Here is a 72089-nt window from a genome sequence, read left to right as displayed (position 1 = left end):
GAGCCTCCACACCACTGGAGTCAAGCTAGCCGGGCTGATGAGAGGTGTTACCTCGAAACCGGTCCTCGGATGCTTGATTCCGGTCTCGGAAAGATATGGCTGTTGTAGTTCGGACTGGACTGTTCCCATGGGGCACAGGGTCAGAGCTGATTTGCATAAAGCCATTATCTAACCCAGGGTGGTGTGGAGTGCAGAAAACGATGGATTTAGGCCCAGATCCTTGTACTGGGGTGAATGTAAGACATTGATCTATATTCTGTCCATCAAATTGTTTTTTGTAATTTTCTCCCTGAGTGTACTGGGGTAGCTCAGACGTGGGTCCCAGAGCCTCCACACCACTGGAGTCAAGCTAGCCGGGCTGATGAGAGGTGTTACCTCGAAACCGGTCCGGTCCTCGGATGCTTGATTCCGGTCTGGGAAAGATATGGCTGTTGTAGTTCGGACTGGACTGTTCCCATGGGGCACAGGGTCAGAGCTGATTTGCATAAAGCCATTATCTAACCCAGGGTGGTGTGGAGTGCAGAAAACGATGGATTTAGGCCCAGATCCTTGTACTGGGGTGAATGTAAGACATTGATCTACATTCTGTCCATCAAATTGTTTTTTTGTAATTTTCTCCCTGAGTGTACTGGGGTAGCTCAGACGTGGGTCCCAGAGCCTCCACACCACTGGAGTCAAGCTAGCCGGGCTGATGAGAGGTGTTACCTCGAAACCGGTCCGGTCCTCGGATGCTTGATTCCGGTCTGGGAAAGATATGGCTGTTGTAGTTCAGACTGGACTGTTCCCATGGGGCACAGGGTCAGAGCTGATTTGCATAAAGCCATTATCTAACCCAGGGTGGTGTGGAGTGCAGAAAACGATGGATTTAGGCCCAGATCCTTGTACTGGGGTGAATGTAAGACATTGATCTACATTCTGTCCATCGAATTGTTTTTTGTAATTTTCTCCCTGAGTGTACTGGGGTAGCTCAGACGTGGGTCCCAGAGCCTCCACACCACTGGAGTCAAGCTAGCCGGGCTGATGAGAGGTGTTACCTCGAAACCGGTCCGGTCCTCGGATGCTTGATTCCGGTCTGGGAAAGATATGGCTGTTGTAGTTCGGACTGGACTGTTCCCATGGGGCACAGGGTCAGAGCTGATTTGCATAAAGCCATTATCTAACCCAGGGTGGTGTGGAGTGCAGAAAACGATGGATTTAGGCCCAGATCCTTGTACTGGGGTGAATGTAAGACATTGATCTACATTCTGTCCATCAAATTGTTTTTTGTAATTTTCTCCCTGAGTGTACTGGGGTAGCTCAGACGTGGGTCCCAGAGCCTCCACACCACTGGAGTCAAGCTAGCCGGGCTGATGAGAGGTGTTACCTCGAAACCGGTCCGGTCCTCGGATGCTTGATTCCGGTCTGGGAAAGATATGGCTGTTGTAGTTCGGACTGGACTGTTCCCATGGGGCACAGGGTCAGAGCTGATTTGCATAAAGCCATTATCTAACCCAGGGTGGTGTGGAGTGCAGAAAACGATGGATTTAGGCCCAGATCCTTGTACTGGGGTGAATGTAAGACATTGATCTACATTCTGTCCATCAAATTGTTTTTTGTAATTTTCTCCCTGAGTGTACTGGGGTAGCTCAGACGTGGGTCCCAGAGCCTCCACACCACTGGAGTCAAGCTAGCTGGGCTGATGAGAGGTGTTACCTCGAAACCGGTCCGGTCCTCGGATGCTTGATTCCGGTCTGGGAAAGATATGGCTGTTGTAGTTCGGACTGGACTGTTCCCATGGGGCACAGGGTCAGAGCTGATTTGCATAAAGCCATTATCTAACCCAGGGTGGTGTGGAGTGCAGAAAACGATGGATTTAGGCCCAGATCCTTGTACTGGGGTGAATGTAAGACATTGATCTACATTCTGTCCATCAAATTGTTTTTTGTAATTTTCTCCCTGAGTGTACTGGGGTAGCTCAGACGTGGGTCCCAGAGCCTCCACACCACTGGAGTCAAGCTAGCCGGGCTGATGAGAGGTGTTACCTCGAATCCGGTCCGGTCCTCGGATGCTTGATTCCGGTCTCGGAAAGATATGGCTGTTGTAGTTCGGACTGGACTGTTCCCATGGGGCACAGGGTCAGAGCTGATTTGCATAAAGCCATTATCTAACCCAGGGTGGTGTGGAGTGCAGAAAACGATGGATTTAGGCCCATATCCTTGTACTGGGGTGAATGTAAGACATTGATCTACATTCTGTCCATCAAATTGTTTTTTGTAATTTTCTCCCTGAGTGTACTGGGGTAGCTCAGACGTGGGTCCCAGAGCCTCCACACCACTGGAGTCAAGCTAGCCGGGCTGATGAGAGGTGTTACCTCGAAACCGGTCCGGTCCTCGGATGCTTGATTCCGGTCTGGGAAAGATATGGCTGTTGTAGTTCGGACTGGACTGTTCCCATGGGGCACAGGGTCAGAGCTTATTTGCATAAAGCCATTATCTAACCCAGGGTGGTGTGGAGTGCAGAAAACGATGGATTTAGGCCCAGATCCTTGTACTGGGGTGAATGTAAGACATTGATCTACATTCTGTCCATCAAATTGTTTTTTGTAATTTTCTCCCTGAGTGTACTGGGGTAGCTCAGACGTGGGTCCCAGAGCCTCCACACCACTGGAGTCAAGCTAGCCGGGCTGATGAGAGGTGTTACCTCGAATCCGGTCCGGTCCTCGGATGCTTGATTCCGGTCTCGGAAAGATATGGCTGTTGTAGTTCGGACTGGACTGTTCCCATGGGGCACAGGGTCAGAGCTGATTTGCATAAAGCCATTATCTAACCCAGGGTGGTGTGGAGTGCAGAAAACGATGGATTTAGGCCCAGATCCTTGTACTGGGGTGAATGTAAGACATTGATCTACATTCTGTCCATCAAATTGTTTTTTGTAATTTTCTCCCTGAGTGTACTGGGGTAGCTCAGACGTGGGTCCCAGAGCCTCCACACCACTGGAGTCAAGCTAGCCGGGCTGATGAGAGGTGTTACCTCGAAACCGGTCCGGTCCTCGGATGCTTGATTCCGGTCTGGGAAAGATATGGCTGTTGTAGTTCGGACTGGACTGTTCCCATGGGGCACAGGGTCAGAGCTGATTTGCATAAAGCCATTATCTAACCCAGGGTGGTGTGGAGTGCAGAAAACGATGGATTTAGGCCCAGATCCTTGTACTGGGGTGAATGTAAGACATTGATCTACATTCTGTCCATCAAATTGTTTTTTGTAATTTTCTCCCTGAGTGTACTGGGGTAGCTCAGACGTGGGTCCCAGAGCCTCCACACCACTGGAGTCAAGCTAGCCGGGCTGATGAGAGGTGTTACCTCGAAACCGGTCCTCGGATGCTTGATTCCGGTCTGGGAAAGATATGGCTGTTGTAGTTCGGACTGGACTGTTCCCATGGGGCACAGGGTCAGAGCTGATTTGCATAAAGCCATTATCTAACCCAGGGTGGTGTGGAGTGCAGAAAACGATGGATTTAGGCCCAGATACTTGTACTGGGGTGAATGTAAGACATTGATCTACATTCTGTCCATCAAATTGTTTTTTGTAATTTTCTCCCTGAGTGTACTGGGGTAGCTCAGACGTGGGTCCCAGAGCCTCCACACCACTGGAGTCAAGCTAGCCGGGCTGATGAGAGGTGTTACCTCGAAACCGGTCCGGTCCTCGGATGCTTGATTCCGGTCTGGGAAAGATATGGCTGTTGTAGTTCGGACTGGACTGTTCCCATGGGGCACAGGGTCAGAGCTGATTTGCATAAAGCCATTATCTAACCCAGGGTGGTGTGGAGTGCAGAAAACGATGGATTTAGGCCCAGATCCTTGTACTGGGGTGAATGTAAGACATTGATCTACATTCTGTCCATCAAATTGTTTTTTTGTAATTTTCTCCCTGAGTGTACTGGGGTAGCTCAGACGTGGGTCCCAGAGCCTCCACACCACTGGAGTCAAGCTAGCCGGGCTGATGAGAGGTGTTACCTCGAAACCGGTCCGGTCCTCGGATGCTTGATTCCGGTCTGGGAAAGATATGGCTGTTGTAGTTCGGACTGGACTGTTCCCATGGGGCACAGGGTCAGAGCTGATTTGCATAAAGCCATTATCTAACCCAGGGTGGTGTGGAGTGCAGAAAACGATGGATTTAGGCCCAGATCCTTGTACTGGGGTGAATGTAAGACATTGATCTACATTCTGTCCATCGAATTGTTTTTTGTAATTTTCTCCCTGAGTGTACTGGGGTAGCTCAGACGTGGGTCCCAGAGCCTCCACACCACTGGAGTCAAGCTAGCCGGGCTGATGAGAGGTGTTACCTCGAAACCGGTCCGGTCCTCGGATGCTTGATTCCGGTCTGGGAAAGATATGGCTGTTGTAGTTCGGACTGGACTGTTCCCATGGGGCACAGGGTCAGAGCTGATTTGCATAAAGCCATTATCTAACCCAGGGTGGTGTGGAGTGCAGAAAACGATGGATTTAGGCCCAGATCCTTGTACTGGGGTGAATGTAAGACATTGATCTACATTCTGTCCATCAAATTGTTTTTTGTACTTTTCTCCCTGAGTGTACTGGGGTAGCTCAGACGTGGGTCCCAGAGCCTCCACACCACTGGAGTCAAGCTAGCCGGGCTGATGAGAGGTGTTACCTCGAAACCGGTCCGGTCCTCGGATGCTTGATTCCGGTCTGGGAAAGATATGGCTGTTGTAGTTCGGACTGGACTGTTCCCATGGGGCACAGGGTCAGAGCTGATTTGCATAAAGCCATTATCTAACCCAGGGTGGTGTGGAGTGCAGAAAACGATGGATTTAGGCCAAGATCCTTGTACTGGGGTGAATGTAAGACATTGATCTACATTCTGTCCATCAAATTGTTTTTTGTAATTTTCTCCCTGAGTGTACTGGGGTAGCTCAGACGTGGGTCCCAGAGCCTCCACACCACTGGAGTCAAGCTAGCCGGGCTGATGAGAGGTGTTACCTCGAAACCGGTCCGGTCCTCGGATGCTTGATTCCGGTCTGGGAAAGATATGGCTGTTGTAGTTCGGACTGGACTGTTCCCATGGGGCAAAGGGTCAGAGCTGATTTGCATAAAGCCATTATCTAACCCAGGGTGGTGTGGAGTGCAGAAAACGATGGATTTAGGCCCAGATCCTTGTACTGGGGTGAATGTAAGACATTGATCTACATTCTGTCCATCAAATTGTTTTTTGTAATTTTCTCCCTGAGTGTACTGGGGTAGCTCAGACATGGGTCCCAGAGCCTCCACACCACTGGAGTCAAGCTAGCCAGGCTGATGAGAGGTGTTACCTCGAAACCGGTCCGGTCCTCGGATGCTTGATTCCGGTCTGGGAAAGATATGGCTGTTGTAGTTCGGACTGGACTGTTCCCATGGGACACAGGGTCAGAGCTGATTTGCATAAAGCCATTATCTAACCCAGGGTGGTGTGGAGTGCAGAAAACGATGGATTTAGGCCCAGATCCTTGTACTGGGGTGAATGTAAGACATTGATCTACATTCTGTCCATCAAATTGTTTTTTGTAATTTTCTCCCTGAGTGTACTGGGGTAGCTCAGACGTGGGTCCCAGAGCCTCCACACCACTGGAGTCAAGCTAGCCGGGCTGATGAGAGGTGTTACCTCGAAACCGGTCCGGTCCTCGGATGCTTGATTCTGGTCTGGGAAAGATATGGCTGTTGTAGTTCGGACTGGACTGTTCCCATGGGGCACAGGGTCAGAGCTGATTTGCATAAAGCCATTATCTAACCCAGGGTGGTGTGGAGTGCAGAAAACGATGGATTTAGGCCCAGATCCTTGTACTGGGCTGAATGTAAGACATTGATCTACATTCTGTCCATCAAATTGTTTTTTGTAATTTTCTTCTTTTAATTAAGACATTCACTACTAATGTGTTAATTGTAGCAGTGCATAGCTATAGTCTTACCTTCTAACTTTTACTGGGCGTGACAACATCGCACACACACAACCCCACACCCACACACAACCCCCACACACACACAACCCCACACACACACACAACCCACACACACACACCCCCTACACACACACCCCACACACACCACCTACACACACACAGCCTTGTTAATTCTGCTCTTGGGCCCACCTTTCCTGTTCATGGCATCTGGGAATACGAACGCACATAGGCTGCTTTGATTACTTGAATTAGTTTCACTTATACAGAAAATCTGCTTCTTGTATTAGTGTTACATCTTTATATACCCACTCGCCCTCTGACTTTTCAAATATTTCACATCTCTTTGCTTTCTACTCTGTCTCTTTCTCTTTATTTCTTTCATTCTTTCTACCTCTTAATCCAAACACCGGGCTCTGAAGTAGGCGTCTTTGCCACTGCACCCCTCCCCCTCTAAAGACGACCCTTCCCCAGATTTGCTGACAGATGGTCCCGGTAGTGTTGATTTAGGGGCACTCTCCTGACCCAGGCCGAGCGGGTTGCAGGCTGTCTCAGTGCCTGTGTTTTCTTGCTCTCTCTTGAACTTTTGTTTTCAACTAGGAAATATTCTTGGCAGTTGCTGTTGCTGACGAGCCTCAGGCTTAGTTCTCATCAGCTTTTGTAAAGTGACTCGACTATTCTGCCACCTCTCTTTCTTATCACGCACTTTGTCTTCTTATATCTTCTTCTTCGTGTCTTCTTCCTCTCTTTGCTTTCTCATCCGTGTCTAAAATTTCCCTCTTCTGTTCTTTCTGCTTCCGCTCTTACTTTCTCCTTTTCTCTTCTTTCTCCACTTTTCATAGCTAATTTTCTCTACTTTTACTCCCCCTCAGCCCATGCTCTTCTCTCCTTTCACCCTTGCTTCCTCTCAAATGTCTCTCTGCCTTCACCCTTCACCCTTCATCTCACACTTTCACTATCGCCTACTCTTGTTCTCACCTTTTCTTTTCTCCCTCTTGTCTCCCTCTATTCGTATGCTTCTCCCCCACACTCCGTTACTTTTTGTCTGGGTGGTTCTGCCCCCCCAAACCCCCCACGTTGTGCGTTTTAATTTTTTTCTTCTGTTTGCCAAAACATCCATGTTTGTTCTCCCCTCCCACGGACCCCTGCTGCTGCCTTCTCTCGGGTTGCCTGACACTTGCTTTCACCTACCTTGCTCTGGTTTATTGCCCCCAACCGTTTTTTCTTTAACCAAACCTTTTACCCTATATGGCAACTGTCAAATTCAATATACCTGTCCACACTCAGGATATAAAACAGAGCGTAACCTTTATACGGTCTCGTTACAGCCCCAGTTCTTCATGGGGAAGCAGCCTTCTCACTACTGTCTCTGCCGCCACTTAGTAACAGTAAAACAATGTTAATTAGCAAAGATAAAATGCATATTTGCAGTTGTTGCCACTCATAACATAATTAAAATGCACAGATTGATAGAGAAGCACCCCATGCTATTTGTGGTAACTTTTTGTTTTTGTTTTTCGTTTTCCCATTCAACTTGGATTCAAAAATAGAAAAAAGGGCACTCGTGTAATATTTAGGCGCATGTTTTCTTGGTGTGCGCACCTATAAAATGACATGCAGGTCGCTCAAGTTAAAAAAAAAAAGCCATGCTACACAGTATTGGTGACTGCGCACTCACACATTGCTCACACACTACTTTAGGCCACACACACTGCACCATCACACCCCGCACACCTCGCACACCTCGCACCCTAACACACACTCATTACACTGTGCCCTCACACACTGCACACTCACACACTACACACTGCACACTCACACATTGCTCACTCACACTACTTTAGGCCACACACACTGCACCCGCACCCTCACACACATCACACCCTCACACACACTCATTATACTGTGCACTCACACACTGCCCCCTCACACACTGCCCCCTCACACACTGCCCCCTCACACACTGTCCCCTCACACACTGCCCCCTCACACACTGTCCCCTCGCACACTGCCCCCTCGCACACTGCCCCCTCGCACACTGCCCCCTCGCACACTGCCCCCTCAAACACTGCCCCCTCACACACACACACACAACCCCACACACACAACCCCCCCACACACACAAACCCCCCACACTCAAACCCACTCCAGACACACAACCCCCCACCCCACCACACACAACCCCCCCACACACACAAACCCCCCCACACTCAAACCCACTCCAGACACACAACCCCCCACCCCACCACACACAACCCCTCCACGCACACAACCCCTCCACGCACACAACCCCTCCACGCACACAAACCCTCCACACACACAAACCCTCCACACACAACCCCTCCAACACACAACCCTTCCACACACACAACCCCTCCACACACACAACCCCTCCACACACACAACCCCTCCACACACACAACCCCTCCACACACACAACCCTTCCACACACACAACCCCCTCCACACACAAACCCTCCTCACACACAACCCTTCCACACACAACCCTTCCGCACACACAACCCCTCCACACACACAACCCCTCCACACACACAACCCCCCACAAACAACCCCCACACACACAACCCCTCCCCCCACACACCCCCTCCACACACACAACCCCTCCACACACACAGCCCCTTCACACAGACCACCCTTCCACACACAACCCTTCCACACACACAACCCTTCCACACACACAACCCCCCACACGCACACCCCCACACCCCCACACACACACCCACACACCCCACCACACACACCCCACACACCCACAACCCCACACACCCACACAACCCCTCACACACAACCCCACACACACAACCACATGCACACACAACAACATGACCACATACACAACCCCACACACACACCACACTCACACAACCACACACTCACACACACACACACACACAACCATCTATCTATCTCTCTATCTATCGCCCTCACTCTATCTATTACCCTCAGTCTTTCTATCTATCTATCTATCTATCTATCGCCCTCACTCTATCGCCCTCACTCTATCTATTGCACTCACTCTATCTATCGCATCGGCACAGCATCACTCCGCACCACCACAGCATCACTCAGGGGTACCACAACATCACTATGCGCTTCCACAGCATCACTCGTCGCCACCAGAGCATCACTCGTTGCCACCACAACATCACTCAGCGCCACAACAGCATCAATCTGTGCAACCATTCAACAACTGCTTCAAATATCTTCTCTTAATGTTTCAAGCTTTATTACAAATGTCACAAAAAAAAATTAATATTTCACTTCTGTTCTTGGATTTTCGTCACAATAAATTACACTGAACATAACCTTCACAAAAGTTATTTACAAAAGTTTAAGCCATTACCATTATAAATTACAATAACTTTTATTTAAGTATTAATTATTTTAAAAAAACAAAAGCCATTGTTATTTGTAATATCAATACATCTAAGTCAATTAAATACAACATCTATTGCCTTACAAAGGCTATAGGTGTCACTTTTGCGAAAGTTATAACTATTGGCATTGTAAATGACAAAGCTATTAATTTCGCTATTTTCAAAACCAACACATAAATTAAAAATTTGTCATTTACGATACCAATAGCTCAAACTTTCCTAATGCGAGACCTATTGCATTGCAAATGCTTGTTTCTATTCTTACTACAGGGCAGATTCAGTGTTCTAGGTAGTGTTTTGTTGGCACCAGGAGCACGAGGGGACTGGTTGTTTGATGTTTTCTTCTACACAAAATGTGTAAGTGCTTATATATGGTCCATGTTGGATGAGACTGGATGGTCCTTTGTTTTGCTGTGTTTACTTGGCCCACTGTTTGTGATTTCGATACTGTGTATGATGCCGTTGCCAAGGCTTGTTGACTCTCTCCTCCAGAGATCTGCGGGCACAAAGAAGTTCTAACCTCAACTAACTCCTGCAGCCAAGCTCTTCGCTCTCAGCGCTTCCTCTTTACCGTGGGCCTTCTTCATTTGTGAGCTTCTCAAGGTCCTCTTGCGACTCCTGTGCCTTTGGCCCGTGGGTCCTCATGTAGGTCTTCTTGGGCTTCAGTGGGCTCCCCTGCTTGCTCGGGGCCTGCTCTGAATTACCTGCTCATGGTGAGTCACTTGGAGCCTGCTGGTTCGAACTGCACCTTTTTCGTCAACTACATTGCTTGCCGCTGCCAAGGCTTGTTGGTGCCCCAGACAGCCACTCACCCCCTGACTCTCTACATCCGATTTGGGACAGCTTGTGAACGGCTCCTGGTCTTCTACTACATCACCTGCTCCGCACAGCTGCAACTACAAGGGCACCGTCTTTCTCTGCCTTCTCGAACGTGACCACGACTCAGTCGTGCTGGGACTGTTGGGCCATGGCTTCGAAGGCCTTGAGGGGGTGGGCGATGAAGTTCCTTGCAGCTTAGCAGTCGACACCATCGAGCAAGACTCCGTGAAGGTCCCTGTCAAGGTTCCCTCCCCCAATGAGGAGGAGACAAGTTCCACAGGAGCGAAGATGAAAGTCCCCCACACTTCCAAATAGCAACGACCAGAGTGGGATTAAAACACACTCAATGCCAACTGCTCCCAAAAAGTGTGGGAGGAAAATCCAAGGAGTATCCCAACTCTCCCCCAGCTGGACGTTTGTAGCTGTAGGGGCGTGGTAACGATACAATCAGTAAGCCAATCGGGAATTCACGGGAGAGACGTCCTTTTTAGTTCGTCAGGGATCGTCTCCAAATTACATAACAAGGCACAACAGAACACACAGAGCTCTATTAGGGGCTGTATAGAAACATGCAATTCTTTATAAAATGGAACAAAATGCTGAACACTCGTCATAAAGGGTCAGTGAATCCGACCACCCCTGACAGTTCTCCCCCCCAAAAGCCTCCTTTTCCACAGTATAGGCATAGGTTATTCTTACATCTCCTTGACTTTTCTTCCTCTGAAATAGGGCCTCTCACACCACCACTTTGCATGGGTTCGGGCATATCCTTAGATTCTTTTTTGTCGGTTCTCTGTACCACCAATTTGGGAAATCCTACTCGAGCTTTCTCTCCTTTTCTTTCTTGTAAACAATGATTTAATTTCACAGTGAGCTCAGTAAAAGAAGGACAATCCTCAGGTGGATTAACAATTTGAGACAATATATCCTTTATTTCATCAGATAAACCTCTATAAAACAATGATTGCCTTTTGTCTTCAGGCCAATAGGTTTCTGCCAGTAGTCTATTAAATTGCGTGATATATGTGAGGAGATCTTTGGACCCCTGTTTTAAGTTAAGAAGGGCGTTGTCACTAGCCTGCATGTATGTATGTTTGCAAAGAGACTTCTCAACTTTTCCTGAAAATTATTGTAATTATAAAACAAAGGATCATTAGTTTCCACAAGGGGTACTGCCCATTCGGCTGCATTTCCGGCTATATATGAAATAACAAATGCTACCTTCGCAACATCATCCGCGAAAGAAGCCGCTTTGCACATAAACTCATAAACTGGAGGTGGCATTGAGTCATGAAACTATTGAACTTAGCACTTCCCCCTGTGAATCTTTCTGGCATAGCCAATGGGACTGGACTAGGTGTATGGACTGTAACCTGAATAGGAGTTACCACACTTGCGTCCCCAGAAGTGACACTTGCAGAAGAGTTCGGAGTAGAAAAATGGGCTGGCTGAATATAGTTCCTCCTTCCCTTGGAAATTGCAACCAACCCTCCAGTTACCCTTGACTCTTGTGATTGTAATTGGGTTACTTCAGCCTGTAACTTTGTTTTCTGCACGTAACTGAGCTACTTCCTGTTGTAATCCAGCTAAGACTACAGATAGGTCTTCCATTGTAGGGGTTTGACTAGCTAGGAGGGATGCCTGGTTGGAAGAGCTGAGGGTCGTATATATATTCATCTTCGCTCGGGTGGATTATATTTTCGTGGTCTTGGCTTTCTGTCAAGGTTCCTCCCCCAATGAGGAGGAGACAAGTTCCACAGGAGTAAAGATGAAAGTCCCCCACACTTCCAAATAGCAACGACCAGAGTGGGATTAAAACACACTCAATGCCAACTGCTCCCAAAAAGTGTGGGGGGAAAATCCAAGGAGTATACCAACTCTCCCCCAGCTGGACGTTTGTAGCTGCAGTCTCGAAGGCGGGAGAAAGCTGTAACAAACATACAATACGTCTATACTTTAAACATAACCTCCAGGATTAATACACATATGTTCAACATGAAGTTCCACTTACCCCACGATTGTGAGCATCAGGTCTTGAGTGAGTAGACACAGGGTAGCTCTGGAGAGGCCACGTGCCAGGTGGGACAGGAGGGGCACCTGGCTAACAACAACAGACTTCAAAGGCTCACTCACAACCAGGGGGGCGTCTTCCCGGCTATGCTACAAAACACAGCGCGGTAAGAACACGGAGTAGTGAAAAATTAACACAGTCCTGCTCATAAACTGAAGACAGAGCAGGGCTGGACCACCAGAGACGCAGATGACAGACTCCGTCCACTTATAGAGCTAAAGACAAAGCAGATCGGAGTACACACACCACGTCCGACTCTTAAGCTTAAGACAGAGCGGAACGGGTGTACACCAAACACATGCACAAATGAGAAACCGTGTCCGCCCATAAACAGATGACAGAGCGGTACAAAGCTCTCAAATGACCAGAAAGACGCAGACAAACACAAAACACAATGGAGTGCTATCCAACTCGTAAACTGAAGAAGGAGCGGAACGAGCACTAACGGAACAGACACACAAAGACTGTACTCACAAACCTAATCAGACAATGCCAGGTGAAGGTGATAGAGGCAGGAACCATGGGAGATCGGAAACCGAACCAGCAGTAGAGCGCGAGCAAGTCACCCCGCCCCTCGGGGAAGGGAAAGGGAATACCGGGGAAAAGTGGTTTAGACCGCAAGATGCCACAAATCTACCGTCAACCAAATGGTCAGGGAACAATGTCAGGAACTCGAGCAGCCAGAGAATCGGAAACCTAAACTCCGGTAGCTTCACAAAAGCACGAAGAGCAGAACGCTGAGTAAAGGGGCATGTTCACGGTACAATCAGTAAGCCAAGCGGGGATTCACGGGAGAGACTTCCTTTTCAGTTTGTCAGGGATCGTCTCCAAATTACAAAACAAGGCACAACAGAACACACGGAGCTCTATTAGGGGCTGTATAGAAACATGCAATTCTTTATAAAATGGAACAAAATGCTGACCACTCGTCATTAAGGGTAAGTGAATCCGACCACCCCTGACAGTCCCGGTCCCGATAGAAGAAGAGGAGGTCACGGGACTGCTCCCGGAGTCCTAAGTCCTCTTCATCCCACTCGGGGAAGAGGCATAAGAAGAAGAAGTCCAAGCGGACTACGTCTTCACTTCAGCTGTCGTCCTTTGATGAGAGAGGTAAGGAGCACAGATGCTCTAGATATGGTTCTGTGGAGCTGGAACCTGGATTGACTTCGCACCTCCCTCCCTTTCTAGGAGCTGGAGCAACCCCCCTCAAGTAAAAGAGTTGTGTTAGGCCATGCGCCGCGTATTTGAGTGGGCCGATGCTGCTGGTGAACCCTCGGGCCCCATCTGGCTCTACGCTGTCGTCCACGGCGCCAGTGGGGCTTGTGGATTCGATCCGGGCCCCTCTGGGTCAGAAGAGGCCCCATCAGGTTTGACGTCATCTGGAGCATCCGCTGCCTCCAAGCACTCCTAGGCAGACTCTGCAAGACCACATTACCCTAGTTGTTGGAAGAATTTGTCATCATCTCACCCACTGGAGATCCGTAACATTTGGACAAGTGGGTCTTGCAGATCATTTAGGAGGGCTATTCTCTGCCTTTCCTTTCTTTTCTTCCTCCCATTCTGCCAAATTAGGAACTGCTGACTGAGGATCATCTGAAATTGCTCCAGGAGGAAGTTACATCTTTCTTGGCCAAGGAAGCAATCAAAAGGGTCCCGGTTTCAGAAGTAGGCAGTGGTTGTTATTCCCGCTATTTTCTGATTCTGAAGAAGAACAAAGGGTTGCGGCTCATTTTAGATCTTTGGCCCGTCAAGCTCTTGTTTAAGAAGGATAAATTCAAGATGCTCGCTCTAGCCTAGTTTTTGACTGCCCTAGACCAAGAAGACTGGATGGTAGCATTGAACCTACAGGATGTGAATTTTCACATCCCCGTCCTGCCTGGTCACATCCGTTACCTGTGGTTCAAGGTAGGCCACGAGCACTTTCAGTTTACGGCGCTCCCTTTCAGCCTTACCAGTGCCCCTTGGGTGTTCACCAAGGTGATGGCAGTGGTCGCAGCTCATCTGCGCAGTTTAGGGGAGTCAGGCTTCCCCTACCTCGACAACTGGCTATTGAAGGCATCCTCACCCCAGGCTTTTGTCTCCCACCTTCAGACTAGGGCGGACCTCCTGCATTTACTGAGGTTCTCTATAAACGTGTCGAAGTTACACCTGACTCCTTCTCAGACGCTCCCTTTCATTGGAGCTGTTCTGGACAGAGTGCAGTTTCGGGCCTATCCTCCTGAGAAGCGACTCCAGGATATACAGGTTATGATTCTGATGTTTAAGCCTCTAACCTGGATTTCAGTGAAACTGACTCTGAAGCTGTTGGGCCTCATGGCCTCCTGCATCCTATTAGTAAAGCATGCTAGGTGGCGTATGCGGGCTCTGCAGTGGGACTTGACGTTCCAGTGGGCCCGTCAAGCTCTTCCTCAAGAAGGAGAAATTCAAGATGCTCGCTCTAGCCCAGTTTTTGTCTGCCCTAGACCAAGAAGATTGGATGGTAGCATAGAACCTACAGGATGTGAATTTTCACATCTCCGTCCTGCCTGGTCACATCCATTACCTGTGGTTCAAGGTAGGCCACAAGCACTTTCAGTTTACGGCGCTCCCTTTCGGCCTTACCAGTGCCCCTTGGGTGTTCACCAAGGTGATGGCAGTGGTCGCAGCTCTTCTGCGCAGTTTAGGTGAGTCAGGCTTCTCCTACCTCGACGACAGGCTATTGAAGGCGTCCTCACCCCAGGCTGTCGTCTCCCACCTTCAGACTAGGGCGGACCCCCTGCATTTGCTGAGGTTCTCTATAAACATGTCAAAGTTACACCTGACTCCTCAGACACTCCCTTTCATTGTAGCTGTTCTGGACACAGTGCAGTTTCGGGCCTATCCTCCTGAGAAGCGACTCCAGGATATACAGGTTATGATTCTGATGTTTCAGCCTCTATCCTGGATTTCGGTGAAACTGACTCTGAAGCTGTTGGGCCTCATGGCCTCCTGCATCCTATTTGTTAAGCATGCCAGGTGGCATATGCGGGCTCTGCAGTGGGACTTGACGTGGGCACAGTATCAAGAAAATCTCACCGGCATGGTCCAGATCTTGAAAGGAACTGCGAGAGATCTGCAGTGGTGGTTGATGAACCGTGATTGGATCAATGGCAGACCCCTCTCCCTTTCCCAACCAGAGCTCATAGTAATGTCAGATGCGTCACTACTGGGATAGGGCGGTCATCTGGGAGAGGTGGAGATCAGGGGACACCTGTTTCTGGCGGAGTCGGGCTCAACATAACTTTGTTGGAATTCCGAACGATTCGATTGGCATTGAAAGCATTTCTTCCCTCTGTCAAGGGGAAGCTAGTGCAGGTGTTCATGGACAACACCACTGCCATGTTGTACTGCAACAAGCAGGGCGGAGTGGGGTCTTGAACCCTTTTTCGAGAGGCCCTGCGTCTCTGGACGTGGCTGATGGTTCAACACCTGGCAGGTTCTCTGAACGCCAGGGCAGACAAACTTAGCCGTTGTTGCCTAGCGGACCATGAATGGCGTCGACAGTCGGAGGTGGCGCAATATCTCTTTCATCAGTGGGGAGAACCTTGGTTAGATTTGTTAGCCTCCGATTTCAGTAATATTTTGTGCTGGAGTTTCCAAGGCGGCTATCGCTCAGCTACGCTTTTTGTCGCGAGTGGATCTTAGGCCAGCTGTACGCCTTTCCGCCCATAATACTCTCGCCCAGTGTTCTGAAGAAGATCAGGAGAGACCGGGCCCCAAACCATTCTTGTGGCTTCGGACTGGACAAGGAGAGTCTGGTATCCAGAGCTTCTGAATATGATAAGGTATCCTCCGATCAGGCCACCCCTTCAGGAGGATTGTTTGTTGCAGCAACATGGGAGGATCCTCCCCCCGAACCTGTCAACCCTGTGCCTCCATGCATGGACATTGAGTGGCGGCAGTTGATAGCTTTTGACCTTCCTTCCAAAGTTTCTATGTTATTCATTTTAACTCTTGCCCAACCGGGCTCTGCTTTGTGAACTCTGAAGGGTTATCTCTCGGCTCTGTCTGCCTTTATGTGGCTGCTAGAACAGCCTTCGCTCACTTGTTTCCACCCACGCTCTTGTTGGTCCTCACCTACCTAATGTGTGCTCCTTTTGAGACCTTACATAATTGTCCCCTCCAGCTGTTGACTGATTAAAACAGCCTTGTGAGTGGCAATTACATTGGCCCAGAGGGTGAGTGAGTTGCAGGTGTTATCATGCGGCCTCCCTATTTAATGTCCTTTTCGGACATAGTGGTGCTTCACTCCCTGGCTTCCTTTTTGACAAAAGTTGTTACCCCATTCCATCTGGGTCAATCCATCACATTGCCCGCCTTCTTTGCTCCTCAACATCCCTCTATGGAAAAGGAGCATCTCCACCGACTCGACCTAAAAAGAGCGTTGTCGTTCTGCCATGACCGCACAAAAGAGTTCTGGGTGGATGACCAACTCTTTGTGGGGTACGTGGGAGCAAAGAAGGGAAGGGCAGTGCAGAAAAAAAATTCTCGCTGTGTCGTTCTCTGCATTAAGATCTGCTATGCCCTGGCAAGGAAGCACCCCCCTAAGGGTTTAAGGGCCATTCCGGCAGGAGAAAGGCTGCGACTACGGCCTTGGCTCGGGGTGTCCCAGTCACAAGACATCTGTCAGGCAGCAACGTTGGCATCATTGCACGCGTTTGCAAAACACTATTGCCTGGACAGTCAGGTCCGCATAGACGGATATTTTGCCTGCTCGGTTTTGCAGGACTCTCTAGTTTAAGTTATTCGTCCGCAGCCCACCTCCGGAATGGTATCTAATTCAAAGGTAAGGAATCTGCAGCTTGAAGTATCTATCAGATGAACAAGTCACTTACCTTCGGTAATGCATTATCTGATAGAGACTCTTATCTAGCTGCAGATTCCTCACAGCTCCACCCATGCCTCCCCGCTTTGCGGACTAAAATTGTAGGGCCAGGGTTACCCTCTTTTCAGGGCCCTAGTTTTGCACAGGACTGCGCCAGTTACTTTGTGGCTCTGCGTTTCTGGCATGGAAAAAACAAAAAGTACTGATGCCAGCACTCCTGGGTGGGCCTATATAGTTGACTGCGATGTCATAAACGACACTACTGATGCTGTGACATTATGCAGGGCCGAATGGAGCCACCCGACGGCATGCGTAAGGAGTATTGCTCATCAAAAGTTTCCGTATGCAGCCTGATGCCTGGTTATTTCAAAGGTAAGGAATCTACAGCTAGATAGTCTCTACCAGATAATGCATTACCAAAGGTAAGTAACTCTTTTTCTAAAACCAATAACACATTTTTCTTTACTCCAATAAGAATCCTATTTTCCTATGACATGCTTCAAAACTAAACAGGGTGTCTATACCTGTTCTAAGTACACCTGCCTTCCAGGAAGAAAATATATATGGCTGCAAATGTAGGCAGTTGTATATTTCTTTTTGAGGCTAATACTTACAATAAAAAGAAATGTGACCTTAATAACCATTGTTCCAGCTTGTCAAGGGCACACCTATTGGCTTTGTTGCTGCTCGTTAGATCTTGTAAGTACAGCAGGAGCAATCAAAGGTGTCAGATTAAATTGTGCTAAATAAAAGCTCACCAGAGATATGGAAATACTCACAATATCAAGTGCCAGCACATAAATTAAAGTAAGTTACAGATGAACTGAATAATATAACATTGTATACTTGAAAGTAAGATTTAACTGAAGGCTTTAGACCCAGAAGGAAACCAGGAGGATGTACATGACATAGAGGTGAGACTAGCACTATTCACAAAGTTTTTTGTTCTCCTAAAAGGTAAGAACTACTATTGGCCCTTCATGGGTAATTCAGGAATAAGTCACACCTGCTCACTGAAATATACTAGTGAATCAGATCCTTAATGGTTTTATGGCCATTCGTTGTTGGTAATTGGTGTACATTTCTTAAATATCTGATAGATGTGGGAGCTAATCAAGTAGATTGCACAGCTATAAAGCAGAAGCTGTTTTGATGATAACCTGTTTCATAGGTAGGTGATGGAAAGCGGTTATTGAATGACCAAATGAAAGTGACTTTGAAATTTGGACTCTAAAATCAAGTTTCCTTTTTATGGTTTTATTGACTTGTGTTAAGAAATTGCACTTTAGCATTGAACTTCTAAGTACAATAAAATGCCAGCGATGTTTAGTTTTAACCAGCCCCTCCCCTTAACTTGCAGTGACACTTCAGGCCCTCCAAGAGAGCCAATTGGAAAACTCTCACCTGGTCTCCTAAATCCAGAACACTGTACTGTATTCAGGCAGCCATTTTATCCGGTTCTTTTGCTTACATTCGCTGTTTCATAGCAACACATACCCTAACCCCAAAAGCTGTACTACACTAACCTTGGTTTTTGTCCCTGTTTATTTATACTGAAACCAGGAGGACAAGAAAAAAAACCCTTGGGAATTTGAAGAAGACAGTGCACCATTTATAGAATCAGATGAGCTTATATAGAGGTCTCTATATTAACTGTGATCTTAATACAATATGAAAGCACTGTATAACAGGCAAGACTACAAATAATCCTCGAATAGTACATAATGTATTGGTTTTGGTAGGAGTCACTGTGCACTAACACACTACCTGAATACTAAAACCTACCTACGTACCAAATAACACTGCCTAATTTGCCACCACCTACATTCTGCTATACTATAGGTTATGCTGTTTGTTTTGCCATGGTTAAGAGCTACATTTTTGCCAGACATGGTGGGTCACGTGCCATTACCTAAACTCTATTACTTTGTCTAATCATTACCTCATATTATACACTAGATCAGGGCCATTACGTCTTTAGCTACTATATTGGGCACCTGTAACCCATTAATTTGATTATATTTAAATGTAAAAAAATATATATATATGACTGTTATTATTGTGAAGCTTAGCACTTTTTTAATACAATTTCATATAATCCATTGGTTAGAGCTAGCGACTTATTTTAAAGGAAAGTTTTCAAGGTGACAGTCTAGAGGCATTGGTAATATTTCATGCTACTTGTAGTCTAATGAGGGAATGGTACACAAGGTATAAGAAGTAGTGGCTAGCAATGTGCCGCTCTTAAAGGAAATGGTTTATATCAGACATGGTGGCAGAGGAGCCCTTCAAGTTAGGGCAACTGGCCTGCCATGTTGTTGGATGGAAAGTCTGACACCCAAATTCAAATCAATAATGTAGGTTTTCTTGGAAAGGGGAAAATTGTTTACATTGCACCAAAGGTTGATGATGGTTAGTGGGGACTGTTAGAAGCAATAGTGCCCCATGCAACTGATGAGACCGATTGAATTTGTGGAAAATAGCACAGGCGATGTAATTCCTTTGTAAGCTTGGACACCTTTTAAAAAAATGAAGAAATGTTTGGGCTGTTTGATGGTAGCTATGATGAAATCTAATCCCTGTATAACCAAGCGGTCACACTTTTATCTTTTCTCCTTACAGGTCACGGATCTGCACTGTAGAAATTTTTCACACTTTTCGAAACCTGGTGACATCTACCTCTGAGAAAAACCTGCCAGAATCTCTCTGGTAAGAACCTTTCTTTGCAAGGGGGATCTATCTCTGTCTAAACAGTAGACTCCTAAAAGTAAGGCTATAACATAACATAACAGGGGTATTTGTAAAGCGCACAATTACCCGTAGGTGTTCTGGTGCTGAATAACAGATGTTTATTAATACCCAACTCAATGGTACTCATTTTATCGACCTCAGATGGATGAAAGGCTGAGTGGACCCGCTGGGATTTGAACCTGTGACCATGAGGTCGAACACAGGCCCCTGCAGTAGATGCTTTAGTCCACTGAGCCACCAGACCCGGCTATCAGTTACCGGAAGAAATCGCAGGCCCTTTGAAAGTTAACAAGGAGTGGAGGTGCAATGTAGGGAAATTGTTTGGAGTTGAACATTCATCCCAGTGGGTAGGTCTTGGTAGAAGTGTTAAATGCCTCACACACGTTTTATTATTTTATCATACTTTCTTCACAGCAGTCTTTGAAATACATCAACAGTTCGGTAGTGACACACTGTTTCCTAGTAAACATGAGAAACACTACTTCTAGTAATAGGATATCAATATCATGAGAACACATGAATATATTCTCTAATGCATAGACCACTATGGCAGTAAATGTCATTTAGTATATAAAAAATATACACAATGCCCCACAGCGGGGTAGCAAGCACTGTATAAGTGTTGCAATTCAGTACACAACATAAGTGTCTAAACGGAGATTCAGTTTGCAGTTAAATGCCCATTCATACTTTAGATACACATGCTATGCACACCACAGCCATATCGTGTTGGGCTAGGACTCTACAACTCGTTTTTCTCAAACACGTTCTTTTTTTATTGCTGACGTGACGTTGAATCTCCTTCTCTTCGAGAGAATGCGCACGTTCATCGGCTCTATTGTTAGATAGAATTTTTACGCAATCTGCTTCAGACGGATTACACCGGAACTCAGTGAATCTTCGACGTCTTCGCAGATGCTTAACGGTCTCATAGCAGCTTCTACTTGGCGAATCCAAGTTTGCTTCGTCATCAACAGCCATCTGATTCAGGTTTCAGCAACCGCTCCATTATTGTCAGCTTCAACACTGTGCAGCCTGTAGCTTGTTCAATAATAAAAAGGCTTTGTGCTCAAGAAGAGACCGACGCCTAGCTCCTAATATGGAGATCGCGTCAGAAGCTGATTTCTCAGCATACAAGGAACAACTGCTACACATCGGCAACAAAGACGACGATGTTCCCATAGAAGGGGGCATTGTCCTGTGCAGTCCGCACTACCGCGCCTCCGATGAGTCCAGCCAACATGATGAGGAAGACGAGGTGGCAATGTTGGCAGTGGTACCTCCGGAGGGACAAATGTCATTGGGGTCAGGGCCCAGGACGAAGACGATACCAAGGGCCATCAGTACCCAAGGTCCACATTCCCCTTCCTACACCAAAAGGCTAACCCCATAGTTCACCCACCATTGCCTGGGTGTGCCACAGCTTTGGGTTCTGGCCGACGCTGAGAGATTGCTTTAGAGTCGAGACAGGGCAAGGCTGTCTTCCAACCCGATCGGGCTCCAGGAAAAGGGGGCAGGCGTGGCGGTGATACGCAGCAGCACTTTGTGCCCTGAAAGTCATTGATGCCTGCTCAGCCTGTGGCGTCAGCAAAGCCTTTGACACCCTGCCTACCATCTGATTCGACAAAGCTGTTGGAGCCGAGTAAATGTGCGCGACACACACCTCATCACAGCTAATCCATACGTCGACTCTGAATAATTCTTCAGAGCAAAGCTGCACTTCAACTCAGAAAAAGCCAATGGCTTCAACATCCACCTCCGCCACTCCAAATGAGCATGGGATGAAACAAACTGAGAAAGACATGGCACCCAAGGAAAGTAAGACAATATCAACCTCAGATACAGTGGGAAACATATTTGAAAATCTTCAAGAACTCATGCACAAGAAGCATTCCATGGAAGAAAAACACTAAACGAAAGAGGCAGGATATAGACCTCCCACGACATCTTCCAAAGAGGAAAAATATGGAGCATACGGCCACTTTCCCTATGCTATTCAACATCACACCACCTCCACAGCCTGTGTCACCATCATCCATACACTCATACGATGCAGACACAGGGAGCCTTAGTTATTATGCTCCTGGCACAGACTTACAGGGAGCTCCTTCCCAAACCCCAGATCCTTGGGATGCATACAATGATGTACTACTAGATCCAGACATTGAAGTCTAAATACCAGTTAAACAGTTAAAGCATCACCTCCGTATGATACCTCCTTCTTCCATCGTGTCATTCAGCGAGCTGCTGAATATCTTAAAGTACAAATTCACTCTACAGAGGAGGTAAGAAAGTTCCTAGTTGAGACACACTCTAATTCCTGGTGCTCTGTTCAATACCTATCTATGATAGAGTCCATGCTCAAGGTCTCCACAGAGATTTGTAAAGACTCAGTTAAGATTATAGTCCTTACGCCATGTAGTACAACAAACCTTCCCCCACTGACCCATTTTATATCGGGGACACCCAACAGCTGACTCCCTAGTGGTAATAACTGCAAGGAAGAGGGCAGCTTCCCAGTGTACTGGAGACGCGCCTCCTCCTGATAAGGAAAGCAAGCGCATAGATGTGTCAGGAAAACGGGTAACAGTGGGGCATGCTAATCACTGGTGCATAACTCACTCGGTAGGGTTACTATCCCAATATAACAGGGCCACTTGGGACAATGTGGAAGAGCTAATACAAAATCTCCCAGATCAATATAACAAGCATTTACAATGCAACGGTTTCGCCTTTGTAAAAGTTAGAGCTATTGGCATTGTAAATGACAAATGTTTTATTTATGTGTTAGTTTTGAAAACAGATAAATAAATGGCATTGTCATTTACAATGCCAATAGCTTAATCTCTCGCAAATGCGAGACCTATTGCATTTGCACCCACACGCACACACACAGAGAGCCACCCACACACACACAAAGAGCCACCCACACACAGAGCCACCCACACACAGAGCCACCTACAAAAAAAAGCTAGCCACACAGACAGAGCCCCAACACACACAGAGCCCCAACACACACAGAGCCCCAACACACACAGTACAGAAAATAAGTTGAGGACTGTGCACCAACGCTCTGTAATGAATACACATTTGCAGGCAGCTGCACACTGTAAAGAATGCATGCTTATTTTGTACATATATATTCAACCTAGCTCGTTCACAAATTGTAAGCACTCTGCTATGTGACCTATACTGAGCAGACCTATGTCACCAAAATACACTGCAAGCACCCACCTATGTAGCCTATGATGTGCAGTTCAACGACCATACCCTACACATGAAGCTTTATACCAAAACACACTGCATGCCCAGGCCCGTCACCCACGATACACAGTGGAAAATCAGCTAAACCAGCTGGAAAACAAAAACTTAGCTGCCAACCACAATACTTTTCTGAGCACGCTGACATCTGTGTCATACTGAGCACTCAGCTTACAGCCACGGGGCATTACGCACATCAACCTAGAGTACAAAACAGAATGCAATCACATACAGTAAACTGCTCGCTATCTGTCGCAAACTGACCAAATCCAATTGTCATACATGATACACGCAAATCCAGGTGTGACTTACAGCAAACTACAGCCGGCTCTTGCTAACTTTTCTACGCAGTGCACAACCAGTTGTTACTATTTTTGCACAGGAACCTGCTATGATCTGTACAATGCAAGCAGTTGTTACTTTACTTTATGTTCATCCATGTGTCACCCATATCATAGTATGCACAGCTGGATGACAACCACTGTGCAGACAGATGTCACTAATGGTGCACAATCAGCTGTCACTCCTAGTACACTGCACAGCCAGCTGTCACCTGTAAAATGTACGACTAGGAGTTGCCTACAGTAACTGTTCCCAACCAGCTTCCAACAGTGGACAATCAATCGTCATAAGCAGCACACTTACCCGCCGTCCACAGTACAGCTGTCACCTATAGTCCAATTACACAGCCAGCTGTCACCCACCAAACACAGTCATCACTACAGTACACTGGGCCAGGCAAGTGCTGTGAACTGCAATCCACTGCACATCCAGGAGACACGGACAGCGGGGGGGGGGGCGGGAACGGGCACACGGACAGCGGGAGGGGGGGTGGGAACGGGCACACGGACAGCGGGAGGGGGCGGGAACGGGCACACGGACAGCCGGAGGGGGGGCGGGAACAAGCACACGGACAGCGGGAGGGGGGCGGGGAAGTATGCTTTCATCAGCATGGACAACTTGAGTGTATGAGGGAGGGAAGCAGCAGCATGAACAACTGGAGGGTGTGAGGGAGGAAAGCAGCAGCATAGACAACTGAAGAAAGGGAAGTAGCATCAAGGAAAACTCGAGGGACAGAAGCAGCATGGACAACAGGAGGGTGGGAGGAAAGCAGCAGCATGGACAACAGGCAGGTTGGAGGGAGGGAAGCAGCAGTATATACAACAGGAGGGTGGAGAGGTTTAAGCAGCAGCATGGACAACTGGAATGTGGGAGGGAAGCAGCAGCATAGACAAGGGGAGGGTGGGGGGATTTAGGCAGCAGCATGGACTACAGTAGGGTGTAAGGGAGGGAAGCATCAGCATGGACAACGGATGGGTGGGAGGGACGCTAAGCAGTAGCATGGACAACGGGAGGGTGGGAGGTGGGAAGCTGCAGCATGGACAACAGGGTGGTGGGAGGGGGAAGCTGCAACATGGCCAACGGAAGGGTGGGAGGTGGGAAGCTGCAGCATGGATAACAGGGTGGTGGGAGGGGGAAGCTGCAGCCTTTGACAACGGGAGGGTGGGAGGGAGGGAAAGAAGGAATGAGGGAAGCAGCAGCACGGACCACGGGAGGGTGGGAGGGAAGCAGCAGTACAGACAACAGGAGGGAGCAACACTGACAATGAGCAGCACAACGACGGAAAGAAAAACATCAACATAGTGCTCGATTTCTTGCAGTGTCTAAAATGTGGCCACATCTTGACTGCATCCAGTGACATACAACTTTTCTCCGTTTAGTGACAAGACCTTGCTTCGAAAAGTAATAATAAATAAATGATACATCTACGCCTACCTCCCTCTCTCTAGGTCGGTACTTCCACTAATCAAAGTAGCCTCGGGCCATAGTTTACGTCTAAGGCAGTGATCCAAGAAGTCAACTGAAGCCTGTGAATACAGAACAGTCCTTGACAAACGTGCCCAATCACGGGGGTAAAAACAATCCCCTCGCTTATACACCCCCAAAGTACTGTTGACCACCCTGAGTACGCACTGAGCTAACGAACACTTACTCTGTGCGCGCTGAAACAAATCAGCCGGCAATTCCTCACTGGCTCCACGTCACGCCGTCCGATCGTGTCCAACAGTTACTGAGCGCACGCACGTGGATAAATACGTGGGCGGTTCTCTACTCACATCAAATCGGAACGCCCAGCAAAAGCAGGGACAAAGAAAGAGGGCTGAATCCTGCAGCGGCCGAGCCAACTAAAAATAGTTAAAATAAAATAAAAAGGAGCCCGGGGGAGCAAAACGTGTCGGGCGCTGTTAATATAAATTACAAAGCACAGACATACAATAAACAACAATAAAGTTGGTTCTAAAAAAGAAGCTCGCCCACCAAGAACTGCATCCTGAAAAGTAATAATAAATAAATGATACATCTACGCCTACCTCCCTCTCTCTAGGTCGGTACTTCCACTAATCAAAGTAGCCTCGGGCCATAGTTTACGTCTAAGGCAGTGATCCAAGAAGTCAACTGAAGCCTGTGAATACAGAACAGTCCTTGACAAACGTGCCCAATCACGGGGGTAAAAACAATCCCCTCGCTTATACACCCCCAAAGTACTGTTGACCACCCCGAGTACGCACTGAGCTAACGAACACTTACTCTGTGCGCGCTGAAACAAATCAGCCGGCAATTCCTCACTGGCTCCACGTCACGCCGTCCGATCGTGTCCAACAGTTACTGAGCGCACGCACGTGGATAAATACGTGGGCGGTTCTCTACTCACATCAAATCGGAACGCCCAGCAAAAGCAGGGACAAAGAAAAAGGACTGAATCCTGCAGCGGCCGAGCCAACTAAAAATAGTTAAAATAAAATAAAAAGGAGCCCGGGGGAGCAAAACGTGTCGGGCGCTGTTAATATAAATTACAAAGCACAGACATACAATAAACAACAATAAAGTTGGTTCTAAAAAAGAAGCTCGCCCACCAAGAACTGCATCCTGAATCCTGGCGAGGCTCCAACCAACGGCGGCGCAGCTCACGGGGACAGGCCCACTGCAGCGGCCAATCAGAGCGCGCCTCTGCCGACGAGCCTCCGAAAAGCCACCAATGCGGTCGCAGCCCCTTCGTGCCTCGGCCAAGGTGCCGAGCAGCTGCCGGTTGACCCCCGGGCGGGACACCACTATTTGTGAGGACACGGGGGGGGCGGGAGAGGACGAGGGGGGCGGGCGGGAGAGGACGAGGGGGGCGGGAAAGGACACGGACGTCGGGAGGGAGGCGGGAAACGTGGGGACGGCGGGAGGAGGGACACAAGGCAGGACAGCAGCAAGCACGGCCCGGCCGGACCAGACTCGGGGGCGTTCCCGGCGTCGCGTGACGTCGCCAAAGCCAAAGAATCTCGGGAACGCCCCCGTGTCTGGTCCGGCATTGATGGACAGGCCCCTCGTCCAATGGCTAGGCTCCATTTATGGAGCTAGCAAATGGGACGGGGGGCGTGTTCCAGAGTGCTTACTGTACTCAATAGATTTCTCTGGAGGAGGAGCCTAACGGCTCCGTCCCCCAGCGAAACCGGTTGACCCCCGGGCGGGACGGGATACCACTATTTGTGAGGACACGGGGGGGGGGCGGGAGAGGACGAGGGGGGCGGGCGGGAGAGGACGAGGGGGGCGGGAAAGGACACGGACGTCGGGAGGGAGGCGGGAAACGTGGGGACGGCGGGAGGAGGGACACAAGGCAGGACAGCAGCAAGCACGGCCCGGCCGGACCAGACTCGGGGGCGTTCCCGGCGTCGCGTGACGTCGCCAAAGCCAAAGAATCTCGGGAACGCCCCCGTGTCTGGTCCGGCATTGATGGACAGGCCCCTCGTCCAATGGCTAGGCTCCATTTATGGAGCTAGCAAATGGGACGGGGGGGCGTGTTCCAGAGTGCTTACTGTACTCAATAGATTTCTCTGGAGGAGGAGCCTAACGGCTCCGTCCCCCAGCGAAACCTAAAAAGAGGGAGGAAGAACTAGTCAAAACGGTAGACAGATCTGCAGTGTATCCATATGGTGTACTCTAGATAGCGCAAACACTGCTGCGAGCAGAATAAACTACTATTCTCCTACATAGGCATGCTTGAATATGCATCACCCGGGTTCAAGCCTGAGGTGCAGCAACACCTCATCAATGTCCACTTGGATGGGGACCATCTCTTCCGCAAAGAGGTTTACTCCCAGCTAGAGAAATTGAGAAAGAAACAGAGACTGCAAAATCCTATTGAGCTCTGCAGTCCTCAACACCATACCAGCAGTCCTTTAGTAGATATCAGGGCAGAGGAGCATGGAAAACCACCACCTCTCACACCCAGACATATCAAATCAGCAGCAGCAATATGAGCCACCAGTCAAAAGCTACTACAGAGGAGGTTTCAGATAGACGGGTAAAAGTAGAGAAACTCCTGCAAAGGGGTCCTCCAAACAATGATTCACCAGACATTCCCAAAGAGCACACAACACCGGTTGGGGGAATGCTACAGCAGTTTCACCAACTGTGGCCAGAGATAATATCGGACCACTTGGTACTGGTCATCATCCGGGACAGATACTGCCTAGCACTCACCTCCCACCCACCAAACATTCCTCCTTGCAAAACAAGTACTCAGCACCTTCACCTTCTCGAAAAGGAGGTAAAAGTTCTGTTGTTAAAGGGTGCCATAGAGCCTGTGCCACACAGGCATCAAGGTAAGAGGGTGTTCTCTCTATACTTTTTGATACCCAAAAACAATGTGACATGAAGGTCTGTATTAGATCATGTAATCTACCTTTTTACATTCTGTCAGGACACTTTCACATTGTGACACTACAGGATGTAATACCTCTGCTACAAGAATGCGACTTCATGACAGCGCGTGATCTGAAGGATGCATACTTTCATATACAGATTCACCCAGCTTATTTCGGGTACCTCAGATTTGTGTAAGTGGTCGGCATTACCAATTCAAAGTTCTGCGTTTTGGGGTGACAGCCCGAAGAGTGTTTACCAAGTGTTTAGCAGTGGTAACAGCCCATTTAAGAAGACACAACATTCATGTCATCCCATACCTTGACAATTGTTTGATCAAGAGTTCAAAGATACAGAGATGCCTGCAAGATACACAGCCCAGCATCAACCAGTTACACAAATTGAGGTTCACAATAAATGTCACCGAATCTCTGTTACAGTCTCTTCAAATGCAGCCATGTCTGGGAGCAAACCTCAATTCGATCTCTGGCACAGCACATCCCAATTCACAGAGGGATCTCAATCTTCAGAACTACTCGCTCCTTTTCAGCCACATCACCACCTTCCGGTCAGGACGGTGATGCACCTTCTGGGCTTGACAGCCTTTTGTATAGCAGAAGTCTCTCATGCCAGGCTACACATGCCTCCCTTGCAGGAGTGTCTAGCATTTCAGCGGTCACAAGAGATGTATGGCAGCATATTGTGCCATTATAGCAGTGACGTTTTGTTCTAAAGTTATCTGAGATAGGGTGCTGTCCTCTTTTTTTGTTCCAAGTCGTTCATGATTGTCCTCCTTTAGATAGGTTTTACCTACTGTCCACTGAATTTTTGTTGATGTTACTGTGCTCTCGTTCTGGGCATGCATTACGTGACATGTAAATCGGCCATTTGCCAATTGGATCCCTATCCAGATGTGAATTAAATCATGATCAGAAACGCTATTTTGAATAATGGTAGTGTCCATTATACGGCTTAACAGTAGGGTTATGACCAGAAAATAGTCAATGTGAGTATGTGCACCATGGACATATGAGCTAAAACTATAGTCTTGTTCTGTCATGTACATCAATCTCCACAGATCCATTAAGAAATAGTGCTTCATGAAATCTTTCAAAAGATGTTTGTCCTAAGGCGATGTACTGTTGGCTTGTCTGATTTATCTTACACTAGGTTCAATACAAAGTTCCAGTCTCCTCCAAGCATCACTTTAGATCTGTACAAAGGAAGCAAAATCCTGTAAATGTTCCTAAAAAATATGCTTTTGTTATCTGTAGGTGCATAAACCGAGCCTAATACCAGCACTTGGTTTATAAACAACCAGTGTCCATTTGACCCTACCCAGTTGTTTAGGACTCTCCATGGACAGACCATTTCTGATCAAGATATTCACACCTTCCCTTATGGAATGATCTTGAAATGGGACATTCAACAACTGCTTGTTATACTTTTACGAGGCGAGTTTCTTGTACCAAAGCATGGGCATGAAGAAAAGTCAACACTTTGTTCCTATTGGTAAAATAAATTAGCCCATTAATATTGAGCGAAATGAAGACCACCTTGCATGTGGGCATAGCAGTTCACTAAATTACATCCCAAGATGATAGATTTGATAAGGGTAAACGCTGTAGTGGAAACTTGTATATAAGCAGAGGATGCCTGGACGAGCCACACAGGGTGAACAATAAAGTTGTAGAAACAAACCAGCGGGAGAATAACAGTAGGAGAAGTGCCCACTGTATTCAAAATTCTTCCTAGTATGCATGAGTTTACGTGGAATACCCTATTTGCGGTTCCCAACATTAGAGGGGAGGAAACAATCTAGCCTTGAAAACTTGTAATTCCCATTTGTGCATGTGGGCACTAAAACCTTGTATGGGTGAGATAAATGGGCCAGGCACTTGACCGTCCACCATGAGACGTATTATGACCACTGACCCCAAGCAGGGAGGAGGGGGTAAAGAAATTAAGCTCCACAGAGATAATTATCCAATCTAAGCTTGTTGGTGTTCATTCCAGTGGCCATGCTCTTACTTCACTAATGCCAGTATCAGCAGGGCGAGGGAGGGATAGATTCTCAGCTCATGTGTAAAATCTCACTTTTACTGAATACATCTCAATGCTGTGCCATAATCTGATTTACTAAGGTAAAACGCTTCTGTGTGTTAAAGAAATTTGCTTTTTTGACTTTTGATGACACAAATGGGCTCTTCCTGTTAATTTGTTGGCTCGCCCAACGCTATATGATATCCCTATCTCTCTCCTAAACTTGCAGTGATTTTCATACCTTGCTTCCCTCCCTCTCATCCATCCTCGGTGAGTAATGCCCACTGGGGATTGGAAATGATTCTTTCTTTTGTTCTGAGCCCTGCAGGACACCCTGCTTTTTTTCATGCAGGGGCACTTCACTTCACACTTAAGGGCACTTCAAGTGCCTATCTAAACGCTGTCATCATGCATGCAATAGAAAACAACAATATCTCAAAAGGTATCAATAGGGGAGTCAGTTATACCAGTATGTAAAATGCTTTACGAGGAAGGAAAAAGCGTGAGACTCGCGTAAAGTTTTTCAAAAGTGCACATGGCAATATATATGTGGAAAAAAGTTTAGAGATGGTACAGTTGTAACAGCACTGTAAGCGCAAAATGCATAGGCAGCCCAACTTGGACTTGGTACACAATTGTGCTCGTGACACATATACGTGGCGACGCAAGTGACAAGATGAAAACAACAACTGGGATAAGTAATTATCCCAGTTCTTAAGGCCACATCCTCTCCACTTATGTCCACAGAAAAAGGCTAAATACAATAAATCTCGGGATGCCCAGGTACTGAAGAGTAATTAAACTGCCTTTTACATCGGGATCCTAGTGTGAAAACCTGATCGAGATATGTCATCGCTATATGCCAGTGCTTAGGAAAACAAGACGTTGTGTGTGGTATAGCATTATTCGACTCTAGTAACCTTCCTTGCTTTGCTTCAGAGCGCATGTCTGCAATTTTCCAGGAATCATAACCGGGGCTAGCAGCAATGATTAACTTCTACTGCAAGGCCGAAACGTTGCAACTTTATGAATTTCAAATTGTGGTGCATCTGCCGCTATTTCACAACAATGGTATTATTAATAATACTATTTGGTGTTCCCTCCAAGAGACAACACATTATGAAAATAGACTGTGTTATTATTTATGACCCTTCTTCCTTATTTCTACTCGAATTTGCATAGTTAACAGGTCAAAAATCTCGGTCTCAAAACAAATGCAGATTCAACAATAAAGTGCCTGCTCTGATTCGTAGCTAAATGATGCAAAAACAACAGTTGATGGACAGAATGCATAACAATTTCATACATTCACCCCAGTACAGAGATCTGGGCCTAAATTCATTCCATTCGTAGTTAAACACACACCCTCACTTCATCCTCTAAACGAGAAACAAGATTCTACATTTCTGCATTTGCCGGATACGGGGTTCTCTATAAATAGAGCCCTTTTCAATCTGAGCTTTAGAGGGCTGTGGACTGGCGAACTCCAGAGGGGTATTTACTGAGAGCTGGCCAAGTGGCGACCTACGAGTCCACAAAAGGGGCCAACTGTGGATGATGGCTGAGTGCAGACCAGAGAGGAGGTACTAGACGGCCTACCAAAGGAGATGGTCCAGTGAATTCCTGTGAGGCCACAAACCCGGCGGGGATTGCATCAGTGGTGATTGAGTGCAGACAAGAGCTGGCACACAGGAAGGGCACTGTAGGGTTGAATGCCCAATGCGACCCAAAATGACATGCCATATGGCCCTCTAGTGTGTTCGTCCCGACCATGCACTAAGGGGGCATTTTTTGAGTGATGGTCTAGTGAATATCTGATGGGCCAATCAGGATGGGAATTTTAGGCATGGCAGTGTAGACCTGAGCGGAGATGCAAATGTGGCAATTCTAGCTGTGTGGAGCGATAATTCCTCCGATTTGTTTTCAATTGTTTTGTGAGGGAGAATACTCCCAAATCGCCATCACCCTTGCTCACTATGCTCGATCACTAAGCCAAACAGGACCCCAACACTACGCCTCACCACTTTGAAAAGTCACCAGCCACCACTGGTCGCGTGGACGCCTGTGCTCCCAATGTGCGCCAGCTGGTGACAGAGCTGGCGCGGGGCCAGCTTGCAGGCAGAAGCACGTGCACTCTTGTTTGCTGTGCCCTAGTAATTCTCTTGCGGCTAGCCCTGTTTGCTTTGTGTCCTAAGGGGCCACTCCTGTTATTCCATTGAGGATTGAGACACGCCTCAGTCGGTTGCAGCACCAGCTGTAGAGCCCTTCCAAGATTCAAGGGCTCTCCCACTCTTCTCGCCCGCCCCCCCCCCCTTCCCCGTACAAATAGAAATTGCCTATTAACGAGGTTTAAGCACGGTTTCTGTTTTTTCGCAGAGCAGAAAATAACAGGTGTGGGATTGTCTGACAGCCTTTTTGACTTTGTCAGTGCATATTTTGTTTTGTGGTGGTTTTTGCAAAATGTTATTGTTGAGGAAGCTGCCGGGCCATCGTGAATTTAGATTAAAACAAATTGTCCTAAATCAAAAAATTTTTTTTTTTTAAATCTCTGAATACACACATTTCTATAGTAGTTCCTGACATTGACAACTGTTTTGTGGATTTGCTCTTTGTGAGAGGATAGAATGCTGCTGTCACTAAAAGTGAAGTTTGCCAATGGCTGTGGTGGCTCACCCGTTGTCACGCTGTTTGCTGTAGTGTGCAGAAGAAACATTTAAATGACACAACAGCAGATCAATGAAAGAAGAGGGTCGACTGAAAGCAGCTAAAACACATACACTAAAATATAACCCTTACAATTAGTATATGAAATATATCATTTTAATAGAATCAAAAGGTCTTGACTCACAGCAGACCTAAAATGGTGACTGAAAAATCATATTTACCAGCATATAATGTAGTAGCTTTGGAGGCACAGTAGGAGTTGGCACCACGCTATTGTCCACTGCCAAATAATTCTGTTCACTCTTTAAAGTATAATTCCCTATACATTAGCAGAAAGTGGAGTTGTACTCTTCTCAAGCCTGTACCGCATAATAGATAGGCTGTGATATCCACATCAAGGCTGCAAACTCCTATTTGGAAAGTTAGTTTTAGTAGGCCTTTCTGAAGAGACATTTGGAGTGTTTCATGCAGCAAGCGTGTAGGATTTTTTTGTTGTTGGTTTTTTTGTTGTTTAAATCTGGTTTATTGTTTCATTACAAATGTGCAACAGCAAACAGTACATTACAGTGCGAACATCAACCCTATGGACTAATAACACTCTGGCGGGCCCAAGAAATACATTTCCGACGAGCTAAGAAAGTCCATTGGGTGGGGCCCACAAAGGAGAGTCCCCAGTATGGATCAGAAAGGAAGCTTTTTATTTGTGTACATTTAAAAGCTCTGGAGAAGCTAATTTCCCCAATATCCCATTAACTAGAAAAGATGTTAAATCATACATTTGCAAGTGGGAAGTCCTTGAGGTAGGGGCGCTACAGAGTGGGCAGGCTCCCCAATATGGAATAATCCACAGATACCGGTTATGGAATAGGGAGGAATGGTCAGTGAAAAGGATGCTCGAATTAGGTAAACCACAAAAAAAGAGAATCAGATAAGATTCTTTCAGGATGCAGTTTTCGCAAGCTCTGACTGAGAATACAAAGAGATTTTTTTGTGCACTGTAGATAAAGGTGTGTGACAAAAAGTACTGGTAGTACTTGGTAGAATTTTGAAAGTGTTGTTAAACATCGGCTCAGTTTCGTGCCTATGTGGAGTTTTTGGTCAGATTCTGGTGAGGTGTTCTCAAAAAGTAGTTCTGGCTAGACTGAGTCCCTGGGGCTTCGAAATCTCTCAATTGGAGTTGACAGTGAACATCAGTCACAAAGGTGCAAGTTGTCACGTCTAGGAAGCTTACCCTAAAATAAGTTGCTCTACTGATTGTTCTGGACAGCTATGAAAATGAGAACACTAGTATTAATGGACTCACACGTTTGCTGGAAATAGAACTCAGTTGCGGGAAGTTACAAACTTACGCAGTGGTATGTGCCCTCTGTCTGCTCTACTGTGTATCCTCGCACCACAGAGCCCCTTTGCTGTCATTCTTTTGTCACCACTCTCCCTTTTATCTGATTTGCCTTCTCCTCTTTTTCCATTTTACCCATATCTCTTACCTCTACCCTTGTATCCATGCTTTCCTTTCTACCGATGTTTTTTTAATATCTCTTCTCTAACCATCTTAGCTGTCTCTTCACTTTACTGCTGCTCTGCTCGTTTTCCTCTCGGTTCTCTCCTTTACATTACTGCTTTCTCTGTCCTCTCCCTATCCCTTCTTCACATCTGCTCTGCCTTTTTTTATCCTCTGCATTTTTTTATCCTCTGCATCTAAATTGCTCCCTACTCTTGTTCTACTCCACTCTTTTATCCCTCTTCTTTCTTCGTTTTCTGCTACATCATTGCTATCTCTTGTAAATTACCTTCACCACCGTTCTCGCACCTTTCTAAGGCCTGAATCTTTCTTTACCAAACATGATTTAGTGTTTTGAGTATCTTAATGTTCCTCTCCTCCCTGCTTGGGAAACCCTTATTCCCAGGGGTGTACCAGTGTCTCACAAGTATTTAGAGTATGTTAATGCGTTTAATATTTTATGTGTATGATGAGAGAAGGGATGGATTTCACCTATTCTTTAATACATGCGCAAATAGTTTTTTAAATAGTAAATTAATATACCTCATGAATTCCTTATACTGTGGACAACAGCAGCGCTGCTACGTTTTGCTGTGTGACCTTAAATTTGGCCATGGTTTTATGTTGACATGTTTGTTAATATTTTTTCTATATGTGCTCACGTCTATTGAGAATGCATTTTAAATTTCTATTTTTAGATTTTGCGTTCTTTTGTGAATGTTTTGTGGATGTTTGTAAACAAAGACTGTTGCCACTACAGATGCCAACTCTGTTGTATTATTGTACGGCACACACCCACTTCAAGGGCACATCTCAGTGTTTGCACTTTAAATAGCAGCAGGCATCAAATGCAATCTCCATGGGTGAGTGCTTCGGATGCCCAAGATGGGGGATACTGTCCTTTAGCATCCTGCTCTGACATCTTGGAGCTGATGTCACCGCTACTGCCGGGACATTAATGCTGTGGTCCCCGGGAGCCCTGCGGCTGTGATGACGGCCCGGCAGGTACCACCTTTACTGTTATTCACTGGGGGTGCAGACCTGCGCCGCTGCTTTTCCAAAATTATGGGCAAGCAGCTTGTGGAGCTCAATTTTGTTGAAGCATATGGAGCACTGTGGAAGGTGCTACGGGTAGAGGGGCGATGGCAGAAGACACAGACAGCTTTATCGATCCCCGTGGGCTCGGTGAGACAAGACCGCCCCTGGGTGGGACTCTGGACCCTTGGGGCAGCCAAGGCCCTCTCTCTGCTGCTGGGGTCAGCCCGACTGGGCATTGTGCTGCCTGAGGATCCGACTCAGGCGTTTGAGAGTACAGGGATGTCCCTTGGTAACTTGGGCAGTCCTGGTGGGGTGTGGCCTGGGCCACGCTTTGGGGGAAGGGTCTGTGGGGCTTCTCACCTTTTGTGGCCTTCCTACCCGAGTGCAGGCCAAAAACTACTGGAGCAGTGAAAGGCATTCATAGTCTGAAGAGGACTTCCGACAGCTCGTGCCACACTTGCCACAATTCCAGGCAAGTGGTTTGATGGGTCGGACATATTGGCTCAGTGGGTCCCCATCTGCTACATTGACATGGCCAGGGACATGGTCCCCCCAGACAGAGTAAATTGGACCAATATGCCAAGCCTATACCTCATCCTTTACCTGACACTGCTGTGGTGGACCAAGATGCTGCACACTCTGAGGGGGTCGGAGAAGTGGGCCGTCCTGGGACAAAGGCCAGACTACCAGATTTTTGGTCCTCCCGCGAGGCTTTGGAGACAAAAATTGGAGAGGTTGGTGCAGACGTTGCGCTGCTCCAACAGGACTTGCGCAAAACCAGAGGCCGTGTGACAGAATTGGAGACTCACATTGCTGCCTGGGAGGACATGCTTAAGGAGATTGGCCAGACCATTCAGAAACTGCAAAGCTTAAGAAGCGAGATTGAGACCTGAATAGAAGATGCAAAGGGCCACTCAAGGCGCAATAATTACACGCGCTGGGATGCCAAGAGGGTGTAGCGGGCTGGGAAACGAAGGAGGCGACAAGAGGGTCCCGAATTCGGCAACGTGCGCGGAGCGCCCCGGGGAGGCAGGCTGGTGTTCCCCGGAGCCTCACCTTCGACGAGGCGACCTCCGCTCCGGTACTAAGAAGAGAGACTCACCGGATTGCAGAGCCAGAGCTCTGACTCATTCCTCCCCAGCAACAGCGCCTGACTCTGAAATGGCCGCTCACTAGGGAACGATCAATGGTTCCTGCCACGAGAAGACCGGCAACGTCACCGGACACCGGGAACTCCACCAGTTAGTAGAAGCCTGACATTTCAGACCCTCATTGAAGTTAAACCGTCACGAGACAGGCAAGGAGCTCTAGGACCCACAAGTCAGGAGCCCGAGATGCCTGACTTACAAATGGCCACCACCTCGGAGAGCAGCAAAAGAAAGAGGCCTACTCTAAGCACATAGGATGACCCGGTGCTACCACGAGCCCTCTGGCAGTAGAAAGTGAGGAGCTCTAGGTCCCAACAAGGTAGGTGATGCTTGCACCAAAATTGGCAACCAACTATAAGAGCAATGAGAGATAGAGGCTCACCATAAGCCCACAGGTCGATTCCGTTCTACCTCGAGCCCTCAGCCATCACAAAGTGGGGCATCTGAGACCACAACCGCTTAATATGATGGCCTGAGGCGGGAGCAGAGCCACAAGACACAGCGGAGCCACTAGACACAACTTAAGCAACTACACAACAGAAGCCTCTTAGCCCACTCGAAAAGGACACAGCATTAATACCTAAAGAAGACCCCTGGCATCCTCTGAGACCGCCACACCAAGAATCCCCAAGGTCAGTGGTGACAACCCTGAAGTGCTAGGCCCCAAACTGTCTACCAGGTCCCTAACCTGGTCTGGTCTCAAGAGAGCCCAAACCCAATTCCACTCCAATGAGGCCTTGGACTCACAGTAGGATAGGCTCCCCCCGGTCACTCTGCTAATCACACCATCCCGGAGCCCAAGTCCACGTCCCACCGCCACACCAAATCACAGGTGCACTGACCACACAGTTAGGCCACACCAATGGTCGCCTTCCTCTGCTCACCTAGCAAATAGCCCACCGCACGTGTGACTACTCTTCTATCTTCCCCCCATCCATCCTGCCAGATAGCCATCTCGCCTCCGCTCGGTACCCTCCCTACTCCACACCAACCAACCTGTTTGACAACTAGCTCTCCTCCACAAGGCACTCCCCCTACTCCATACAAGCTTAAACACGCTTCCTTACTAACCTCCTCACCAACCTAGATAAGATGCCACCGGACACCCTAACGGCTGCCTGCCCCAGATCCTCTAATTACCTGATACCCCACGGACCGAACTCATTTGCATTCTCTTTCCCCCCCCAGCCTCTCCAGTAAAGCAAAAAGGCATCTCAAACATAGACTGATCAGGCAACACCCCGAGACTCTAGTCGTAGATGCTTACCACTGCTCCTCTAGAGGGCAGTTAAAAATGGACTTCATCTTCCACACTTTAAAACCTGACTACTGGTCCACTATCCTCAACACGCATCTTCTCGTCTCCAAAACCACCATCACAGCCCATAGCCGCAAATTGACTACCTCTCTCCCGAACCACCAGTCCCTAAGCGGCAATATCTCTATAACTATTTATGAAAACGGCACTCTCTTGATACAGTCTAAGAGCGATAACCTAGAGGTCTTCGACGCCCTTTTCCTCGCGCTAAAAAAGCACCGTGCTCACTTCACGACTCGGCCCGACTCCTCCCCTTCCCCCAACGAGCCTCCCCCAACAAAGGAGGCAACCGACCCCTCATGCGCACCCTCAGAGATTCCCCTCCCGCCCTCCAGTGACTCATTCCTCCTCTCTACCCCTCTGAATAGGGATCCCACCCCCTCCAACAGCCGCACCATCCAACCATGCTGCCCCTCCCATCCCAACTCGCCATCCAGAGAGGAGAGCTACCCACATCCCCCTGTGGATCTCATGCCCCCCCCCCCCCCCCCCCCTCAGTTCTCGATTCTCGACCAACAATTCGAGGAACGAGATCCGCTCTGAGAGACCCAGAAGAGCAAAACCCACACTTTCCCCTTAGGAAGCGACACTTCTGGCCTCATCCTATGTCCCCCTGGGGAACTCCTCCGCCAAATCCATACTTTCCCCCCAGGAAGCGGCACTTCCCGTCTCAACCTATGACCCCCCTTGGAACCCCTCCCCCAAAGCTAAGATCCAAGTAATTACGGGAGTCGGAAGGGACCATCCACCGCCAAGAGGCCCCAACGTACCTACCCTCCCTACCCAGAGCCCAACCTTCCAAGATCAAGAACGAAGAAGGCCCGCCCATTAAATGCATACTCATAACCCGTAGATCGGCCCATAAGCATGCATCAGAACTAGCAGAAGCCATCCTCTCCCATGACTTAGACATAGCTTTCATCACGGAGACCTGGCTAAACAATCTCTCTTACCCTATTATGGACATGTTGATACCTCCCGGATTCACTTTGATCAACAAAGATAGACAAGTTCATAATGGCGAGGGCATAGCAATTATTCACAAGAGTAACATCTTCATCACGGAAATTACCTCTTGCGTGTATAGCTCCTTTGAATGCCTCTCAGTCAACATGCGCTAAAAGGCCATTACTCTGTCATCTCCTATACCACCCTCCAGGCAACTCCAATGAATTCGGGGAACACCTTTCTGACCTGATTGCCCACTGCGCACTCAGCAACTCCAACAACATAATTCTTGGCGACCTCAATCTCAGTTGGAAAGAAACTCAAAACCCGCTCATTCAATCCTTAAATAGCCTCCTGCTGGAAAATAATCTGACCCAACATTGCTCAGAAGAAACTCACCATAGAGGAGCAACCCTGGACGCAATCATTTCCGAAAACAACGCAATCTCCATTGACCACATCATTCCCTAAACTGGTCAGACCACCACATCATTCTCTTCCACATCAACCAAATGGTCCAAACTCAACACCACAATCAGGACCCCCCAAATGGGTCAGGAACACAGCTCAGATCCCTTGTTCTGACCTAGAAGAAAGAATTAGCTTGCTCCTCCCCAGCGCGACTGATCACCTCTCTACTACTGAACTCTCTCTACAACGTCAATCTGACGCTCACCCTGGACTACCTTCCCCCCCTGAAATTAAAAAAAAACAAGACCATCCCTTCCAGATCATGGTTCTCAACTGACATCAATGAAGAAAGAAGGCAGCTCAGAGCCTCAGAAAGAATCTGGAGGAACAATCCCTCCACCCTCCATCGTGACCAACTTAATGAAGCCCGCAGGAATTACAAAAAGCACATTAAGAATAAAAAGTCAGCTTGCTTCTGTTCTGCGCTAAACACCGCAAAAAACCGTCCCAAAGAACACTTCAATATCATCATGAATCAAACATCCAAGCCTACGACTTCTTCAATACTGGCATCCGAAGAACAATGCGACAACTTCGCCGTCTTTTTCAATGACAAGATCGACCTCTCGCTTGGCGCGAATCTCTCCCCCGCCACCGAGAGCAAGGCGTACGAAACTAAGGATGGTGCCTCCGTGAACCCTCCAAAACAATGGTCCTCCTTCATCCCTATTCAGGAAGCGGAGATAGTCAATCTAATCTCCACGGCTAATCCGTCATCCCATGCTCAAGACCAGCTGCCCTCGCATTTGGCCAAAGACCTGAAGCTCACCCTAGCCCCAATATCATGCAAGATCATTAACAGCTCTCTGAGCTCTGAAATTGTACCATATTGCCTCAAAGTAGGCCAAGTCACGCTACTACTGAAAAACCAGGTCTAAACACAGAGGATATGAACAACTTTAGACCTGTATCGAACTTACCCCTTTGTCCAAAATCCTGGAAAGATGTGTACTCCCTCAGCTGACTCATCACCTGGACAACATCAATCTCCTAGATCCCCATCAATCTGGCTTCAGAAAAGGCTGCAGCACCGAAACGGCAATCATCACTGCCCTAGGCGATCTTCACAAGTCACTGGATTCAGATTAATCCTGCCTTCTCATCCTCCTAGACTTATCGGCTGCGTTCGATACAGTCGATCACTCTCTGCTTCTCAAGGTCCTCCAAGAAAGAACTGGTCTTGAAGAGACAGTCCTCCACTGGTTCTCCTATTTTCTTCACAACCTCTCACAAAGAATTAAAAAAAAAAAACTTTGAGTCCGACCTCCAACCAGTCAATAGAGGTGTCCCCCAAGGGTCAATGCTCTCCCCCCAGCTTTTCAACATCTACATGGAACCCCTTACCATACTGCTCAGGAACTCTAACATCCCTTTCCACCTATATGCTGACGATACGCAACTCTATCTGGAAACCACCTCCATCGACGACATCCGAAGATTAAATACCACGCTCAAGGAGGTGCAACACTGACTCACAATCAACCACCTGAAACTCAATCAAGAGAAAACGGAAGTACTCCTCATCTCCAACAGAGACGAAACCCCCCAAATTGAAGAATGGCTGAAAGCCATCGATGCCCTCAATGGTACCCTCACCCCAGCGGACTCGGTAAAATTTCTAGGTTTTACCCTAGACCCGAAACTGAACTTGAAAAAACACATTACGAGATCCGTCAAAAGTGCTTTTCTCAACCTGAAAGTACTATACAAAATAAAACCCTTCCTTCCTCCTAAAGATCTCCAACAAGCCACGCAAGCACTGGTGCTCTCCAGAATCGACTATGGGATCGCAGCCCTAACCGGAACAGCAAAATCTCACCTAGCACCCATAAAAACAACCTTCAATGTTGCAGCAAGAATGGTCACAGGAACTAAGAAATTCGACCACATCTCTCCTGCACTCAGGGAACTTAAATGGCTTCCAATTGAACTTCAAGCTAGCTTTAGAACAGCTTGCCTCACGCATGAAGCCCTACACACAGGCAAACCGGAATACTTAGCTGCTAAACTCAAAAGAGCCAGCCAGTCCAGGAACCTCAGGAGCTCCAACACTCTATTGCTCATCCCTCTGAAAACTCACAAGCAAAACACTGCAGCCAAATATTTTGCTGGTAACGCCCCAAAAATCTGGAATTCCATCCCCCCCACATCAGAACGATCCCCTCATTCCCTAAATTCGAGAACCTGCTCAAAGTCCTCTTCCTAGACCGCTCTTGAGCGAAACGATAAGATCCAAGGATGCTCCACTCACGGTTCTCCATCTTTCTGTATTCTCCTGACGGTAGACTTTGACGTGGACCCAGAAAACCTCTCGGTCTCCCGACCGGGTTAAGCTTAGAATCTGATTAGACGCTCGTTCAGAAGGAGCGACACCCTACCCGCTTCATGCTCGCCCGCTCTCGTATCTGAGCTATACGCGGCTCGATCCTCCATAGACTATCATAATATCTGTACTGCATAACTGCACTTAACTATATATGCTGTAAAGCGCTCTGATACCCTCGGGTCCAGCTAGCGCTATATAAAACTCCTAAAATAAAAAAATAAACTAGGACATTTGGGGGGCCTTATGCCCAGAGGCACCCTTGGCTTTCCATTTCTTAAATTGTGATTTCCTATTAGGAAATCGCAATTTAGGAAGTGGAAGCCATTTACTATTTTACCCATAGAATGCAATGGCATTTCCTATTTGCGATTCCCTAATAGCGATTCCTACTTAGTAGGAATCGCTAATAGGGAAACGCAAATTTAGTACATATCCTTTTGCATTTCTTAAATAGTGATTCCTACGGATTCGCTATTTAAGAAATGCACATGGGAAGCTTTGTACATCTGGGCCTATGTCCTTCTCAAGCCCAATGGAAATCCACATAGGTCTTAATTTCTCCCTGTTAACCTTGTCAATGGTGGACGTAAGGTCCATGAAAACCATAAGACGACTTCCATGCTTATCCACCATATATTTATTTATCATAAAATAGAAGTTGAAACATTGATTGATGGTACCCGGACCCGACTTAAAACCGTACTGGGAGTCTGAAATGATATGAATATTCTCTGCCCACCAGTAAGTGTGGCTAGAATCATGTGTCTAAGAATCTTGATAGTCAAATGAATCAGGGAGTTTGGCTTATTACAGCGGGATGATTTTGTGTCCTCTTTCTTAAAAGAAATTGGGACCACTATATACTGAGACGAGGACTTCACAATCCCAACTCTTGCTGCAGTTTTTGAGTAATTACTGTTGCCCAGAAACTAGATTCCAATTTAAAAACCTCACCTAGAACCCCATCTGGGCCTGGTGCTTTATTCTTGGTTAAAAGTGTAATGGCGTTTTCTTCTTTTGTGAAGGAAATATTGGAAGTACTACAAATAGTGGTCAACGGGGTCCCCTGATTGCATTTAACATGTGAATAGTAAATTCCTTTAAAGTAATTAATCAAGTATTGTTGGGAATATGCGAACACATAGTGTTTCCGTTATCCCCTGTGAAAATTGAATGATTGACTCCCAAAATATAGCGCTAGGTCTATGAGTACTTGCCTTCAATAACAGTTCCCATCCTTCCTCTCTTAGTTGTTTTTTCCTCTTCTTTATTCAGTCTTTATATTTCCGTTAACAGGCCACAACCATACTCTTTTCCCTGGGATTACTCCTCAAGGCCTTCAATAGCTTTGTATGCACCCTAGAACAAATGTTGTTGAACCACCTACATGCCAGTTAGACAGGTACGGATGTGCTTACTTCTCCCTGATCTTTTTGCAAATATTAAAAGTGGCCACTGCTGCAGTGTTCGTCTTCTCCTCAGGGAGACAAACCTCAAAATGTGGATTCGAGTTAGCGAGCAGTTTGGAGACGATTATTTTATCCCATTTAAACCTGCACCTTTTATTTGTTGGGGTAACTTTCTGCAGATGCTGCAGTGACTCAGGAGACCTCCTTTAAGCATGTCCCAATGAAGCAAAAGAGTTAGGAGCACTGTGTCCTCTACAAATTACCTTATTGGAATTCATTAACGTGGAGAGTGGAGAACAGAAATATAATCATATTGGACGCCCCTTTCCCAACAAATGTCAGGCTGTTTTCACAATAGGATCCTAGGTCGGAATGTAGCCAGAAAAAAACAATAGTTATATTCGCATAAAAGCAAATTCAGAAAGTCACCTTGTGGCATTTGTTCCATATGCAAATATCTTGATCACTCATTATCCCACCCTGTTGCCATCATACAACTGGGTTTTCTACACATATGAAAATTAAAATCTCTTGTAAGGACCAGTGAAATAAAGGCAACTGACTCATCTCTGATATGCTCTAGAAGTTGTTTCAACCTTCCGGAGGGCTCAAAGTGGTATTGGGATTATAAAGATTGAGTACCAATAATTTAAGTGAGTTGGGGAAAATTAACAAGACCGCTCGGAGATTCAGAGACCGGGTATCCACCCTTAACTCTACCTGACAAAACTGGGGTTGCTGGTGAGGAATAAAAACTAAAATCTTCCAAAAAGAAAGACTTGGACACTGCCCAATTTTCCTGAAAACACAAAACGCGAAAATGTTCAAATGAAATCAAGCCATAAGGTGTTGTTTCTTTTATTACCCAATCCTGCAATACTCCAAGATAGCATCTCCTGCAAATTCAGGTCCTCAATAAAAGATACCCCAATATCCCTGCTTGGAAGAGAACCTGGTCAAAGATAATCCTGCATCAATATCCAGTCAGTCATTTATGTCCATGCAACTGAAGGGGTCAAATCCGTTTCTATATTGCAGGATTCCTTCTCCTGCCTGGGGACAAGCCACCTTTGAGGCCTAGATCTGGGTGAGGCCTAGATCTGGGAGGGTGTAGCGGGGCTTAAATGAAACTTAATGAAGTTGGATTGTGGAAGGCCGACTGCCCAAATGACGAGACAATGAAAGCAGTTTTGTCACAACCTTTGGTTAATTAAAATGTATGACCCCACAATCGCCTTTGATAATTTTAGGCCGCAGCCCTACCCAACCACCACGCCTGCCAAGTTAAAACTAAAAACCACTCAAATATGCAAGTTGGTTAGGCCCACAATCCATAACTCACACAACATCCAAACCCACCCTAACTCTAATCAAATGCATCAATTGGGAGTGTGCAAGTGTGGGATAATTGACTTGAAAGAGTCCCAGTCCCCATATTTAAGTGTAGGGGTGACCACCGGGGGGGGACCAACAGTACAAACTAAACACACAATATGTTGATGGACTGTCTGAAAACATTACGTTATTGGAAGTTAGTAATGGAGAGGAAGAGTTTAATTGTAATAAGCGGAAGTGCAGGAACAAAGTGTTCCTTTTTAATGTCGACTCTTCCTTAATGTATAATTACCACTACCAAGCTCTGGCTTCAAAAGGCAACAAAAGCAACTAAGAGATTCGTGTTTCATAAGTGGAAGGGTGTAGGTTTTGTAAAGATAGGTGAATCAAATATCGAAATTAGACACTTTAAAGACGAGACTTACTCTAGTAAGAACAAGAGGAAGGTTTTTGACCGATTCTATTTGTTTCTGAGTCTATCTACAGCCTGGTAAGTTGGGCGCGTTCATCTCATCTTGACCCTTGTTTGAAGTGCATTCTTTTATCTCGTAATTATTTTGAAACATATTTTGTTTGCCAGTTGTGGAAAATCCAATAACTAAATATTCAAACAGTCCATTCTGACAGATTTGAGCAGCAGTTAGAGCGCCCTGCTTACCGAACAGGTGGTTGCATGTTTCAATGGGGTCAATTTCCTGTCCCAGTTTTTGGAGAGGGTGTGGTGCTGAGCTCCTCTCAGCCCAAAAAGAGAACGGCCAGGTTGACTCTGCTCCTTTGGAAGTTAACCTCCAGGGTTAAGTTACAAGAATTATGACCTACAGAAAGAAGGTCAAACCATCCATGGAATTATGTTAAGAGCCCCTTATTCTGATACCAGTGTTAGACAACATCTCAAGATTTTGAGTTCTTTGAAGTAGGTTAACAATGCTGTGCATGACCTGTCCTGCCAAGGGTCATCCGAGGCTAACATGGCAACTCCGCCTTAGTGGTTCCAGGGTAAAACATATTTTATAATGGTTAGCCATGGCAACGCAATCTCCTTTTGAGTATACCTTATTAATTGGTTCTACATCCTTTTCAAGCTGATTTTAATACCCAGCTCTGTAAACAGTTTTAATGAGAACATGATAAGGATCCTGAAAGCCACATTCTCAGGTTGTCCTTTGCACCTGTCCCTCTTTACACTGCGGTTATTTGTGCAGCCTGGTCCCGCCCACTCTTGGTATCTAATCTTCTTCCATTATGAGGTATTTATTTCTTGCTGAACTTGCAACTAATAAACTAGGAGTGTCTCACAGCTGGTAAGTGCCCTTTGCCGCGGTCACTTCAATACACAGTTGGTTGTATCTTCAGATAAGGCTGCTTCCACTCCCTTACGGGCACTGCAGTGCTTTTATGGATTGTGCATCTGGGCACTTCCACCTCCAAAGGTATTTACAAAGTAAATGATTAGTCTGGGCTGCACTTTTTTTTCGTATAGCATTTAAAAGCATAGTGAGCGATATTATGCACAGTGCACACTGCAAAGTGAGTAGTTTGATGATGCTTGTGTGAATTTGGTGTGCCGGAATATCGAGCATAATACCATTGCTGCAAAAGTATGATAGACATATTATTGAGGAGGATCAAACTGTTGTATAGGTAATTATATATAGGCAAATATAAAATGACTATTCTCAATTCCACATCAACAATCCTTGAAAAAAAATATATATATATTATATATATATATATATATTATATATATATATATATATTATATATATATATGTATATATATATATATATATATATATATATATGTATATATATATATATGTATGTATATATATATATATATATATATGTATGTATATATATATATATATATGTATGTATATTATATTCACAAGAAAACAACCGCCAGCCAGGGCAAAAATCTGGATCCCAAAGGATGCAATGAGTCACAAAGAAATAAAATATCCAAGAAAGAAGTGACTCAAACAGGTATACTCACCAAAGAACAAAAATATATTTCCACTACAACATTCTACATGAGGCATGCGGGGGCAGAAACTTTGTAGTGGAAATATATTTTTATTCTTTGGTGAGTCCATCTGTTTGAGTCACTTCTTTCTTGTGCATATGTATGTATGTGTGTGTGTGCATATATATATATATATATAACAAAGGTTACAGGGACGCTATAGTTAGGCTCAGATTTCACTAATACAAAACTAGAGAAATACAGCTTGTATAGTTACCTGAGCTAACTATAACTTACGCCCCCACAATGCCCTGCATATGAACTCCCATATTACATCACTCATGACATGATCAGTGACATCACTGAGGAAATTTCAAATGACTTTTGCAGAGTGGTGGAGAAAGGAAGAGTGGTCTCCCAAGTTCTCTCAGCAATCTCGCTGTTTGGGACTTGCTGGAGGTAACAGGAGGGCTTATTGGTCCCCAAGGATCCTCTGCAGCCTTGGGGATTTCATCTCCCAACCAGTTGTGCGTCACGAGGTGTGTTTTCAGGGTGGTGGTAAAAGGGGGCGGGCCTCCGGTGACCTCTTTGGTTGTTTTATTTATTAGGGTAGGGGGCACATGGCCCCCTTTCCCCGGGCCAAATTCGTCCCTGGGTACGCCATCCCCTGGGGCCAGAACTTATTGAAATGGGGGAGGGGGCTGTGTGGCCCCCTCCCCTGACCGATTTCAGCCCCGGAGAGCCCAACCCCTGCGGCCCGGACATTTTAAAAAAGCTTTGTATAAAACTTAAATGGAGGGGGGACGATGTCGTCCCCGGTGACCCATCTCCCGGGGCCAGGCTTTTTAAGATAATTAAATAAGTAGAGGGGGGCCACGCAGCACCTAAACCGGGTTGATTTTGGCCTGGGGACCTCATCCCCTGGGGCCCAGCTTCTATAGTGGCTTGCTGGGTCCAAACTGGGGTGGCGTAGTGGGCAAAAGAACAATGGATTTAACCCAGATTTTTTGACTGGGGCAGAATGTTTGCATTATCAGCATTCTTCTTTTTTCGCAACCAACTTACTTGCCGCCATTGACCACGCCGGGTTCTAACTCTGATTCAGTGCCTTTAAACTTGAATTGGACGCTGTCGACCGTGACACAGTTCTTTGGTCTCCGCTATCGATTAGAACACCGTAGCGTGAACAAGCAGGAAAACTATTATCGGGCACGTTTCCAGAGTAGTATACTCACGACTAAGACTGTTTGCTTCCTGTCACGCAATCGGTGCGTTGAATGTTGGACCCATTTGGCAATTAGCAAGTTTTTAATCCATAAGAATGTTTTTCTAAAAGATGAGTGCCCAACGTTGATGAAGTTTCACACTATCAAACATAGGATAATCGCCCTTGCGAAAACTTAAAGACAGCAAGGTAACAAAACTATCGCTTATTGTACATCTTGAACCAGTGAATCTCGGAATAGAGCAGGAGAAGTAATTACTGATATCATCGAACTGAATGAATTTGAAAGACCAAATAATTCTGTTATCTCGACCTTTCAAAGAAATATGCTGACATTGTCCTGATGAAGACACACTGTTTGTGTCGAAACGCGTTGACAGACAGGCATCAGCTCCGACAATCAGCTTTGGGATCCATCAAAGTTTTTAACTTTCCCTTGAATATTAGAGAATACCATAAATTGAACACTGTACTCTCTTTTTTATTGTCTTTTTATGTAGTTTTTCTACATGATTGAATATAATTATATCAATTTTTATCATTGTTATTAAATTTCATATGTTATCATAATTATTGGTTATATCATTTTCTTTTTCTTGTGTTTATATTGCTATACTGAATTTGTGCCAGATATCTACATTGTGTTTTTTGCCTGGCTACTCTAGTTTGCTATCAACCATTATCAGCATTCGTCCATCATTTGTCTGCTGTAAAACTGGTCCCACCCAGGGCACCCACTCACCACTAATGGGGACTGTGGAGAGCGCCTGCTTGGTGCAGAAGAAAGGATCAGACAACACAGTTGTTCGACTAGTGCTGACCAAGATGTGGACCATAAAAACTCTCCCGCCCTGATCCGAGTTATCAAGATTTACATTCATGAATATCCATAAAAGACCATTGTTGTATGTTCTGTTGGGCAGGGCTGAAACCGGACCAAGTTCTGTGATGCTTCATATTGCTATGTGGTTGTGATTGATAGCAATTCTATTCTATTCACAAATAATGTAGGAAGGAAACTTTGTGTAGGATTGTACACAAATAGTCTAGATTAAATAGCTAATATTACACATGGAATGTATCTTTATCTGGGAAGGCTGCAGATTCTAACCAGGATAATGTACTATTTTGATATCATTTTATGCGTTTTCTTATCTCTTCTGATTGTAATGGCTGTGTCAGAGGCCCTCATACACAATTGGAAATTTGGCAAAATCTAATAGGTCTGATTTTAGTCTGACAACACGTGCGAATACAGGCATGCTGAAATGTATTTACGTGGGGAAGGACATTTAAGCCATTTCTGCTGACTTGATAAACATTTCGAAAACTGTTAGGTAGATTTACTCTTAAGAAGTAGCAGATGTAGCGAAATGCTTAGTTTTGTTTAAGTTTCACTGCAAATAATTTTTTTTAATGGATATAACTGTAGATTTCTTAAAGATGAGGGTATTGATTCATTCATACACTTGTTTGGTTTTATCAGTTGCTATTTATGAAATGTCTTTTAAATACAACATGTTTATTCCGTACATATTGTTGCTTGTGAGCAGGCTTTCTGAAATTTACATGTTTTATTTGTTGTAGAGAGTAGGTCCTTTTTATGAACATCGAACTGTTGGTTTTCCTTTCACCTTTACGACAGCCCCTTTGAAAAGTGCTCCATATTGCTGTAGACTGCTGGGGCAATATACAAGGCATGACGTAGCAGTGGTCTGTCACTCTCCTGCTCACTCCCTCAATACCTCTCCCTTTCCCTTACTCAATCCCTCTCCCGCGGCATCCAGGATCGGGAAATCCTTTAACCGGATGGGCAGGGGTCTTTTCCTCCCCCAAAGACCCACTGTACTGCTTTGCATTGCACTCTCTCTCTTGCACACTCAATCAGACACTCTCTCCTTGCAGTGCCTCACCTTGAAATCCTTGAGTAAAACATGAAGAGGTCTGCACTATGTGTCCTACCACTTGTCCCCAAACGTGCGCTCAAGCCCAGGTTGGGGCAAGAGGATAGGGGCTCCACCACCAATCTTACTATGTCTCAGTCTGTGTAGGTAACAGCAGTGGGGCTGGGTAAGGGAGGTTTTCGAGGGACGATGCAGAGGGTAAATTAATTATTTATTCAATTTTCCCTCTGCATCGTCCCTCAAAATCCCCCCCTTACCCGGCCCTACCGCCCCACTCCCCCACTCCCCCATCGCTGTTACCTGCACGGACCGCGGCTGATCTTACCCATGGTTGCCCTTTATTATCTGATATCCTAATCCAGGCCTTCTTAAGCTAAGAGAGTGTCAGTGAACAATCTTTCAGCTTGCTGAGGAGCACTCCACTTCAAAGTCAGTATGCTTCCTTTTCAGATACGTAGTGTTATAATAGTATTCTTAGAAGCGATACATGGCATACATAATTTAATATATTGAGAAAGTAACCAATTCCATCTCATGTCAGTACCCTTCTATTTCAATTTTTTTTCAAACCGTTCTACCTCGCCAGCTGCATCAGCCTTGCCATTCCTTTTATGGCTTTGTCAGAAGTACCCCATACCATCTGCCATTACAACCCCAGCACGACACCCAGCATTTTTGTGGTAGTGGCTGTGGTGCCTACCACCCCGCAGTCAAGGTTAACGGACAGTCCAATCAACTGCAGCCCCTCCTGCCAAGCCCCTTTATTGTGGCCTTAGTGGAGCACGGCCATCCGGTAGGAGTCAAGATCCGATGATTATTCCCAAGATGGCAGAACATACTATCTGGCAGGTTTTCCTGTAAATTGTGCTCTACCTTTCCTTTTTGCACCACCGTACCTTCCACCATCCACCCAGAGATTGACGGAGAACCATCTTTCTGTTTTGTGGCAGAAAGTACAAGTCCTTTTGGCCAACTGGGCTTGTGAGAGGTTGCCTGCATCAGAATTAGGAAGTAGTTGTTATTCCTGCCACTTTCTTGCCAAAGAAGGACACAGGCCTTAGTCCAATTTTAGCCTGCACCCTCTCAATGCCTCCTGCTCACAATGGCCTCGGTCTTGCCAGCTCTCAACCCTGGAGACTGAATAGTGTTGTTGGACCTGCAGGACTCCATAGATCTGTCCTGTAGGCGCATTGCTGCTATATATGGTTTGTGGTGGCATAGAAGCATTTTCACTTTGCTGTGTGTCTCTTTTGTTTCACCAGTGCCCCTTGGTTGTTCACAAATGTGATGGCTGTTGTGGCAGCACATCTTCGGAGGTCAGGGGTGCCAGTCTTCCACTACCTCGATGACTGGCTGTTGAAGGTGGGCTCGCTCGGGGCAGTTGCCAACCTGTTCCAGATTACAGCAGAACTTCTGTCATCTTTGGGGTTCACGATAGGCATGCCAAAGTCATACCTGACTCCTTAGAAGCTCCCCTTCTTCGGAGCAATTCTAGGAACGGCTCAGTTTCATGCTTTAAGAGAATCCAGGACATTCAGGTTGTGATCCCGATCTTTCAGCCTTTATCCTGGATTTCAGTGAGGGCGTCTTTGAGGCTGGTGGGACTGATGGCCTCCAACATCCTCCTGGTCAAGCACGCCAGCTCACATATGCAGTCTCTGCGGTGAGATTGGAAGTCTTAGTGTGCCCAACATTAAGGGGACCTCTCTGACCAGTTACTTAGGGTGATTAGACGTCCCGGATTCACCCGGACAGTCCCGTTTTCTGAGGGGTGTCCCAACACTTTTCCTAATTTTAAATAAATGTCCTGGTTTTGGGTACAAAGGTCAAGTAAGCATGCAAAGGATAACTGAAAGGTATATCATCATTAAGTAATTTTTCAGGCAGCACAGGGGGAAGTAGGTAGGCTGCATGCTCGTAGCATAGGCAAGGAGGGTAGGGATTTGCATAACATTAGCTATAACAGGACCACTACCTTGAGACCCTCTGCCCTCCTCCTCACTCTGTCTCCCCTCTTCCTGGAGCATGTAGGCAATTCCCCCTGCACTGCCTGAAAGAAACAGTAAAATCACTTAAGGATATTGTATATCTACTTAAGGAGGAGACACACACACACAGAGACACACATCCACTCCTTCCTCCATCCCCCAAGCAAAAATTGGGACAGGCCACACACACTCCATCTTGCTACAGTGTCTGAACAAAGGTGGGGTGAGAGGGGCAGCGCTGAAATGGATTTATTCATTTCTTGCAGGCCGAGGCTTCCAAGTGAGGCAAGGTGACCATTACTCTGAGCGAATCTCTTTGGACCAGGGAGTGCCGCAGGGCTCGTCCCTGAGTCCAACACTTTTTAATCTTTATGTTGCCCCGATTGCCACCTTAGTAGAGAGTCACGGCCTCCGAATGGTGTCTTATGCCGACGACACGCAGTTGGTCATCTCCCTGTCGCGTGCACCCGGTCTTTCGGCGGACATCTTTAGAGCTTGCATGTAAGATCTAGCTGCCTGGATGTCCGCCAATTGTCTCAAGCTCAACAGAGGCAAGACCGAGGTGCTGGTCTTGGGGGGATGCCAATCGGCATGGACGTCGGCATGGTGGCCGTCTTGCCTAGGTCCAACACCCATCCCGTGCCAGAAAGCAAAGAACTTGGGCATCTGGTTTGATACTGACCTGACCTTTGGCCCCCAGATCAATCGGGTGGTCGGATCATGCGTCGGGACCCTCAAAAGTCTCAGGAAGGCATTGAAGTTTTTACCTGTGAGAGCCCGTCAAACCCTGGTGCACGCACTAGTTACATCAAAGATGGACTATGGTAATCTTCTCTATTTAGGGACCTTGGAGAAGAATTTGAGCCGCCTACAGGTCTTCCAGAATGCCGCTGCCCGACTAGTGCTTAGACTACCCAGAAGAGCCGCATCCTCAGCGGCCCTCCGGTCTTTGCATTGGCTCCCGATCAGAAGCAGGGTAGAATTCAAAGCACTATGCACGTGCCATCGGATCATCAATGGGAGGTCTCCTCTCCCTTTGAAAGGACTGCTGACGTCTTATGAGCCGCCCCGCTCCCTGAGATCTTCCGGCTCAGGACTCCTGGCAATCCCCAAGGTGTCTAGAGCACGGATGGGCGGAAGATCCTTTAGGTACCTTGCAGCTTCTAGATGGAACAAACTACCCATGGCATTGCGACTAGAACCATCAGAACTAATCTTTAGAGCCAAGCTTAAAACTGCACTATTTGTACAGTAAGGTATTCCGCTTCTGTAGGTTCCAGTAAGTATCTGCTCCTCAGCACGGGGACACGCCGCTGTGCGTCACCAAGCGCTTTACAAAACCCCCTAAATAGAAAATAGAAAAGTAAGGCTAAATGCTTTAGTCCTACTTTTATGTCTAGCCTGTCCTGATTTTTACTTCTCAAAATCTGGTCACCCTATAGTTTCTGGACTGCGATTGGGTCCGCTGCAGACCTCTCTCCATTCCAAAACCCAGGGCTAACAGTGGTGACCAATGCATCACTTCTGGGTTGGGGTGTCCATCTGGGAGAGATGGAGATCTGAGGCCTTTGGTCTGGTGGAGTCCTGGCTCCATATCAGCCTTCTGGAGCTGAGGGCTATCCGCTTTGCGTAGAAAGCCTTCCTTCCACCCATCAAGGGGAGGCTGGTGCAAGTGCTCATGAACACCACCGTCATGTGGTACTGCAACAGACAGAGTGGGTGGCATCATGAACCCTGTGTCAGGAGGCCATTCACCTTTTTTGGAATGTCTGGGCCTCCAAGGAATTTTCCTGGTGGTGAACCACCTGGCAGGATTGTTAAATGCCAGGGCGGACGAGCTCAGCCATCGGCGTCCAGGAGATCATGAGTGGCAGTTACATTCGGAGGAGGCAGAAGGTCTCTTCCACAAATGTTGAGAACTTTGGCTCGATCTGTTTGCCATTTCTGAGAAAGCTCAGTGTCAGCACTTTTACGTGTTGGAGTTTCTAAGGTGTCTCTCGATTGGAGATGCTTTTCACCTTGAGAGGAACTCGAAATTCCTGTATGCCATATGCCTTTCCCCTGATACTCTTGAGAAAGCTCTTTAAGGGGTTCTCTGGAGCAAAAAAGGGCAAGGCTGTGCAGAAGAGGAACATCTCTCGCTGGGTTGTGCTCTGCATTAAGATCTGCTACGCATTGGCGAAAAGGCAGCCTCTGGAAGGATTACATGCTCATTCTACCAGGGCCAAAGCTGCTACCTCTGCGTTGACTCGTGGAGTCCCTGTCCTGGACATCTGCCTGGTGGTGACGTGGGCTTCCTTCCTTACATTCACAAAACACTGTTGTCTCAATAGTCCCGTTTTCTGAAAGGGGCATTTTGTCACTTGTTCCTGTAGGACTTTCTGGTTTGAGTTCATCCACAGACTTACCTTTAGTAACACTCTATGTGGTAGAGACACTAGCTGCAAATTCCTCACGGGCCCTCCTGTCCTCCCCATTCTGTGGTTGCCTCTATCCAATAATAAGATCTAGGAATCTGCACACTGGTCACACCAATTTGCTTTCTGAGGCTCTGCGTCTGGGGGCACAGACAGTCTTGAAAGCAACTGTTGGCAATGCACGGGAGTGGCACCTATATAGGCACTTTACATTATTTCCAGAGTGAAACGACATCAGTGCGATGTCGCATAGTGCCACCTACCGCCGTGCATGCGTATTGCTAATATGTTTCCAGACTCGGTTGGACTCCTGGGAAATATTCAAAAGATGAGGAATCTACTGCTAGATAGTCACTTCTAGAAACAGTGTTACTGAGGGTAAGTAACTTGTTCTTTCTTCTACTCCAAGGAGTCCTTGAATAACACACCTTGACTTGAATTTCTTGGCAGTGTAGGATTTAGCTTAGTTTCCCTTATTTGCTGTAGCGCTCCTTCTCTTATTTAACTGTTTTTTCAGTAGATCTCTCTCATATTAAAGTCGACTCATTTCAGCCTTTTATCTTTTATGACATCCTAAGGAGAATGATCAAGGATGTGTATCATATTAAAAGAAACAAAGGACTAATCTTAAAAAACAATTTTTATCAGAAGCTTGTTTCTGTGCACGTGGGCTACTTCAGTATTATTTTTAAGCTTATCATTTTCACAATTCTACTGAATGTATCATAATGGTCGACTGTGCACACTTCCCATATCCTTCTGTAGCGTCCTATATTAGTTTGATGTTTCATTGTATTAGACCACGGTGTTAATATTTGTGTATTATTAAATAAGGCTTACACTATAATAATTGTGTTGGGATACCACTATATCAATTGCCAGGAGTTACTTAATTACTTTTACGTAACCAACCTAAACTGTGTCTGAACCCTACATATATTGTTCCTCTTGTTAATCATAGTCCAACATGAATCTTGTGTGCAAACTAACCATCAGCATATTGCATGGCCTAAGATTCCTTTAAAACAGATGGTTTGTGACCAGAGTATTGTGGGTTAGTGTGTTCACTACCTACCATTACACTAGCATTTATCTGTCCTAACAAGTTCCTTACTTGTAAAGCACTTATTTAATCAGAGAATGATGAGAGAGCTGTTCTCATTCAGCTCTTGTGATACGTTTAACATGCTGCAAAAGCATATCAGTGGTAAACACAATGAACAACAGCAGCCACACACCACACTTCAATAGCACACATTTAGACAGAACTCTGGACGTACACCCACAGTGTCCAAACATACATTTATTTATAAGCAAAGATTCTGAGCACTCAATGCTCATACATACACAGCACCTGAGGTCCCTGACCAAGGAAATCCACTTTAGGAAACAACTAAAAACATGGATTTTCAGTCTATCAGACGAGTATGTGCTGGACGCCATCTAATCCTGCCTAATTTCAACCTCATGTATACTTTCCAGTTAGCGCCAGGATGCTCCTTCCGGAGCGACAGTCGCGCTTTACAAATACCAATACCAATACCAATACCAATACCAATACCATAGTCAGACGTCCAATCAAAGGGTTGTATATTATTAGTCCACTTTAATCCAATTTATCAATTCAAACCAGAGGGAAAGTTTCTGTACATCCAGTTGAAACAGCAGTAGTATAACTTAGACTGTCAGCCAACATGTGTTCCATCGAGTCACATGTTATGCCTCGACTTTCTTCAGGGCTGATATATAGTGGAAGCGGAATGTATCTAAATATGGAGTATCCACGTTCTATGTGACAGCTGATGATACGTTTTCAAGAAAGACTCATTTTTGTCTTTACCCTTCTCCCCAGCCTTCTCTTGGGCCTTTGAAGAATCTTGCTTCTTCTGGTCACCACCACCACCATTATTTTTCTGCTTATCCCTGGTTCAGACCCATTTGTCTGCCTTCTTTCCCAATTCTTTGGGAGAGGTCAGATCAGAGTCCATCAGGTACTGGAGCAGTCCCTACAAAAATCTCCCTAAGGACACCAGTTAGGCCATAACATTGGTTGTTTTTGATATGTAAGATTCATCCTCAAAGGAATTGAGGTGTGAGGAGTTGGAAAATATGTGTTGTATAGAAGTAATGAAGCACTGTAATGTCAGTCATTTTGATGTTTTTGTAAATGTAACATTCGTTAAACTAATCATTAGAAATAGGTTACTGCAACTTAAGGCTTCTCACGTTGCACAAAATACAGTTGAATACCTATTGTCTTCTGTTGTCATGGTGTAATTTGTAAATAGTCTATGTATATGTAAAAATGTGTATATAACTTGAATGGGAAAAAATATAAATTTACAAATTGCAAATTAATCACGGCGCAGCAATATTCATTTCGAAAAGATAACAAAAGAAAAAAGTCCCTTTATGGACAGGTATAAGAAGACTCTGTAGATTCCTAAAGTAGAAATGTATGTAAATGTATGGTCTGGGAGGCACACTTTTGTTGACAATTGTCCTGAGGCCAGCACCAAGGAAGCTACTAACACTGCCCATAAGGCAACTAGAACCAGTGCAAGTGGTAGCGCAACCCCCAAGGTATTAATGAACAATCAAAGGACTTGAGATCATTAGGCTTAATGGTCCTGGTAACTCATGCCACAGCTTTTCTCACCAAACGTTCCCTTATCTGTTTTAATTACTTGTTTTTGCTATTCTCGTGAATCATGCACTTTTTACCTCCATTCTTTGTATCAGTTTTAATTCACTTTATACAATAAAAATTACTTACTTACAAGGGATTAGTAGGGTTAACCTTGGGTTCTGAAGTGGGTTCTGGCCTAGTCAGAACACCCACTCAGGCTGAACTCGTCTGTGACAGGGGCATGGATCTTGCCACTGTACTTGTAAGTCCCACTAATTTGGGCAAGAACAGACAGCAGCCTCTGATCAATGGTCAGTATAGTTGGAAGACATGCTAAACTGTGCCTAGTAAAGTACACAGAGTACGCAGAGGATGCATGAATTGTTTATGTACTGTGTTTAATATGGCTGGGTCTGGGGTCTGAAGGGAGGTTCCAATGTTTGCTTATTCTTTTGTCTGTGAAGAAGCAATCCTCTTCATGGATACGTTCAGTGGATGGTGTCTTCTAAACACAACACTGGCCTGTGAATTTCTTAAGCGCGTTCCTACAAACCAGATTATTTTCTCATTGTATGAGCAAGTGCTCAGGAAACCTAAAGTAACACTAATTTGTTCTTGTCTTTTTCTGCAGCACTGTAAATCTGGAAACATTTTGGGATTACAAGCAGGCGGCGACCACATATCAAAAGGCCTGGAAGGAGCTACGGTGTCAAGCATTTCCCACCTGGATCAAAACTCCAAAAGAATACCGTCTGTTCAAGTGATGAAATGTGTACCGACCTTGGAATCTTCTTTGTGGACCCTGGTGTGAGCACTCAGTACACAGAAAAGTTTTATATCAGGGGCTCCCGTGAGCAGCCAAGGTCTCTCTGGATCCATGTGTGGTGGAGCTGATCATTCACAACTCTTTCCAAATCTCAGTTGTGATCTGACAATCGAAGGGGAACTCACTGAGCCGCAGCTTTTAACACTAAGGATTCAGGGGCACCAAAACCTACAAGCCTCAGACAATTCATCTACTATTTAAGAAGCCCATCGTGGAACACTGGCTACTGATGCCTGTGAACTGCCATCAACACGTTAGTCTGTGCTTCCAGGGACATCTGCAGCCTCCTGTGTTTACTAACTTGTCAGGCGGCATCTTCAGCTTATATCGATGTTTGTGAACAGAATTCACCATCGGCCCTGGGTGCATCTTGGCTGCGCACCCACCCAGTAGTAACAGCTAGACTGGAGTATTATCTGTGAACATCATGGCACCCCTTCCTCAAACAGAAGAGTGGGGACCTGGAAGGCACCTTGAGCCTGAAGTTCCTTTGTGAGTGTGGTTGCGTCGCCCTCCAACTTGGAGTGGTGCAAGTGGATGACCGGAAGACACCTTTTGCCTGGCGTGTTATTGTTGATCATCACCAGACCACTGTAGCTTAATCACCAGCCACAGGTTCACACATGAGCATTGAGGAGACATCCTCCAACCCAGAATGTTATCAGTGAGCATCCATGAGACACCGGCAGTCTAGAGCGTTATTTGAAACCAGAGACACTCACAACCCGAGTAATGTCTGTGAGCATTGATTATACACATTTATTCTCTGGACCATCCTCAGGTGTGTCATGGAGGCATCCAACGAATGACTTCTTGGCTGAAGTCCTTCATGTGAACATTTAGTGGACAGCTGCAGCCTGGAGTGTTATCTGAGAGCGCACAAAAGTTGCATCCGATTTGAGGTGGTGCTGTGAGTTTAAGGAGCCGTGAGTGAGCATGTGGGCGTAGCATCCGGTTTAAGATGTCTGTGGGCTGAAGGAGCTGCGAGTGAGCATGCAGGCGTCTCATCCGGTGTTGCATTGAGCTGAAGGAGCCGTGAATGACAGGGCCGGTCTGGCCGTAGCGGGCACTGGGCAATCCCCGGGTGCCCCGCATGGGTGGGGGGGGCTGGTTTAGGGCACCAGAGAGCCATTTTTGTTACAGGGCAGATTTTGCAGCATAGCTGCAAAATCGGCCCTGTAACAAAATCGGACGAAAGCCGGCCCTGGCAAAGAGCTCGGCAGCACCCACAACCCCCCGGGGGAGGAGGCTGGGGAGAGGAAGGGGGGGGGGGGGGCGGCCGAGCACTTTGCCAGGCCTGGTTTTGGTTCCCAGTCCGTCCCTGGTGAGTGAGCACAAGGGCGTCGCATCCGGTCTGAGGACGGTGTTGCATTGAGCTGAAGGAGCCGTGAGTGGGCACGCTGGCGTAGCATCCGGTTTGGGTTGTTGTACTTGAAGGCGTTGTCTGTGTGCTCCTCCTCAGGTGCCTGCTGGCATTCCTTAGCTTCAAGGATTACTCCTGAGCATCTGGACGACTCACTTCTTGTAAAATCAATCAATGTCTCGTTAACTAAACCAGGTTGGCTGATTTGCTTGGCAAAGCGGAATGGACTGCCTAGAAATTAACAAACTCTCAGAATTAGATAAATAAATGATCAATTGGCTGCTGTGCTTCTGTGAGTGATAAGGGAGGAGGCGATCAAATGTTGAGAACTACGCCCTGTGCTCCCCTTGGCAGTTTAGGCCTTGAGCACAGTGAGCAAGTTATCCTGGTTGGACCTGCTTATAATACATCTTCGGGAACCTTGCTCTGCTGTAAGACATCAGACTGGTGAAAAATATCAAAAGGAACATATGAAAGCACAGCCAGTAACCTGTGCAATCTGGCTACCAAGTTCTGCATTTGAACTCCACAGCCAGTTCGAATTTTTGTTTCTTTAAAGCTCAAAACGTTCTGACACCTACCAGCATAGTAGGCATATTATGGATTTGACTTGAAAATGTTAAAATTAGAAATGTGGACCTATTTTTTTCAAACTTGTGCCACGTCTATAATCTCCTTTTTTTCAAAGATATTCTTTTATTTTCAATTAACGATATCAAAAGCCGATGTTCACCCCTATTGTAAAACATTAGTTGAAGCTAGAATTAGGCGGGCCAGTGGTGTACGGTATTGTCAACATGTGTCAGGTGGTGTGGAACACCCGGGGCTGAGTTTGGCTTGACAGCACTGCAGATTTACATTTTTCAAGTGAGTAAGTATGAGTAGCATTGCCCATTCACCTCCAGGATGGTCCGGGAGCAAGCCCATTAATCTTAAATGTATGTAATCCTTTGGTGGCCAGCCGATGTGAAGCTGCAGTGGCTGTACCACATCCGACCTGCCACATCTAGTGTGCTACCAGACTGGCTGTGTTTTTGTCCAAAGCAGCACCTTCTACCTCTGTGACTTCTGGAAAATTGTGGTGAAAATAATGAACTGTTGATCCTTTTTTTTTTTTACATCAATGACAGACCCATAATAGGGTCTATCTTCTGATAAAACAAGGCAAAATACGCACACACACTTTGTGTCTCATTTCGCCCAGCAAGTTGGGGTCTTTTGTGGACTTTTGCTGTCCACAGCGCTTTACATGGTAGGAGCTGATGGGGAAAATATTGTCAGAATTGGTTTTCTGAGAGGCCCTCCCAACAGTGGTGAAAGTGGGCGGGATCGGAAGGGCTCGGTGTGCCCCTACTTCTTTTATTAAAAAGATTCCTTTCCCCTCCTTTCTCTTTTTAAAACTGTGCCCCAGGACTGCAGAAATAGCCAAGGCATTCAGATAAGGCTCGGTTTGCTTTTGTGGACGTTCGGGGATGGGCAGAGAAGGAAAAGGACTCAGTCTCTTCCTTACTGCCCAGAGAAGACACGGACAATGTCCTCTTCTTTTCTGTGCTGGCAGCTGACCCCCCCCCCTATTCCTATTATTCCCTCTCTTTCTGTCTTGCTCCTCAGTTACTGAAAACCGTGACTTGAAGAAACAGTTCACAACCTCTCTTTCCTTCTTTCATTTAGTTGCTTCCCTGTGAAATGGATCCAAAAAAGAAAAACACTCTTGCAGGAAATGTCCTTTTTCTGACATTTTTCTATTCCAAAGTGCAGCCTCGGCATGGAGAGAAATAAAAGGTTTTAAATATGAAAAATAAATAAATCACTAAATAAATCAAGACAGAGTGGGTGCAAAGTGGCCAGATTGGTTTTATTCACATCCAAAAACACCAGCCTCACTTTCCAGACTTTGCAGTGAAGCGCTACTTTTGTTTTCTCGTCTTACTTTGAACAGCATTGTTGTCCCCAGGTGGGGAAGTTCAGCATTCCTGGATGTATTGCCATACCTGGTTGATGAGTGGATTGGAAAATAAAATGTGTACCATGGTTCTGTGTTTGTGGATGTGTTCTTTTTAAACCATATTGCTTACGTTTTGTAAGGATATAAGCAATGGACATTGAAACGGGGCCCTTCAGGGCCCTGTAGTCATGTCCTTAACTTTTCAGGTACAACCACTCGTTAATTTCTGAATAGTGAGTGAGAGATCGTTATGGTAACCATGTTGTTTCTGCTTACATTTCACATGCTTTACTTAATCTTGCATTCCTTATGAGTGTTTGCTTTTACTTTTTTTAGGCAGCATATTACTCTTATTAAGTGCATCATTTCAATTGAACCACATCCAAGTGTTTATAGCGGGCACAATTTGGTTGTAGCTGAAGGCAGTGCAAGTTTCTCTCAATGAGGCAGTATGGTGTTCAGTGGGGTAGAGGATGTGGCACTATGGTCAGAGCTGTCGGATTTGGAACTGGGGAACCGGGTTCAGCCTTCATGACCAGCCCACCAGATCACTCTACTCTGAGGGAGCATATTCCCATGCTAGACCTTAGAAGGCCCCACTAGACCTTAGAAGGCCTGATGTGTTAGCACAAGCAGGTGTACCATAGTGGCGTCAATTGTGGGTTAACCTTGAAGGCCTGTCCACCACAATCCATACTGAAGTTCATCTCCATTCTTGCGGGCAGGCCTACGAAGCAGCACACCCCAGGGCAACAGTGATCCAGTCACTGTGACTCTGTCACTGAGGTCACGTGAACCTTGAGCAGGTTAGGGCGGTGCGAACGGTGTGACCGCACTGGGTACCTATTTCGGGTGGGTGAGTAGTGTTTGCAAGTATTTTATGGTTTTTAAAAAACTTGCTGCCTCCTTCCTGGCCTCCAGCAATTTTCAGGAACAAAAAAAATGTCATGATAACTTCGGTGATTAATGTTCTTCCTAGAGAGAGATCAGAGTTTTGTCTAGTGGAAGGGTTGACTCCTGGAAAGGTAGCACAGAGGGTTAATGTGCCTGCTGCAAAGAACATGTACCATGTAGATCACAAAGTGCACATAATGTTAACTAGGTTAGAAGGTTACTGCTTTTGTCAGAGAGATCCTTTTGTTACTTGCAGTTGATAAGTTCAAATCCTAACATAGAACAGTGAGCTATTAACCTCTACTGCCTACTTGTATGGTTGTCATGTGGCTTCTACACCTTGTTGTCCTTTGTCTTATGTAACATTTCCTATACAGTATTTACACACGTATAAATGATTGTCTCTGTGTAGTGTGTGTGATGTAAAGTGCTCTGACACCGTACACTGGTATGAGTGGCGCTGTAAACAGGGCCGGCTCTAGGCTCATGGTGGCCCTGTGCAGGGAGCATAGGTGGGGGCCCCGGAAGAGGGGGTCCGGACGGACTTTGATAACCCCAGGAGTTGACTACACACAATACAAACTTAACGTCCAGAAAGCATTTTCGTAATTAAAGCATCTCTTTAGAATACATGCTTTAGGAAGACCACCTTATTCATTTCTCCTTCCATCTTTAGGGGATTTCTTTCTTAGCATTTTTGCTTTTGGTTTAAATGAAGTATACATAGATAAATATGTTGTCTCTAGCAACAGCAAGTGCACAGTATGCCATGTTATATGTATTTTTATATAGCTAGGGCAACTAGTAGCTGAAGGCAGGGTGTGTGAGAAAAGGCTTCTGGCCTATGTTTATATGCCAAATTTGAGGAAATAGTGAATTGTGATTGCTGGATTGTTAGCCGACCTATGCATGTGTTTGTTTCACTTGGCTGGACTGTTGGCCCCAAGCCCAACCCATTAATTTAATACCTATCCCACTACCTTCCCACCATTGCACAGACGCCATCAGATGAGTTTTCAGTGCTAAAGGCGGTATTAATTCAATAATACCTGGTTGATCCTATAATCTATAAAATTGTAGAGTGCTGTTAGGAAAGCATTTCGCCTTCATGCCTAAGAAAGACATTTCACAATTGCCGTTCTCCTTTTGTAGAGGTACTTTGCCACAAGAGACACCTCTGTTGTTAATTGAGGCACACCACATTAAAAGTGAGACTAGCATTAAAGGCATATGATTATAATTACCGACGCGTTGACTTTATTTCCCCGTGTGATTTCAAAAGGTCGTACTTGGGCGGCGGGCCTCATGAGTCGGCCGGGCCGCGGCGGGCCTGCCATGCCATGCCATGACGCGAAATTGGGCAAAACAGTGCTGAGGGGTTGTACAAACGGCTGGCGGTTGCGCTATGGTCGGGTGTGCCTGTTAACTGTAACCCTATTTCTAGGAAGGCAAGGAGATGAACTTTTCAAAGGCAGAGATGGTAGGATTTGGTCGAACAACATTATGCTAGGTCGTTGCCAACTGTTGAACCTGCTCGTACTATACGGAAATGAAGGGATGCATTTTCCCTTTTGATGCTGGTTTAGGAATTATAGTATATTTAAGTAGTATGCCGACTGACGAGGGGTAGTGCAGGTTGGTGGTTGGAGGTGGCGTTTTAACATGAAGGGGTCTCATTTTCTCAATAACTTACGCCACTAAACTAAATCTAGTATGTCATAAAATGCCAAACATGATATGAACATCCTGCGCTCTCTAAAAGGTATGTCCCTTAAAGGCACTTCAACAAATGCAGTGGTTCTAACTTAGGTTCCAACTCTAGCAGCACAGCCATGTATACTGAACGAGTCAAATGAATCAAATTTCACCATTCTGCACCCAAGTTAATCATCTTTTTTTTCTCCTTTTTATCCGTTCATTTCAATTCTTTTTACTCATTCACGTCGAAGATGGTCACAAAGGCACAGGCAAAGAGATGTTTTTCCTCATATCATGACTTTATTAAAAATTAAAAACGTGCCCAATGCATTTCGGGAGGGTCCCTTCGTCAGGGGCATCTACAATACATAGCTGCCAAGGTTTCAGATTGCTATGTGTGACATTTTCATAATTTAGGTGTAATTATGAGTGACATTTCAACAACTATGAGTGACACTTTTTTGCGAGCAAAATCAAGCAACGAAGACAATAGAAACATATCATAATAATTACACCCATTTGAACAAAGTGACTGCGCCAGGAAAGGCATATTTTCACAGCATAGGAAGTCAGTGCAACGGACGGAGATCATGACTTACACCATCACCTCCAAGTTTTCAGATTGGTTGTGTATGACATTTCCATTGTTTCAATGCACTTTTGAGTGGCATTGAACTGCAAATGAGTGAAACTGACAGTGATATTGAAAAAGCTAAAATACAAGATTCTTCAAACTATTGAGAAGTGAGAAGGTTTAAAAAATACTTGACACTAATGCAAAACTCCTGAAAACCGCTTTCTGAGTTGATTAAATAAAAACAGTTGAGGTACCATTGTTCATCTTAAGTAAGTAACTCTGCTGTATCAGCCAGTATAGACAAAGCTGAAGGAGACGTGTTTTGCATAAGTTGCACTCACTGTCCATTTAGGCTTGCTGCCATAATTATTTTTGATCCTAACAAAAATCATGAGTTTAACACAGCACACCCACGCACCCCCAACAGGCCCACAAATAGACTTAAATAATCACCCCATATATTTACTGACCTGCTGTCTCGAGACTGGCGGCGGATGGCAGCGGAACAGCAACAGAAGGGAAAGCTGCAACCTGTAACATCCGTGTCTCAGGGGTAAACCGTAAAATCACCATGGTCTCAGCTGTCTGCTGTACCAGTGGGCGCTAACAATACCAAGTGACACAAGGGCAGTAGTTTCGGCTTCATTGAAGCTCTGGGCCGGCCCGCCCATCCAGCGCCCATTTATCCACTGACACTGACTACCTCACTGACCGGACACTCCCGCCCCCCCCCCCCCCCCCCCCCCCACACCATGTCCTGGGAACAGGCTTCATCTCTGTGTAGTTCTGCGGTCAAAAGGGATGAGAAGCAGCCTAATAAACATATGCTAAATCAGATCACCGCTGATGGCGTCTAATCTAAACACCCGCGCTTTCACTCTGCTATTCATGCATGAAAAGGCTTGTTAACAGTGTAGGCCTAGGAAATCAGCTACTTTACTGAAGTGAGAACGAACCGACAGCAATTGGCGGATGCAAGCTATACGAAAGTGACACCGTCGTGGACTTTCACTTACTTATAGAGTGACGACCCGACTGCTGGTCACTTACTGCACTGCTGCAACGCCACGATGTGCACCACTCTGCCTCTGTCTTCATGATCCAGGCAGCTTCTGGACACACTCGAGTCAACACCTCGGCCCGAGCCCCCGGCCACGGCGCGGCCACGGCGCTCGCAGTCCTGGCCAGAGATGAGTACTCTGCGTGCGCCGCAGATCACCTTGGCTTCCGGCGTCTGTCTGTGCCAGCCGGGTGATGACAGTCAACTCAGCCTGGTCATTAATCATTTTAAGTAACACCCCGGCGCCCCTGCTGCCCAATCAGGAGGTCGGTGGTGCGCAGCGGAGCCAGAGAGGAGGCCAGGGAAGTGAAAGGGGGGTGACAGGGCTTGCGGGCTGCGGAAGTCCGTATTAAAACTTAAAACTAAAAGCCGCCGGGGTTGGAGGCCGCCAAATCCTGCCTGGGGTTTGGCGGCCCTGTGCAGGTGCACACTTTGCACATGCCTAGGGCCGGCCCTGCTGTAAATCAAATTAAATGCATCTGAGAAAGAGTGTGGTTATGGAGACTTGAGGGGGACTATTAAAGGGTGGTAGTGAGGGAGTCCGAGGCGTAGGTGATCATTGGAGGCACCAACAAACATTGTTGCACAGGGCGCCACCAGCACAAAAGCCGGCCTTGCTATCGAGGCCAGTCCGCCTCCCCATTGGTACCTCCATTGGCCTTGTTTCAGCAGTAGTAGCTGCAACTCACCAAGGATCGGCAATGCAGGATTTGCACGCACACCAAACCTAGTTTGCAAACTTCACAGTCTCTCTGCTTCATGCATAAGCACTTTTAACATGTGCTTCCTGCTCTGGAGCTACTGGAATTATGCAGCGATGGGGGACAAAGTGATGCCGCAGTGTTGACTAAATTTTGCAACAAAAAAAGGCTACATCGTAATGCAACATATTTTCTTACACTTTATTATTTAGACATTTTTACATGTTAATTCTCTGCAAAGATTGCCTCATTAGTATCAGTATAACATACAAATGCAGCAGTGAGAAAGGTGATCAGTCAACCTTTGCAAAGGGCTGAGCACTTTGCAGCAACTCACGTCCCGTTGTTTAGTAACTTTTTATCCGTTTGAGCTAAAAAAAATGATTAGTTAAAACTGTAAGATTATGCACTGGATGATGTATTATGTGGCAAATGTGGCAGAGCCATAATTATATAGAAAACATTTGCAAACTAGGATATTTTGCGATTCAGGTTTGAACTGCTCTTGTGGAAGAAGGGAGGAGAAGTGCTTCCACTTTCAAGTGTATTTGGGACATTATGTGATTGGAAATATATCCCACTTTGTGAATGTATTTAAATGCCAATAACTCTGATTAAACTTTAAATAATCAAGAGTATCCATTGGTTGAATTAAATAACACAATACGCTGTAACTGGTCGGAGAAATGCCAAACAAATACAAAAAATTGGCATGTTTGACACATTCTGACCACTCCTCTGACTCCGCCCACTGACCCAATCCTTGGGTTATCCCTGCCCTCAGAGTTTCCGCCCACAGTTCCCCCTACTTTTTTCCCCCCACTTCGACCACTGCCTCCCAAGTTGGATGGATCCTGCAGGGACTTTCTCCCCAGCAGCTGCTCTAAGCAACACTTTACACCAGCAGAGCCGACTGCGGCCCCTTGTCAGGAAACCACTTCCCCTGACCTCGAATTGAGCAGGTGCTGACAAGAGGTGGTTGGACATCCACCAATATTTGGCGCGTATTTTGTTACAGCCAGAATGCTCAAGTGTCACAATTTAGGTGATAAAGTACCGGTTTTATGGCAATTTTAACTCCTACTGATTGCCCTGGAAGATCCTGCAGCTTTTTTCTAAGGCCGAAGTTCAAGCTGCACGTGATAGTGACTCTCATTTACTGTGAGGCGATGCGAGAAAAGAGGCCGCAGCTGAGATGGTGAGAGCATAAAGAAATAATTAGAAACCAGTGATTCAGGAACTCCACCCGAAGGTATTGGAGCGCTTTACATGAGCGCCAGTTATATTGCACAATGACTCATTCATTTACGTATCTGAGGTATGGGCAGATTAGGTGATTTACCCAGAATCACAGGATATTGTGCCGCCGCTAAGACTCGAACCTGGTTCCACAGTCGGCTGTTGTGGCCCTTGCGCCTAGGGTGACCAACCGTCCTTAAATTTCACGGACGGTCTGTAATTTGGACCTCACGTCTGTTGTCCGTGAAGATCCCATTTACGGACGCCTTTTGTCCGTATATATGGCCTTGAAGGGAGCAGCACTGCTCCCCTGCGAGAAGCCTCAGTCCTCTGATGGGGCCGCCTCACACTCCTAGAGCACAAGAGCAGCCCACCCCGCCCATTGTCCATCTGTATGGGCTGATGATTGCCACATATAGAATGACAATGGGGCAGTCTGGACTGCTGTGGTGGCCTCCTCCTGCCTCAGTGTACAGCAGTAATAACACCACTGGGTTTGGGCTCCGAACAGTATGCCAAGCCTCATTTGTGTGCACTTATGCATGGCTGTGAGTATGATGGTATGGACATGTACTTGGGTGTTTTTGTTCTAGAGCATGTGATTCAATGTGTGCTTGTGTTTGTGCGCGCAGATGTTTCTGTATGTGTGCTTATTTCTGTGCGTGTGATGGTGTGTGCATGTACTTGAGTGTTTTTGTACTAGAGCATGGAATTGTATGTGTGCTTACACGTGTGAATGTTTCTGTATGCGTGCTTGTGTGCACCCTCTGTTCTCGTATTAGAGTGTATGCACACATTTGTGTGTGCTTGTGCATGTGTTTGCGTGTGATGGTATGTGTGTATGCATGTACCTGTGTGTACGTCCTTGGGTATTTTTGTTCTGGAGCATGTGATTGTATGTGTGCTTGTGTTTTTTGGTAGTTTCTATATGTGTGCTGTTCGTCTGTGCGTGTATGAGAGTCTGAGCGCATTTGTGTGTGCTTGTGCATGTCTGTACATGTGATGGTGTTTGCATGTGCATGTAATTGGGTATTTTTGTATTAGAGCATGGGATTTTATGTGTGCTTGTGTTTTTGGATGTTTCTGTATATGTGCTTGTGTGTGTGCGTATGTGCGCATATGAGAGTGTGTGCTCACATTTGTGTTTGCTTGTGCATGTCTGTGTGTGTGATGGTGTGTGTACGCTGGATTTGTTATTCTCTGGCGGCCACCGTCCTGGATATTGACTGTAACTGCTAGATGCCTGTCCTTAGGATGGCCACCAGTGTACAGTACAGTCCCCTGCCTGACCCCAATATGGCTTCCATAGTGGTCCCCTCCACGTTGTTTAACTTCCCTTGGACACCAATTGGACAGTGACCAGACCTTGAACCTATCCCCTAACCTGCTTACACATCAGGACTTGGAACCTGCGGGACGTACCCCAGACTGTAGAGACCAAGCGATTTGGCTGATGCCCGGTGGAGCTATCATATAGCTAAAGAGGAGATGGGTTGTGGACTCCCCCCCCCCCCCTCCATCACCTACCCAGTCGCACCTTGGGCAGATTTTCCCATTGTCTCTACGTCTTATCTTCTCCTACCCCTTTACCCTATCCCCTTACCCATCCTTGCGCCATTCACCCTGTCCCCTATGTTCTTTAAATGCTTTTCTTGATACTTATGTAACTTTTAACTGATGTAAATTGCAACATTATTGGTCCTCATGTAAAGCATTCTGTTTCCTTTGGGTATAGCCAGCGCTATATAATAACTCATTAATTAAATATGTTTCCATTTAGTACTCTTTCTCTCTTTGTCTACTTCCCTAGCTCCTATCCCCTCTCCCCTGAATCTCTCACCTTGCCTGCTAGTCTGCCTAGCCCCCTGTCCTTTGTGCCCTTTGACTAAGCACTACTTCTCCCCTTGTTGGGGAAAGATCCAATATTTATACGCTGGAGTCTCAGCAAACCCGCTGAGAGAGTCCACTGCGCCAATGGAGCCACTCACAGCTGAGGTATGGTATGGCACCCCTTGCCAAAGCACTCCCTCTCCCCTTTTTGGGAAGGATCCAGTATGTAGGCCTTGGAGTCTCAGAGACCCCTCTGAGAGAGTCCACTGCGTAAAGGGAGCCTCCCGCAACAGAGATAGAGAAGTGAGACCACTTCCCCTGGGATCACAGCTTACTGGACTTTAGACGTTGCCATGACTCGTTTACTGGTTTGTGTCCCCGTCACCCTTCCCCTCCTCTTTCCATGCTGTGTTTTTCACCCTCCCCTTCTCTTTCCTGCCTTCATTACCTGCCTACTTCCCCAGCGCCTACCCCCATCCCCTGAATCTTTCCCTTTGCCTGCTTTTCCCCTTATGTATTTGTGCTTTTTGTTTATCTCGACCGTACAAGTAACGATGTTGCCATGCTCTATTAACTGTGTAACCTTTGTAACAATGTAACCTGTAACTATGATCTGATGTTCATGTAAAGCGCTCTGATACCTCCGGGTCTAGCCAGCGCTATATAAAACCTTTAAAATAAATAAAAATAAACTGAACAAACGCCAATACTGCTGCCTTATTTCCGCGAGAGGCCATGTCGAGATTCCAACAATATGTGCCATAGACTACCTTTTCAGTCTGAAATAAATCCTTTTACTTTTATTGAATTATTTCCCATCTCAAAATTGGACATTTTTACAAAACATTAAATCTTTACACATAACACCGCAAGAATCTTCATTAATACAAAAACCTCATACATTCAACATTCTACCATTCTCGCATTCTGAGCGTGCTTGTTTCTCATTCACTCACCACATTACCAGCATTCACCCTATCACCTTAAATTACTTTTTGACACTTTTTTAACAACCTTTGAAATCAGAGCCATTGAAAACAAATTTAACGCATAAATGTTCGAAGTCTAACAGACTTTTGCGTGATATTCTTAAGGCAGAAAAATAGACTGGTCATAAATTGTTTTGTAAAAATGTACAATTTTGAGATGTGAAAAAAATTAAATAAAAGTAAAAATATTTATTTCAGACTGAAAGGGTAGTCTATGGCACATATTGTTGAACTCTCTATATGGCCTCTCTAGAGTAAAAGAGCAGAAATAAGGCAGCAGTATTGGCGTTTGTTCAGTTCTTTATCAGTGTACAGCAGGGCATTCTGTAAGATAGATACAAGGTAAAACGCCCATGCTGCAACGTGAGAATACAGTTAATATAAAGAAGCCTGTGAAACAAGTAAAAATCTGTATTATATTCAACAAAGCCATGGTTTCTGTTTTTTTATTTTAAGCAACGAACAACCATTGACAAAGCCAATAGTCCTGGTTTGTTGTTGGTGTAATGACACTTGCTGTGTTATATATCTGGATGCAATGACCAAGCAGCATAATACTAATCAGGCGGAAGACTATGCTAAGCACAGATTTTTAGCCTAGGTGTTTTAAGCCACGCTTTTAATTACATCGAACATCCCCTTTGAAGAGACCCCCCAGTTTTTTTCCCCACTTAAAGTCCTGAAAACACCACCATGTCACAGTCACCTCACGTCCTGGCAGTTTGCATCATGCATGATTCATGACTTCTAAGTTTTCAGGTTGCCTATGTGCAGGGGCATAGTAAACCCTCAACCACTGCACCCCTTGCTTTCGGAACTATAGCAAGGGTGAAGTTCTTGATGGGCCTCTTCTGTCTGCAACTCTGCAGACAAAGGCTCAGCTCATAATGTGAAAAGGCGGGTAAGTAAATAAGTGAAGGAATGGGTGAATGGCTGGATGGATTAGTGAAAGGATGAATGAATAGATAATGAAAAAGGATGGATGAGAGAAAAGGTAAATAGATGGCTGTGTGGGTGGATGAGTGAGTGAAAGGATGGCTGGATGAGTGAATGGGTAGATAGGTGAGTGAATGGGTGGATGGATGAGTGAAAGGATGGATGGATTGATGAATTGATAAGTGGATGGATGGATGAGTGAAAGAGTGGATTAAGGATGGATGAGTGAGTGAAAGGGGGTAGACAGACAAAAGGATGGATACATGAGTGAAGAAGTGAAAGGGTGGATGGATGAGTGAAAGGATGGATGAGTAATAGGGTCAATGGATGGATTCATGAATGAATAAGTGGATGGATGGATAAGTGAAAGGATGGATGGATGGATAAGTGAAAGGGAGATGGAGAGAGAAAGGGAGGATGAATGACTGAAAGGGTGAATGGGTGGAAGGACAAGTGACTGGGTGGATGGATGAGTAAGTGAAAGAATGGCTGGATGGGTGAAAGGGTAAATGGCTGGATGGATGAGTGAATAGATGGATGGGTGGAACAGTGGATGGATGAGTGTAAGGATGGTTGGGGTAAAAAAGTAGATCGATGAATACTGGACGGATGAGTGAAAGGGTAGATGGGGGGATGGGTGAGTGATGATGGGTGCAAGGATACATAGTGGATAGGTTTGCAAATGGTTCAATATGTTTGGATACAGATGGGAACACAGATGGAAGGACAGAATGAATGGTGAAAGACTGAATGATAGATGAAAGAATTACACCTTGTAGCACCCGTTATATTAGGTAACATTTCCTATACATTGACTTTCACATTTATGTGATTCATTGTCTCTATATAATGTGTGTATGTGATGTATCACACTCCGACACCCTGCCCTACATACTTGGGATGATTAACACTATAAAAGAAATAAAATACACATGAGAGACAGTCTATGTGAAGACGAGGGACGCCATTGGAGGGTGGTGGCAAGGCCGAATTGGCTGGATCGGGTGTTTCCCTTGGAGGCTCGAGAGGGGGGTGGGGCGGTTTTGTTACTGGGGGCTGGCACTGCAAAGTTCCTTGTATATCCAGAAGTATTCAATCAACAATAAAAGCGGCCTCACTTATATTCAGGTGTGGCTCACCATTGTCTAGTGACTAATGTACCTGCTGGAGCGAGATGCGAGTTTTGAATCGTCTAAGGTAGCAAGCTGTGGCCATACTGAAAAAACGTGAAGTACACGATTGACTCAACCTAATATAAAGTTATTTTGACTTGTACTTAAGTGGTTGTCTATTTACTTATTTATATACTATTGCGCGACCTCCTCTGATGTGTTTGTAAAACTTACCTTTTGTCCCGAAGTTTTGTCCTGAATTTTGACCTCCTGTCCTGCATTTTTGTCCTGAATTTTGACCCTTTGTCCTGAATTTTTACACTCACTGTCCTGAATTTGCACCCATGCCAGTTGGTCACCCTACTTGCGCCGCACCCTCTCTCATAGATAATAGATACAGAGGCTTTCCATTTCAGTCGGCACGCAGCAGTCGATTGAGCTAAAAGTATGCAAGAAACACAAATGTTTTTTAAATGTTTCAATGCAGCTGTGTTTTAAGAGGTGAACTGAGATAGCGCAGAGCACTCACTGGAGGAAATCCGTAGCTGAGCCTGGCACAGGAAGAGGTCTCATAGGTTGAGCGAGGCGTTCTGAAGGGTCCTAAGGAAGCAGACACACTGTTACCTTGATCCTTTCAGAGACCTCAAACACTAGCCCGTACGGGCACTACTTGTAGCTTTCTTTCAGCCTTGTAAATAGGCATGGACGTACAAAAATGACTCCAGGAACAAGCCAAAATGGGGGAAAGTAGGACGTGAGAAGTCTGGCTGCAGCAAGGAGCAGGCAGGTGAGGGCTAAGTCCGTCACAGCATGGCTGAGGCACGTGCTGC

The 72089-nt window shown here is 46.2% G+C and overlaps 1 long non-coding RNA gene across 1 annotated transcript; it reads left to right on the top strand.

Moving 5' to 3' along the window:
• The first annotated feature begins 19675 nt into the window (after positions 1–19675).
• On the top strand, positions 19676–60309 carry LOC147677817 (uncharacterized). The gene is made up of 2 exons (XR_015302454.1): positions 19676–19767; positions 56721–60309. It is a non-coding gene; the product is annotated as an uncharacterized LOC147677817 (long non-coding RNA).
• The last annotated feature ends 11780 nt before the right edge of the window (positions 60310–72089 follow it).

Source organism: Lissotriton vulgaris, chromosome 12 (assembly GCF_964263255.1).
Source record: "Lissotriton vulgaris chromosome 12, aLisVul1.2, whole genome shotgun sequence".
In the NCBI taxonomy this organism is placed as follows: Eukaryota; Metazoa; Chordata; class Amphibia; order Caudata; family Salamandridae; genus Lissotriton; species Lissotriton vulgaris.
Note: the sequence above shows the minus strand (reverse complement) of the source record. Positions and strands in the feature narration are given on the sequence as shown.